Genomic DNA, 72,089 nt, shown 5'->3' on the forward strand with positions numbered 1-72,089 from the left:
TGGCTCGTGGGGTTACAAAAAAATGTTAATGGGCCCCCGGGCTGGTGCTATTAAAAATGAATGTGGGAGGTTTAATAAAGCAAACAATGTGCATTACCTCCTCTCTGTGTGTGTCGACATGTTTCGGTGTAAAAACACCTTCTTCAGGACGGGGTACACAAATCCCCACCTTACTCACCTTTCTCTAACTTTTATCCAGTGCTTAATTTGTGCCGGTGCTTTCCGGTGCTTAGCACCGGCACTTAATTCTTAGGGCCGGGTCTATGTGCAATATCGACTCAGTAAGTTTGCTCTGTCTCCCTGGTGAAGAGCTGATGTTGCGCAATAATTCCAAGCCTCCTGCCTGGGTTCAGCGCGCCTTTGCCGGCTGGCTTTGTGCTTACAATATAAAAATTTGGACGCCCTGCCCTTCCGACCTATCATGAGGCAGGCGTACACCACGTGGACCTTCAAGCCGAAGTGGTGGGCTCAGGCGGGAGACGCTACTCATCATTCAGTGGAAATAACCACAATTACGGAGCTGTAGCCTTGTTGTTTTCGTCACGAGCATTCCGAGCACTCGGTGCTGTTCAATGGAAGAAGTGTCCAATTTCAGGTTCAGAGTGAGAGCAGCATTAAAATCGCACTGCATGCTGTGAGTAAACAGGTCAGTAAGCCCTTGTATATGTCGTTTTATACTTAGCATGGATCAGACTATCTGTAGCACTTTCGCTTACTGTTGCTATTATTTATGAAGCCTCTTGTCTCATGCCTGTAGTTCGTAACCTTTCTTGAAAACTAGAGAGCTGTCCGGTCGCTTTTATTGAAAATGTTCCCAAAAAATGTCTTCGACATTCGTGCAACCTGCGTGTTTGTACAATGATTCTGAGAGCATTTTAAAGGGGTGACATGGTTCTAAGCGATAGTTTATATAGGTTGTAGGGAGTGGAGTAAAATGCATTGTACTCAAGGCAGGCTGGTGCCATATGCACTTATCGGAAACACAGTATTTCTTGTTGGCACGATTCTCTGCAGACCAAAGGTGTGCATTGGCATGTTGTTTTTATTCTAGTCTGAAAACCAAACTTTTCATATTGACTTTATTTTATAGTCACATAGTATAGGATTATGGCATAAAATAACAACAAGCCAGTTAGTTTAAAATATAATTGTGCAGGCAGGCGTTTACTGACAACAAAATCTTTCATGTTGATCTTCAAAAGATTATTTTGCCAGTGAAGAGGAAGATTCAAAAGGTTTATTTTCCATATAATTGCATGCTCCACCAGACATATCAGGAAGATGTAATAAAACGTGTTCCCTCATGATCTAGCACAGTTGATTGCACTGGGCCACTGGAATTATGGAACAATGGGGCCCCAAATTATGGGCAGAGCTGGCTAAATTATGCAGTAATAAAGAGCAAATAAGGCACATTCTGCAGTCCTATTACATTGCTATTTTTGCAGTTTAGCACATAAATATTATCTTGGAAAAGGATTTACCTCTTTAGAACCAGTTTAATACTGGGATAACTGTTGGCAACTGTGAGGTTGACCAGTTCACATTTGTAAATGGTGCTCAGGTCTGCCACCATATGACTTCATGTTTGAGGTTTTTTTTAAAGTAATACTTGAGTTGTCAAAGTTAGAAACACATCTTCGTTGATATGTGGATGATGTAGTATATGGTGGATCATCTGACAGACCTAGTAAAGCCATAATATTGTGGAAACCACTACAGCTGCAGAAACACAGAATTCCAGTGGCCCCATTTACACTGCATGCCACATACGATAAGGGTACTGACCCATCTGAGTGTTATTTGTTTCAATATGCTCCATTGATCAGCCAGCAAAATGCAAATGCTCAGCAGACTGAATAGTCTCCTGTGAAATGGTAGCCAAGATGAAATGTGTAAGTCAGGAATGCCACCAAAGAACAAGAGAGCTGGAAAAAGTTTTCTATCTTCCCATCTCCATGTAGAAAACCTTGGACCTAATTTAGAGTTTTGATGTCCTGTTCACTGAACTCTTGCTTTCCCTACTCTATTTAGAGCCTGAAGGAGCACCATGTTTCTAATGGAAGGGCCTATTCTCGCTCCTAAGTAAGAACTCTTTTGATGGGTAGCTCATCTCCCATTAATCCATCACTCAACCTACGTCAAAATATCTATCCTAATCAGGAAAAAGACCCTGCTGTAGATTTTTCCTGTTCTAGACAACCAGGGCAAGCCTGTCCATTCCGAACGGGAAGCCAAAGAAATTACGCTCTTGCACTGGTAGAAAACTCCCTGCATACCAAGGCCATTTTTTCAGTAATTAACTGGAGCTTCTGCAGTTTGTTTTTGAAAAACAAAACTTTGAGCTGGTGCATTCAGCATGGGGCCTGCTAAGTAAAGCGCTAGTAATTTCTGCCCAGTCACTACAATGATGGCTTCACAGAGATCCCTTACAACCTGTCAGAGAAATCTATAAATATGGTGGGTTGACATCCTCCAGTGCAGCAAAGGACCTACCTCTGTAGACCAGGCGGCCATTCAACAAGCCCTAAACAAGCCCTTAGTCTTTAAATCAGTTGGGAAGAAGTTAAACCACGTTTCTCTTGAGATCAAATGATCTGAATGTAAGTGAGAATGCATATTGCAGTAAACAGAGGGTTAATGGTTATTTAGTGGAAGTTTTAATACAATTTCTGAATTATGAAATATTACCGATGACAGACCCTTGATGGCCTTTTTTTCAGGTTAAAGAAATGTATTTTGGATACACCAGGGGCCATTGAGTTAAACCAATCAATTGCTTGCAACTGTGTCAAACTAAGGTCACTGTCCTACATTTACCTGTTGCAACTGTGTGAGGTAAAATGTTCAAGCCAAGTTTTTAAACTTATTAGTTTTAAGAAATGGAAGTGAATGAGATTGGACTCCTATGGTTTGCAGTCTCCCATTGTGTAATTAAGCTAATCTGAATCAATTGCTCAAGTGTGCCATCTTGCAGTTCGAAAGAAAGCAGCTAAGGTACTTGTACTAAAAGAAACCCAAACAGAAGAAAGAGTACAGTTTTCATTATGGGTACAGAATTAAATTAACTTGAAGCCATATGACTTGTCCCTGATGCTCTCACACTCTACAATGTGCCTGTATGCTGATCAGAAACTAGAGAAGTGGATCTTAACCCTTTGACTTCTGTGGACTTCCACTCAATCAGAGCCTGGGGACTCCCACTGAATCATGATTGGAATCGTACCCCCACATTCGTAAACAATTCGATAATGTGTGGAAAAGTAAATTTTGCCATGTTCTGTGTCCCTACGTGTCATCCATCATATGTTATGTGTGCATGATTAAATATGCATATGTATTCCCCATGTCCGATTCAAGACGCAATTATAGTTGTGTCCACCTCTGGTATGTCATTTCCCAGTTCTCGTGAATACTACGAATATCAGGCCTATGTAAAGCTACGTTGCCACGTTTCTCAGTGTGCACGTTATTCCATTATAAAGTCCCCGTTTCTAGGCCTCAACAGGGCCCGGACATCAGATTCAGCTCCTGTCTCCTGAAGCCTCGCTGAGGAGCGATCCAGCCCCCACCTGTATCCTCGACCTTTCACTTACTTCCTGCCTCGCAGTGCCCGGCCCAGCCTGGCTCAGTCTCTGAGTCTGCCAAGACTATGTTATGATTCCAGCTATCAGTTTAGTCCTCCTTCTCTGCATTCCTAAGCTACTGAACTGCATCCATAGTTTCCGTCATTGTCTAGCCTATTCGGCCCCATGTTAAGAGAAATACTGTATTTAATGGTCATTTAATATTCTTCATCACGCACTACATGTAGAATAAATGCATGCTCTAGCCTTAGAGTCTGTTAGCTTTTCCCCTCATGACTTCTAGTTTATATCAACATGTTCCTTAAACATTAGATACCAGATAGGGTTTAGGTACATGTCGCTCCGACCCTCCAGACTTTAGTCTCTGCTCCTAGCACAGAGTTCATAGCCCCCAGCTTCTCCTAGTAACACGTCATTGCCAGTTTGCGCGCACCATCAGGTTAGAGGTCCCGGCTCCTTAGGTAGCCCCCTCCAATGTTTCCGCCCCATTCATGACATATTCTGTTACATTTGCATCACATGTCTATGTGCACACCCAGTTACACCCTCTTTAGCCCTTATCTTTCGCGGCTGTTTCGCGTCATGCCTCTTGCTCCACCCACTGCTACGCCTATTGCAATGTAATGCTATGTGTTTGCGTTATGTATATATGCTCATGTATTGTTATTAGAAGTCAGCGCGCTCATCCCAGATCCAGCCCCAGCAGCTGCTGGGCCCTGTCACCCTGTCATCCTATTCCTATGCAGGTTGTCCTGTTCCTGTCCTTATGCTGTATTAAACCTGCAAAACTCCTACTACCTCGAATCTTGACTCTTATTTATTGAGCTATCTGTTATGATATATGTCTAGTCAAAAATAGGGTATTATTTATTTATTTACCACATAATGGCGCCCGAACAGGGACTTGCCCTTTCCCCACGCGTCGGTGAAGCCACGCCGACCCCCTGACCCTCTGCAGTCGTGACGGAACTCTTCTGCGCAGTGGCAGATATTTCTGCTCAAGTATCCCTCAGGCCCACGGAGAAGACGGAGGAGGCGGTCCAGCATCCAGACGAGACGGTGGAGGAACGCGGCGAGTCCCGACCAGAGCCCAAGCCAAGAGTCCAAGGTCCGAGGTATCCGGAGGTCCACCCGTAACTGAAGTCCGAAGTTCGTCGTCATCGTCGTAGCAGTGCAGTCCAGTCCGAGGCCTTCCGTTCTTGCTGCCCGGTGAGTACCGTTACTGGGGTGGTATCTAGACAGGGTCAATTTAATTGACTCTGGTCTGTGGGTTGGTGGTACACAGTCCCACAAACGAAGTGTCCACTTCGGTGGATGCGGGTCCTGACGTGTCTCTTTAAGAGACCGGTAAGTTTCGTACTGTTTCAGCAGTGCATCTAGTTTCTGTTCTAGTCAGTTTCTGTTCTCGAGAAAATTTATGTGTTCTGTTCTCAGTATTTCCAGGTAGTATTCTGTTCGAACTGTTATTTTAAATGTTTTTCATGTATTTTAATGTCGTGGTATGAATGGGGTATAAGTATCGTGTTCATTGTGTATTGTATTGTGTCCAGATTACAGTTCAGTCATGCCCATATTTTCCAAGTTACGTCAGTTAAAAACTAGAAAGGGTCTGCTGGAAGCAGCAGTTCCCGTCCCGCCCAGGGACAGTCCAGGTCACTTTATGTATCAGAAACATGGCATAAGCGCCATATTGTATCTAGATTTATGGGTAGAGTATACCAAACAGTTAGAAGAAAAGTATAGATGGCCCGTATCGGGTACATGGGATGCCGAGTGCATCATGCGAGTAGAAGAGGCATTATGGAAAAAGAAAGCCAGACAGTCACAGAAAGATGCCATTGAGTTATGGCGTAAAGAAGCTCATAAAAGAACTGAAAAAGAAATCAGAAAGTCAGAACTAAGTAGAGAATCCCAAGAACGAGCCCAAGAAAGGGAATTAATCGAGATAGGTGAACGAGTTAGAACTGAGCAATCAGACAGACAGAGGAACGCCCTCATTAAGGGTATGTATCCTCTTCTTGCCGAGGGTTTGCCAAAAGCGACCCCGGAGGCATCCAGTAATTTCCCGCCACCGTTAGTTCCGACCAAGCTACGTCACAAACCGACCGCAGCTGATATTTTCATCTCGTCCTATTTGGACGACACAATCCCTGAATATGTAAATCCTGTCCGCGCTCCGCCGGTCCCTGTAAATCAGGCACATCCTACTCCCCCAGACACCGGGGTGCCCTTAACAGCCCCCCCGGGTCAGCCCGCCATACAAGTCCAGCCCACGTTACAATTACCCACCCTGCCAGGACGAAAAGCATCAGTTGATGATTCTAGTTTAGGGGCTGCAGGAGGAGGTCCTCCTCAAACCCCGCCGCCACGCAAGCGTTTATCAGCACTCGAATTACATGCTCAAGCATCACAGCGTACTCCCAAGAGTAATAAGTCTGTTGCAGAAATCAGGCAAGCCCTTGGCGAATGTGCCTATGACCCAGTCCCAGGCGAGAATAATATGGTTTTATATTCAGTACGCGTAAGGAGGGTGACCGAGTATCTAGTCACCCTACCCAATATGAAAGAAGATCTAGACAGAATATATCGTTTCATCCGTACAGGGGATGACCCACAAAGTATTAGTGATGCCATGTCTCAAAGGAAAGCCGAGATTCAGCGCATGATATTAAAGTTCTTAATTAACTGTCTAATAAGAGAACAGGATCATCCGTCTAAAGACCCGGAAGAAATGAAAACTCTAACAAAGTGGAGTGATAATATAGCCGAAGGAAAGCACAATACCATTGGTGCCATGGAAAGTATGTACAAGAAAATCCGTAGAGAGATAATAAAGATACACGAACAGCGTAAAGCAGCACAAGTAAGCGAGAAAGAAAGTACCTCTGATCCTGAAGAAGAAGACGATGAGAATACCGCCAGAATAGCGTATGTAGGAAAACCTAGATTTCCAGATCGCCATTTACGTCTAGAACACAAGCCAATTTCCCATCATTCAGCACCAGAACAAGGTTCCCTAGAACAAGTGTTCCAAGCTACCGATCACATTCTGAAATCACGAATCGGTTACAGTGAGTTAAGTACTATGCATGAACAAGAACTAGCCCGATCAGCAGTCCGATGGATTACTGATTCTACCACTTTTCCAGACGAAATAGTGGCACAAATGTTTCTGAAATTGCCCCCAGCCGAGCAGCGACTGGTGGGTATGTATATGATTCAGCACCTCATTACTCTGTATGAGGGTCAGCACTCTGATCCAGGTCCGTTACACGATATCCTGAACGAGTTACTCCAGTATAGATGGAAAGGTCTAGGTACCGATTTGATTAGTGTCATTCTAGAACAGCGCCACAAATATAGAACGTTTCTGAACCCGCATTTTGTTCATGTCTCACCCCCAGAAAGTAAATCATTCTACATAGACAGACAGAATCCGTTACGAGAAGTGCATCCAGTTAAGACAGAGGACGGTGAAATGCAACGAGTGTTTGTTTACACCCCGATTACAAAGATGGAACTCCTCGAGATGAAGAAATTAATTCCCTGTCATGACAAAGATCCAGCAGGGTTCCATAGAGAATTAAAAGACATGCTCCGTATGGGAGAATACACTTACCCAGATATAATTAAAATGTTAAAGGTCCTGTTGCCCGCAGGGGTGTATGAAAAGCTAAAGGAAAAAGAATGGGAGGTGGGAGAGAAAAAGATCGATTGGGCAGTCCTAGAAGCAGAAGATAAGTCACGTGTACCAGGTACCGGTCTTGGAGATAAATGTAAAGAATTACCAGAATTATTAATTCAAGTTTTACCCAGATTATTGACAACTAGAAAAGAAGACTGGGATGCAATCTCAGCCTGTAAACAGAAACAAGAAGAAGATATTAGTGATTTTTATTCTAGATTTGAAAAATGTTTTAGTATCAACAGTGGCCTCAAGACAAGTAGCGAGTCATACCCTCACCTTTTTGTTACTAAATTAGTCGAGAATTCAAGCCCACAAGTTAAAAATCGAGTTTTGAAAGTCGAAAGCACCTGGCAAGCTAATACTCCGTCCCAGATGCTCCAGATGCTCCAGTATCACCAGAATAGAATCAGAGAAGAACAAGAACACGAAAGAAAACGTATGAAAGACACGAAAATGAAAGTGCTAGTTGCACAATCTGTTCCTCACGACAGTCAGAAGAGGGGTCCGAATCAAGCCAGTCATCCTGCAGCACCCGTTAAAGGGAACTGCAATTATTGTAAACAGCCAGGTCATTTTATAAACGAGTGTGCAGTTCTGAAACACAACATAGCTACTGGTAAGACTAAAGAAAGACCACGTCCGCCTAGACAAGAACAAGTTTCACAGACTCCTCAGCCACAGAATGCACAACAGATAGTTACAGCACCGCAGCCTATCGCTGCAACACAGCATGTTACATCGCAGATGTACCAGTATGCACAGTCTGAGTATCCAGAGTACCAGCAGTATTCATGAAACAGCCTAGAGAGGGAGGTAGGCTTGCCTCTCATCGAGATACCTGTAGATCAAGAAGGTCCCTATGTTCACAGTCAAGTATTAGGGAAAGACAGAAAGTTTTTGATTGATACAGGGGCAAGTAGGACCACAATTAGTCATGCCGAAGTTCCAGGGGCTCCGCTCTCAGGCTCAAGAAATGTTTCCCTTGGATTTTCAGGAAAACCTATCGTAAATGAGATTTCAAAGCCAGTCACTCTAGAAGTAGGTCCATTGTCCCGCACTACTGATCTGTTACTTACTAAGTCATGTCCAGAAAATCTGTTAGGCATTAAGACATTGAAAGAGTTAGGTGCAGTTATATGTTGTTCCCCAGAGGGAATACGATTGTTCCTACGTGACTTCAAGGGTCACTATGTATTACGAGATTTTGATTCAAGATTGTCTAATGTTCCACAGCACTTATGGGCGCAAGGTCCAACTGATGTAGGTTACATGCAAATCACACCCCATCGTGTGACTCTTAAACCAGGTGTAGTGTTACCACGAATCAGGCAGTATAGATTGCCACCTGAGGCTGTAGCAGCCTTATCCAAAATTATAGACGAGCTCATGGCTCAAGGAGTAGTTGTAGAAACTGACTCCAATGTATGTAATTCTCCGATCATTCCAGTCATGAAACGTACTGATCCAAATGCACCCCCAGTATATCGATTAGTGATTGATTTACGAGAACTTAACAAATGTATTATTCCTCAGTACCCAGTTGTCCCAGATATCTCTTCCCTATTGACAGCCATTGATTCCGAAGCCATGTTCTTTACAGTAATCGATCTTAAGAATGCATTTTTCAGTGTTCCTATTCATCCAGACAGCCAGTTCCTTTTCGGATTTTGTTTAAATGGAAGGAGCTATATGTTCACACGCGCTCCTCAAGGTTTCACAGAAAGTCCTGGTATTTACAGTCAAGCACTTAAGAGACAACTAGACAACATTCACATGCCAACTGACACTGCCCTGCTCCAGTATGTCGATGATCTATTGATCACAGCCCGTTCTGAACGTGACTGCGAGCGAGCGTCACTGACGGTTCTGTATTTCCTAGCCGAGATGGGGCACAAGGTGTCCCCTTCGAAGCTTCAATTCTGTGTCCAGCAAGTGGTTTACTTAGGACACTTACTGTCCAAGAGGGGTAGGCAGTTGACACCCGATCGCATCCAGTTGATAGCGAGTCTTCCTCAGCCCAGGACCCAGAAGGAGGTACGTGCCTTTATCGGCCTTACTTCTTATTGTAGACAATGGATTCCTCAGTATGCATTTCTAGCCAAACCACTGATACAGTTAACGACACAGGAGGCAGCCGCATCGACTGTCCTCCCTTGGACATCTGAACATACACTTACTTTCAACGAGTTAAAGAAAGCTTTATGTCAAGCTCCAGTTCTAGCTACACCGAACTACAGTAAGCCTTTTACACTTTTCGTCACTGAACGCGAAGGTACAGCATTATCTGTTCTCACACAAGATCAAGCAGGACAATACAAGCCATGTGCTTATTTTTCGAGCACATTAGATCCAGTCGCCCAGGCTTTGCCTGCGTGCCTTAAGTCAGTTGCAGCCACAGCCCTAGCTATCAGACAAAGTGATTCCATAGTTTTAGGACACTCCTTGACAGTACAAGTTCCACACTCTGTGGAAGTTCTTCTGAACCGAACACAAACTCAGCACTTGACAATTGCACGTTTAACAGGTTATGAATTGACACTGTTCCAGCCACACATAGATATCAGACGCTGCAACGTCCTGAACCCTGCTACACTGTTACCATCAGTTAATTCAAATCCTGACCCACATGACTGTGTGGAAGTAGTTAACATTACGACAAAGCCAAGACAAGATCTGACAGATATTCCGTTACCAGACCCCGACCTGACACTTTATGTGGATGGTTCATGTATGAGAACTAGTACAGGAGAACTAGTCGCCGCGTATGCAGTGACTACTGACACCAAAGTTATTGAGACACACCGTATTGACACTCTGTCCGCTCAAGCAGCAGAGCTAGTTGCTCTGACACAAGCCTGTATACACGCCAAGAACTTGAAAGTTAATGTTTACACAGATTCATGTTACGCATTTGGAGTTGTACACGACTTCGGAGTGCTCTGGCAGGAGAGAGGTTTCATGACTTCTCATGGAACCAAAATTCAGCATGGTTTCCTTATCCAAGCTCTGTTAGATGCCATGCATTTACCGGCATCCATCGCTATTATGAAATGCAAAGCACATACGAAAGTTACTGACATTATTTCCCAAGGTAATGATCTAGCAGATCGCACAGCCAAGCTTACAGCACAGACTCTAGACAGTCCAGTTAACATGACACAAACTCCAGATCTGGCTACATGTATGACAGTTAAGGACCCCACCCAGGATGTCATAGATATCCAGTTACATGCTACTCCCGATGAAATCAAGAAATGGTCTGAACAAGGAGGGGTCCAGACAGATCAAGGATGGGTGACGAAGGGAAGAACCACATGGTTTCTCCCCGACTCTATGGTTCAAGTTATCATTAATACCGCACATAGTCCAGCACATTTAGGAGAAAAAGCAATGTTAGACAGTATCCAGAACATTTGGTTCAACAAGCATTTACGAGCTGCAGCCAAGCAGAAAGTCCGTACCTGTATGATATGTTGTCAGTTTAATCCAGGTAAAAGTGTCCCGGTGGAACAAGGGGGATTCCAGCCTCCTGACCACCCTTTTGAGGTCCTCCAGATGGATTATATTCAGATGGAGCGATGTCGAGGTTTCAAGTATGTTCTTGTAGTTGTATGCGCTTTGTCCAGATGGACAGAAGCATATCCAGTCCCAGATTACACAGCCGCGACCACTGCCAAGCAGTTGGTTCGTGAGTTTTTCCCTCGATATGGACTCCCTAGAGTCGTATATTCTGATAACGGTCAGCCATTCTCCTCAGAGTTAATGAAGCACGTTTCCCTTTTGTTAGGGTACCAGTGGAAGTTTCATTGTGTACGCCATCCTGAAGCAGCCGGTCTCGTTGAGAGACATAATCAAAGCGACTGGCAGATCTGACAGATCTGACAGATATTCCGTTACCAGACCCCGACCTGACACTTTATGTGGATGGTTCATGTATGAGAACTAGTACAGGAGAACTAGTCGCCGCGTATGCAGTGACTACTGACACCGAAGTTATTGAGACACACCGTATTGACACTCTGTCCGCTCAAGCAGCAGAGCTAGTTGCTCTGACACAAGCCTGTATACACGCCAAGAACTTGAAAGTTAATGTTTACACAGATTCACGTTACGCATTTGGAGTTGTACACGACTTCGGAGTGCTCTGGCAGGAGAGAGGTTTCATGACTTCTCATGGAACCAAAATTCAGCATGGTTTCCTTATCCAAGCTCTGTTAGATGCCATACATTTACCGGCATCCATCGCTATTATGAAATGCAAAGCACATACGAAAGTTACTGACATTATTTCCCAAGGTAATGATCTAGCAGATCGCACAGCCAAGCTTACAGCACAGACTCTAGACAGTCCAGTTAACATGACACAAACTCCAGATCTGACTACATGTATGACAGTTAAGGACCCCACCCAGGATGTCATAGATATCCAGTTACATGCTACTCCCGATGAAATCAAGAAATGGTCTGAACAAGGAGGGGTCCAGACAGATCAAGGATGGGTGACGAAGGGAAGAACCACATGGTTTCTCCCCGACTCTATGGTTCAAGTTATCATTAATACCGCACATAGTCCAGCACATTTAGGAGAAAAAGCAATGTTAGACAGTATCCAGAACATTTGGTTCAACAAGCATTTACGAGCTGCAGCCAAGCAGAAAGTCCGTACCTGTATGATATGTTGTCAGTTTAATCCAGGTAAAAGTGTCCCGGTGGAACAAGGGGGATTCCAGCCTCCTGACCACCCTTTTGAGGTCCTCCAGATGGATTATATTCAGATGGAGCGATGTCGAGGTTTCAAGTATGTTCTTGTAGTTGTATGCGCTTTGTCCAGATGGACAGAAGCATATCCAGTCCCAGATTACACAGCCGCGACCACTGCCAAGCAGTTGGTTCGTGAGTTTTTCCCTCGATATGGACTCCCTAGAGTCGTATATTCTGATAACGGTCAGCCATTCTCCTCAGAGTTAATGAAGCACGTTTCCCTTTTGTTAGGGTACCAGTGGAAGTTTCATTGTGTACGCCATCCTGAAGCAGCCGGTCTCGTTGAGAGACATAATCAAACCCTGAAAATCCGCATTGCCAAAGTCTGTCAAGAAAAAGGTGTGGACTGGCTAGTAGCTCTGCCAGTCGCTTTATTTTATATGCGCATGGTCGCACATTCCAGATCAGGTCTGTCCCCGTATGAGGTCGTTTTCGGCCGCCCCCCTAACATGTGGGGTACTCCCAGACCCCGAAGTATTACCGATGTTTCAAGTAATATGCTGACAGATTACCTAGCTTCCTTGATGTCTGCCCTCAACTCATGTCGTTCACAGGTTGCCGCCGCATTTCCAGACAATACCGAGGTGGCCCCGCATGAAATCGTTCCAGGATCCATGGTGATGGTCCGCAACTTTGACAGATCAAGTCCGCTGGAGCCTCGTTGGAAAGAGCCCCGACAGGTCCTCCTCACCACCCGTACAGCCGTGAAATTGGAAGGACGCCGCGGCTGGGTACACCTTTCGCACGTCAAGAAATTCTACGGATTAAAGCCGGTCTCCAAGAACATTTCCCAGGATTTAAAAACTTGTCAAAACATTGTTCCTAAGGACTGTCCCGCAAATGACATTGACACAACCCCTCCCCTGTTAGAGAAAACTCCGCAGCAGGAGTATAAGCAAAAGCTACGGTCTAGTAAAATAAGTCAGCCAGTTTGATTGTCTAAGTCCTCCCCTAGGTGAAACGGTTAGACTGTTTCTGACATGTATAAAATAGACCCCCATAGTGAGAGAGTTAGTCAAAACTCAATCCGATGTATCGTTTTTCTAAGTTTCATATTATTTCTCAGCCTTTTGACTTCCTGCACTAGTTACGCATTTTATCTGTGTTTTCCAGTTCCTCATGTAAATAAGCATTCTAATGTTACAGTAGAGCACACGTTTAGTGATCTGCCTCCTCATGAATATTCATACCGCCTCGCTATGCGTAACAATACTTTTATCCGCATGTTGCATTATTCACACCAGACCAGCAATGCCACTAATTGTTGGGTGTGTGGTCGACTCCCCCCTTTCCAGACGTCAAAGGGAGTTCTGCCACTCTTTCCTTATCCTTTTTCACATAATGGTTCGTGTGGAGCATGGTCCACGTTAACGTCATCCTCAACAGATATGTTTTTTCTTAACAGCACATGTTTCCCAGACAAGCAAGGTCTCCCTCACAGAACAGGTTTAGATCTAGAAAATGAAGTGTATAATTTAGGTAACTATTCTTCGAATTTCATGGTCCTGAATGTTCAGTCTGATACTACTCCAGACTCACCTGCTATTTCAGTGTTACCAGTCAAAGGCGAATTATGTGTTCGTAATTATGGTTCTGTACATGTAGGACATAGTGATTGTACTACTATTGTCAAGTATAGTGACAGTGGGAAATCTATTTTTAAAGCTTCACGTCATTCTTATTTTATTTGTGGTCAAACTGCATATGTTCGTCTGCCCCTCGATTGGGAGGGAACCTGTTACATTGCCTTCCTACTGCCACCTGTTTTCCTAGCCCCACCTGATTATCATAGAAATACACATCTAGTACATACTAGACACAAGAGAAATCTCCCGATTGTCGACTATACTGAAACTGCTGCAGAACAATTCATTGATATTGATAAAGGTGTTTTCCCTTATTTAGGTACAGTTGTAAATAGTAAGCTAATCCGTAGGTTAACAAGAACCCTTGAAGCTGTAGTAGATGAGACTGCCTCCGCTCTAGGTAACTTAACCGAAGAGCAATCTGCTATGAGATTTGTCGTTTTACAGAATCGTCTCGTCCTTGACGTCATACTGGCCGATAGGGGCGGGGCTTGTAGAGTCATCGGATCTAGTTGCTGCATTTTCATTCCAAATAACGCGCCGTCTGTTTATTCAGCTATAACCAGACTTCATAAAATTGCCCATCTGTTACACCAAGATCCAGGCACCTGGACATGGTCCGGTTGGTTCTGGAATATAATTTCCGCATGGGGATGGAAAATATTGTCCTTTCTAGGTATTGCAGTAGCGATCATATTCAGCTGCTGCCTCTGTATACAATGTGGCCCTGCGATTTGCGGCATTTGTGCTACCTCTTGTATTCCTAGTCCCAAGCCCCGTTCTAAATCCCGTTCCAGGATAATTCGAGACGAGCAAATGATACTGTATGAAATGATAGATGGTATCATGAATATTGATGTTTCCTGATGGAAACGTAGTGACAAGGAGGGAATGTGGAAAAGTAAATTTTGCCATGTTCTGTGTCCCTACGTGTCATCCATCATATGTTATGTGTGCATGATTAAATATGCATATGTATTCCCCATGTCCGATTCAAGACGCAATTATAGTTGTGTCCACCTCTGGTATGTCATTTCCCAGTTCTCGTGAAACTACGAATATCAGGCCTATGTAAAGCTACGTTGCCACGTTTCTCAGTGTGCACGTTATTCCATTATAAAGTCCCCGTTTCTAGGCCTCAACAGGGCCCGGACATCAGATTCAGCTCCTGTCTCCTGAAGCCTCGCTGAGGAGCGATCCAGCCCCCACCTGTATCCTCGACCTTTCACTTACTTCCTGCCTCGCAGTGCCCGGCCCAGCCTGGCTCAGTCTCTGAGTCTGCCAAGACTATGTTATGATTCCAGCTATCAGTTTAGTCCTCCTTCTCTGCATTCCTAAGCTACTGAACTGCATCCATAGTTTCCGTCATTGTCTAGCCTATTCGGCCCCATGTTAAGAGAAATACTGTATTTAATGGTCATTTAATATTCTTCATCACGCACTACATGTAGAATAAATGCATGCTCTAGCCTTAGAGTCTGTTAGCTTTTCCCCTCATGACTTCTAGTTTATATCAACATGTTCCTTAAACATTAGATACCAGATAGGGTTTAGGTACATGTCGCTCCGACCCTCCAGACTTTAGTCTCTGCTCCTAGCACAGAGTTCATAGCCCCCAGCTTCTCCTAGTAACACGTCATTGCCAGTTTGCGCGCACCATCAGGTTAGAGGTCCCGGCTCCTTAGGTAGCCCCCTCCAATGTTTCCGCCCCATTCATGACATATTCTGTTACATTTGCATCACATGTCTATGTGCACACCCAGTTACACCCTCTTTAGCCCTTATCTTTCGCGACTGTTTCGCGTCATGCCTCTTGCTCCACCCACTGCTACGCCTATTGCAATGTAATGCTATGTGTTTGCGTTATGTATATATGCTCATGTATTGTTATTAGAAGTCAGCGCGCTCATCCCAGATCCAGCCCCAGCAGCTGCTGGGCCCTGTCACCCTGTCATCCTATTCCTATGCAGGTTGTCCTGTTCCTGTCCTTATGCTGTATTAAACCTGCAAAACTCCTACTACCTCGAATCTTGACTCTTATTTATTGAGCTATCTGTTATGATATATGTCTAGTCAAAAATAGGGTATTATTTATTTATTTACCACAAATGAATCACAAAACAATACACAAAACAGACAAGTCCACATGATAAAATATTTTGTTTAATTCACAAACAAATATAGATATACAATTTTAATGGGAATTTTGCAACTTTCTACATTCAACTGAAGCCACCCTTCATCCATATTATATGCTGTTTGATGTACTTGTACAGACTGCTCCCATGAATGGATATGAGGATACCAATTCATATTTTACCCTCCAATGACAATTTTACATCATTTAGCTTCTTTATTTATGTTGTCTTTACTGATCTGTAACTATTAATAATTTTTCCAAGCAGTTGTGAACTCCTTAAAATTTGATTTCTGGACCCTCAGGGGTCCCTGGATTATAGGTTAAGAACTACTGGATTAGACGGTTGCTCAGCATTGTGTTTCAATAAACCTGGTAGTAGATGGCTATGCTCCATGCCACTACTAACAAGATGAAATTGAGGGATACTTATTGCTCCATTAAGGGACTGCATTGAGAGCAAGGATATCTGGTGTATGCACAAAAGTGCATACTTGCATATCTCAGTGCTGTTAGCAGTTGCACCATATCCTGATCTGACCTTTCTGTCTTGCTTTGTGTTTCTTCATTTGTCCCTGAGGTGCATACGTGAAGACCCAGGTCTTCAGCTTCTTGCGGAACTCAAGAAGTGAGGTGGTGGCTCTGACGTGTTAGACTTGTGGATGTGGAGGGAGCCATTAAAAGGAGTGGGTGGAGTCAATAAAGGAAGTGGGCAGAGCCTGGGAAGTGGGTGTGGCCTCCTAAAGAAATTTGAGCACCTGCACTTAATTTTTTACAAATTAAGCACTGCTTTTATCAGATTTATTAATAAAAGTGAAGAATATAGTGCAGGTAAAACAATGTACCTAACAAAACGCCGCTTAATAGTCAACCTGTTAAAGAGAAGAAGACACATTTTTTTTGTGGTGGTCTACTTTTCAACAACCATAGGTAAGGTGACCAGTGGTTACAGGTGACAGAAATTGCGGTAAAGTATCAGACTATAGGTTTCAATTGTGCCTATAGTGGAAATAATACAATGTGACAAAATTAGACTCACTGACATATAACATAAAACACACTTTTTTGTAGATTTAGCGTATAGCGTTATCCAGAACATAACACCCCTGGTGGTCAAAAGGATATTAAACGAATTGGTTTGTGCCCCTGTAAGAAAAAGAGACACTGCATGTCCCTAAACCTTAATAACATACTGTTTTGTAGGGGTAGAAATGCCTCATGAGCCAACCAGACGTCAAGGTCCCTTATGCTATTTAGCACCTGTTGAAAAAGCAGTTTTCAGAGTCCCATATGTACTTACATATAGCGTAGTGGAGATAGTGCCGCTCTCTGCCATATTTACTCACGATTTCAGCGAGGAAATTCCTCCCGACCGACCCCTCCGTGGCTCCGATGGTTGTGCCAGATAGAGTCTAAGATACGGGTATTTGTACCTTTTCCCGAGGCTCCAATAATTGTTAGATTGAATAATTGGTATTTCCTGCCCGCCCTTGTAAGGGCTTATTGTAGGTTCTGCTCGCGCCTCCGGGCATTGTGTTGCTTTGCCGCGCATGCGCGCAGGCCTCTAGCACCCTGTGGCACTGATCCCGTTGGCGTTCTCAATACACATGCGTGTGATCGTACGCATGCGTACAATTCTAATAAGGCACTGTTTCACTCGTGCTCAATGTCGTTCATAATGCCTCGATTGCGAACATAATATTGCCACACTAGTAACGATTTCAGTCATGCTGGACGGGGGATAGATCTCGGAAACCCTTATTTGATTACTAAACATGATGGGTGCCCATGGGTCCTCTGGCTGGCCCTACAATTAGGTGACGACTTTTTGAAAGCCCAACGCTTGATTAGATGGTTATCCTATTATACAAGAGGTGGTGTCTAGCGGCTAAACCAATAGATTGGGTAGAGTCTACCTAAACTTGGTTATGGTGAAAAAAATCTTTTTACTTCGCAGAGTTTGTGCAGACATACAGTTTAGTTATTTATGACATCGAAGTAGACTCAGGTAATTTATCAAAACGTGGGGGGTGTTCAGAAAGACAAACCCTATGCTAATTGTCCCCAGGGAATGTTATCGTTCAGGCCTTGGGTACTGGACCCCAAGCGGAAAACCCACCTGTGCTCTTTTTCAAAGAGTCCTTGTCCTGACGGCAGCTGTTCTATTACTATCCACTTTATGTCGTTGACACAGTGTTCATTTTCCAAGAAGTGGGTTGCCATCTTCGTTGTGGTTTTCTTGCAACGTATGTTGCTCTTGTGCTCACCAATTCGCACCTTCACTGGTCTTGTGGTCATGCCTATGTATTCCCATTTACAAGGGCAGGTAATCATGTAGATAATATTTCTGCTATTACAATTAGTCAGTTGGCTTTTGCAAGAATCTGTGGGGGGTGGGGTCTAGTGGGGCGCCTGATCAGATCTCCCTCATGAGTGATTGTGCCTTCTCCTTATCCAGAGCAGGAAAATGGTTAATACAGGCGTTACACCCACCAACTGATCTCTTTCATGGCTTGGAGAGTTGTTCAGCTTCGCATGAAGGGAACTATTAATGTCTATGACCTTTTTGTGAAAGTAGGTAGCTAGTGCTTTGAGGCCTATTCAGGGGGGGTGTTTTGTCTAATCGTGGTTAAAGATTTTACCACTCTCAAGAGCTCTTTGGAAGAGTTCTAAGCCTGTGTGATCTTTTCCTCGATGAACCCTGCCTGAACCTCTTTAATTTTGGTATGATAGGTTCTGATCGCAAATTTATACTTAGCCTTGAGTTAGGGGTCATAGGTCTTTCTCCATTCCATTTCCAGTTTTTTGCAACCTTTAAGAATCACCAATGTACCAATTATGGCCAAATTCGGGTGATCCTCACCTGCGGGGTTTGCATGAGTTTTAAAGGCGGTGAGGACTGTATGGCACTACCTTTTAATGCAGTAACCACTGAAAAGATTGCCTATTGTGACATCACCTAAAAACGTTGCTATATTCCTAAAAATGTATGTACTTTCTTCTTTAACAGATGGCTGTACTGGGTGTCGTCTAATGTGCGCTTCTATGAGCTGTTTCCAAACAAGGTTCCAGAACCTTCATCGCTCCCTAAGATCATGGAGGGCTCATTGATTATGAAAAACCACCAATACAGGCAACTGGCTAAACAGTAGTTATTGCTCACTTAGAAGGCTGGTGGCCCTGTTCCCAATGTCTAGCCTAAAGATTTATGAATAACTGTTGCCTATGGAAACAATGTCGGGGAAAACTAAACTTATCTTATTGAAGCCCATACAACCTATGGGAAGGAAGAAATTACACTGGAAACTCTGATAAGTGAACTTACTATGAATACATCCACCCTGGACACGATCAAAGACAGTGCAGTGGACACTGCAAGATATGTGTAATCCTTCAAATCAGGTAATACAATGTTTCAGTCTAAACTGGATGCCTCCAACAGGTATTTAACAATGATGAATTATCAACTAGACCAAATGATTTCAGGCCCATATTGGGGTGAGTAGCTAAGCAAAGTGTGGAAACAATTTGGAACATTTGATGATAGAAGCCGCTAGAACAACGTTCGTCTTGTGGTAACTCCTGAAGTGCTGTGACACTCAAATATGGATCACTGACACATTATCAAACACAACAATATTATACAGAAATATCTTCTCATATATATCGATTTAAAAAATATTGTTTCCCTATACTTAAATTGGCAAGTACAAACATTTTTAAATAAAATATAATTTTACACTTACATAGTTAAAAAAAATGCAGAAATATAGTTTTTTAGGATATATATATATGTATATATATATTTCAAAATTGTAAGTCTTAAATATGTTAATATACATCATTACTATAATGTAAATTAAATACATCTACATAATATTTAATGCTATATATACTTATATAAACACACACATATATAAGTGTGTGTATGTTTATATATTACTAGCAGCCCATCCCGACGTTGTCCGGGGCTGAGATAGAATGTGTGCAAAGGGTTGTAATAGTGAAGCAAAATTTATTGTAAGATCTCACGGTATACCACATTTTTAGTTTCAGTTGAATCGGGACGGAGAATAAATTGTTTTGTTTTTTGACATTGCCAGACCTAGAGAGTGAGACATATAACTGTCTGCGTAGTAAGTTGCTTATAGAATCCCTAAGAGCGTTGTGTCCGACGTTGTGTGGCTGTTGTAAATGTGTGTACGCTGAGACTGGAGTGCGTCACAGCGTGCTTGCAAGGCCTGCACATGTGTGAACAATTATTTTGTGAAAGCTTTGTAATGTTCGCCGGTACTTTGATTGGCCCTAATCCCCGCTTGAGGGCGGTAGCAATTTGGGCAGTGATAAATGCGAAGGCTGCCTGTTGTCAATCTGTGTAGGCTGAGACTGCAGTGCGTGACAGCATGCTTGCGAGGCCTGCGCATACAATAAGTGAATATTGTGCTCCCCGCTGTTAGTGTGAGTGTCTTGAGCCCCCACCTGAGCACCGGAGCAGTATGCAAAGCTTTGTGATCCCTGCTGTTAGGCTGAGTGGCTTGAGCCCCCGCGTGAGCACTGTAGCAATGCCGCGGCCCGTGAAGCCTTGCCCATTGGTGTTTGGCCACGTCCCTCTTACAACGTCCACGGGGCGCGCCCCGTGAATGCGGCGCCCATTCAGGTTTTGCCACGCCCCTCTGACAACGGCCAGGCCCACAACGGAGTAATGTGAACGTTTTTGTTTACAATGCCGTTTTCGCTTTTACCAGTAATGACGGGAAAAGGCGCGCCCGCGCCCCGTGAATGCCGCGCCTATTGGTGTTTGCTGTTTGTCCATGCCCCTCTCACAACGCCCACGCCCACAAGGGAGTCCTATGAAAGTTTGTTTGCCGCGCCCATCGCTGACAGGACAACGCCCACGCCCACATGGGACTACTTTACCCCTAAGGTTCTTTTCCCTTTGTAATGTATATGGTGGCCACTTGTATAGCCTATATCCATCTACTGCAACTGTCCTTTCCAATGCTGTATTGGGTGTTGTGATTGGTCATTTGCTTCATTTCTTAATACCAAGCCTCAGGACAGGCTTTCAGGTCCTCCCAGTGACACGGGAGGTGGTAGGTTTTTGATACATCGATCCTCCAGCGAGACGTGTTCAATTCAAGTGGCTGAACCCTGAATAAAAGGCGCACATCTATAATACAACTGCAAGGGGCTCCATAAACCCCTCAGAACGCAACAGCACGACATGAGATAGCCCAGCCTGGCATTATAAAAGCATAGTATGTCGGAGCATGACCTAACACTACAACATGAAACATAGAGCACGGTATTATAGCACAGCATAGTGTAAATGTACAGGAATGTATTAGCATAGCAGAGTTTAATAACATGTCATAAAAGGATAACTGGACACAGTATAACACAGTAGATAGAGCCCAAACACACATGGAGCACATTACAGAAAAACAGCAGAGTATCAATCCAAGAGCACCCTTCGGGAGGCACATGGATAAATGAAATGATAAAGAAGCAAAATAAAAAAGGTACAACCTAGCGGGAGGCACACGGACAGCGGAGGGGGGCGGGCAGGCACACGGACAGCGGGAGGGGGGCGGGCAGGCACACGGACAGTGGGAGGGGGGCAGGAACGGGAAGACGAACAGCGGGAGGGGGGTGCGGGAACACACGGAAAGCACTCACCTGGACCTGGACCTGGACTTCCTCCGGCGGCAGTCGGCCGCGGAATGACGAAAATAAACCTCGAGGAACACAAAAATAAACCCCGCCTACCGCCGCACTGACGTGACAAAAGGGGCCGGATGAGTAAAAGTCTCAGAAACGCCCACGAGTCGCCTCGCAGGATGACGGACGCCTCTGTTTGCCAATGGTTAGCGTCCATTTATGGAGCTAGCCAATGGGAAACAGAGGCAGGACGAACATCCATACTGTAACTCAAAAGATTTCGCCCTGGGCGGAGCACTGCGTGCTCTCGCCAGGTCGAAACCTAAAAAGTGTATTATACAGAAAAGTGAAATCAAGGGTATAATTGAACCTACTTCATAGTATTTTTCGTAGTCTTTCGCCCAATAGTCGTTGCTGTTAAAAAGACTTAATAATAGAACTTAATAAGCCTCATGAGCCTCCATGCGTTTTAGGGGTTGAATCGGGCCACTATGCAACGATTGCTGTTTGTTGGGTCAGTCTCCCTCCCCTCGAAGCGGCTCTTTTTTACAATCTATTTATCAATCTATTTCTGTCCAGCAGCAGTGGCCGGGCAGCACCCAGGACCTACTTTTCTATTTGGACTCTACTCCAGACAGGATTTCATTCATTTACTTGGGATCCATCCATCCTTGGGTCCTGCATAATGCAGTGTTTTTCAAAGGCTCTCTCTTGTGCAGGGATTTCTACAGAGGGGGTAGAAAATCCCAGAAAGTGTTTGTTAAAAAAATGGGTCATTAGTTGTGTGATTTTCGCTCTAAGTGGGATGGGTATGCCCAAGCATGGGTCCCTTGCTCGCTGTGACACTGGATTCAAGCTAGCTTAGCTGATAAGGGGTGTTACCCTGAATCTGGTCCCAAGATGCTTGTTCCAGTCAAGGGAGGACCTGGCTTGGCAGATCGGGCTGAACTATTCCCAGGAGGAACAGGGTCAAAACTGATTTGCATATGGCTGGGTCCACACTGGGGTGGTCTAGTGAGCAAAAGAACAATTGATTTAACCCAGATCTCTTAACTGGGGATGAATGTTTGATTCATTCATCATTCCGTCCAACAATTCTTGCTACAGCACTTGTCGTCCAAAGAGGGATGGGTATGCCCAGATGTGGGTCCCTTGCTCGCTGTGTTACTGGATTCAAGCTAGCTTGGCTGATGAGGAGTGTTACCCCAAAACCAGTTCCAGGATGCTTTGTTCCAGTCCAGGGAGGACTTGGCTTGGCAGTTCCAATGAGGAACAGGGTCAAGACTTATTTGCATTTGGCGTGGGCCACACTGGGGTTGCGTACTGAGCAATAGAATGATGGATTTAACCCTGATGTCTTGACAAGGTAAAGGTTTGATTCATTCAGCATTCTGTCGATCAATTGCTGCCACAGCCATCCTTGCAGTCAAGGTTATCGGGTGGCCAAACACGCGGCGGAGAGTGGCAGCGCTCCCCCGCCTCCTTCACTTTTTGGGGCCCAGGGAAGGGGTAATAGGCCCGTATGTGCTCTTGTGAGGGAATCACAATGACACTCCCTGACCTTGCTTTCTTCACAAGACCGGGGATGAGATCCTGAGACCATTCCCTCATTTGTTAGGGGTGTGCGACAATGCTCCCCCACTAGGTCCTCTTCCCAAGGCCCAGGGATGGTGTCCAGGGCACCTTCGCTCTCTTGTGATGGGGGAATAAGTGCGACAATGCCCCCCAGCAGTCTCGGCATTCGGGTAGGTGCGACAACGCTTCCCCACTTCAATTGGTGGTAGGGGGCCAATATCTCAGGCCATGTGGGCCGTTATGCTTTCATTTGGTCTTGTTTGCCTCTGGTGGTGATCCCTAGCCAACTGAAGCACCTTCCTTAGGCCTCCTTATCATAAAAGGTGATGAACTTTGCAGGGGCTGATTGTACTGGGTCTCTGCGCCAGTCTTTCACTCTAATTTTCCTCTGGGCTTCTCTCCTTCCTTGCTTAGATGCCCAGTCTTTCCGCCAACTGGTTCTCAGGAGGCATAAGCGGACCTGTTTCCCTGGTTCCAGGGCGTGCTCCACTGGTCCCGGCGTCAATCAGAGTCGGAATCCTTAATTCAAATGGCAGTCAGGGGGTTCCTCCTTCCAATAGTCCATGGCGGCTGCCTCCAATTCCAGTGTCCAGCAGAAGGGCACACTCAACAGAGCTCTCTCCCTGTGTAGGACCATTTCATGAGGCCTGGAGGTACATCAAGTTGTAGAATATTAACAATCTCATTATGATTCTTTTGGCTCTAAGAAGACACAAATACATTGCTTTTGGTGTGCTGAAATTTGCATTTGTGCATCTGTTAGTAGAATAAATATTTTGTGTGTCTAATATCCTGCCATCATTCTTCCTACTACTTGGGAAACTTTAGTTGCCATATTTCAATTTAAAATAAGGCTTCCATGGGTGATTGCCACTCTCCTTGGAATCCCCAAAGACATGAATTGGTATTGGACTTTCACCTCCACGTGCACCTTCTAAACCAATATGGATTTTTCTCCCACAAATGCAAAGCCCAATGAGGTGATTCAGCAAGCTGCAGTATTCTCTTTTATCCAGCAGCAGGCTGATTTTCTTGGCTTTGTGGTAAAAATGCTCCAAGCTGCTTCTTTTTTTTCAGAAGGTGTCCTCGGTCCTCATTTGATCTACCTGTTCCACTCTTCCAAGGGTCATGTGGGATACATAGCATGCACAGCTGAGTCCACTCATGCAACACTGCACTGGCAGAAACACTTGCGGAGGAGCCAGTATGCTTTCTCTACTTCTCATGTCCACCAATTGCAGTGCAGGTGGAAGGGAGGTTGCAGGCTCAATCTTTCTTCATGGCACGGGGTACAGATAGTGATGGATGCTGACACTGCACAAAGTGTTTTCTCCCTGCGCCCTGGCACTCACCAATGGTCAAGAGTTGGAGAAGCAGAGGTGCTAGCAAGCTTGTTAATTAAAGCAGTTAGTTAAATGGCTCATGTTAAATTTGGGGGTCTCTAGTTGGCACAGGTAGGTACTTGTGACAAATAGGGACCCTTGCCTCTGGTCAGGGTAAGGAGGTACACTCCTAAAATAACCCCTGCTCACCCCCTTGGTAGCTTCGCACAAGCAGACAGGCTTATCTCAGAGGCAGTGTGTAAAGCATTTGTGAACACATACAGAAATCAAGTGACAACAATACAGATAGACACCACACAAGTTGATTATTAAAAATAGGTATTCTTTATATAGACTTAATACAAGACCACAAACGACAAAAATCCACAATACTATACTTTAAAATGGTAGGCTTAGCTTACTTCTCTTTAGTTCTTAAAATGCGACACTTTGAGTCAATGTACCTTAAGATGCGACATGCAGGGCAACAAAAGTGTTGCAAGATGGAAATCCGGCATAGATCCGGTGCAAAAAAACAAAGACATCAAGTTCTTCCTGATGCGGCACGCTTCTCTGATGTTGCAAGAAGTCTCGGCTCGAAACGTCATCTGCAACGGTGACGCCCTTGTTCAGTGATGCGACAAGAGCAGCTTTGACGGCGACACTCTTCTCCGACGATGTGAGACACTTCCGCTCGATGCGACAACTGCAGCGGCGACACCCTTGTTCAGTGATGCGACGACAACATCTCCAACGGCGGCACACTTCTCCGTGGATACGAGGTGCTTTTCTTCATGCGGTGCAGTGCAACAGCTACAGCGGTGACATTCTCGATGCGACGGCAGCAGCTGCGACAGCGACATGTTTCTTCCTCGTTGCGAGACACTTCTCTTGATGCAGTGCAATACAACAGCTACAGGGGCGGCGCACGATGCGACGGTAGTGGCTGCAATGGCGATCCGCGTCTTCTGGGTTGCGTGACGTTTCTTGAGATGCGGTGCAATGTATCAGCTACAGCGGCGACATCCACGATGCGACAGCAGTGGCTGCGCTGGCGACACGCTTCTCCCTCTTGAGTCACGCTTCCAGCTCCTTGCAACACGCAGTCCCTCAGAAGGCCTAAAACAGCAGCAGGCACTTCCAAAGAACTCTTGGGGAGCTGAGGGTTGAAATCTGTTGTCCCTGAGACTTAAGCAGGAAGCAAGCTCTTTTCTCAAGCCCTTGGAGGTCCTTCACAAGTTGAATAAAGTGCACACAAAGTCCTTTCTCCTTTCTTTGGCAGTCAGGCAACCACTGCAGACCAATGCCCCAAGCAGCACTTCAGCTTAGGATAGTCTCTCCTCAGTTTCTTCATGTTCCTCTCCTAAGCAAAGGTTTCTTCTTGTAGCCCAAAAGTGATCTAAATTCTTGGGTTCAGGGTCCCATTACTTTTGACCCAAAATCCTTTGTCCTCTGAGGGAAGAGGGGCCTTTGCCTAGTCAAAACCAGTCCTGTAGCACTCTGTTTACATGACTTCTTCTTTCCTTTCACAGTGCAGGGCAGAAACATCAGACGCCCCACAGGAGGTGGAACCAGCATTGTGGTGGAAAGGCACAGCCCTGGAGCACTCTGTTGACATGACTCCTTCTCTCCTTTCACAGTGCAGGGCAGAGACATCAGATGCACCACAAGAGGTGGAGTCAGCATTGTGGAGGGAAGGCCCAGCCCTATTCAGGTCCCTCCCATCTAGATGCAGATCTCTGTATTCACCACTGGGCTGACTCACCCTGTCTCCTGGAATCCCCCAGCCCTGTCACTCAAACTCCAGACAAGGAATACACAACCTAGCAGAGGCAGGCTTAGATAGTTAGACAAGAAAATACCTACTTTCCAAAAGTGGTATTTTCAAACACAGAATGTTAAAATCAACTTCACTAAAAGATGTATTTTATCATTCTGAGTTCAGGCATACTAAACCTGAACTTCTACCTAGTTCCCTGAGTCAGTTAGGATTATAACATGTAATAATCTAACGCCCATTCTGGCCTATGGGGAATAGGTAGCCTTGCATTAATTAAAAACGAAAATGGCTGTAATTTTCTATTAGGACATGCCACACACATTAGGGCTTGTCCTACCTTATACTTACAATGCACATGGCCCTTGGACCTACCACAGGGGGGTCTGACATGAAGAAAAGGGAAGGTTTAGGGACTGGCAAGTGGGTGCACGTGCCCAGTACACATGGCAGTACCAGACTGCACACAGACTCTGCAATGGCAGACCTGAGACACACTTTTACAGACTGATTCTGTGAGTGGCACAACCAGTGCTGCAAGCCCATTAGCAGCATTTAGATTTACAAGCCCTGGGCAAACTCAGTGCACTGTACTAGGGTCTGACAAGTAAACCAAATCGGCCAATAATGGAGTCACTAATCCATACATCTATTTACAATAGGGACAGCATATGCACTTTAGCACCTATCAGCTGTGGCAAACTGCCCAGAGTCATAAAACCAACAACAAAAAGTCAGACAAAGTACAGGAGGAAGGCAAAAAGTTCAGGGAAGACCCTGCAAAAAGGGCCAAGTCCAACCTCGCAGCAATGCTCAAATAGTTTTTGTTAGCCATAGAGGCAGTGGGGCTCCCAGGGGGCAAATCATTGAAGAACACTGAGACTGACTCCTGGGGGCAAAAACTGATTCATGTGGTGCAGCTGCCTGATTTGCAAGCATGTTGGAAACGGGTGGTCAGTGGACAGTTCCCCCATGACATGAATCTGCACATGCTGGTTTCTGTGACTCCATTGACTGATTTGGAAAAAAACTGGCTTCAATTGTTCTTGATGGCATGCTCTTGTCACCAGGAGTGTTTATTTGGGGCCTTTTGGCCACTAAAAGTATGTGGTTCTCAGGAGGTTGATTTACAACTGCTCTTCCTCCAATAAGGAAGAGCTTAGAACCTATCCATCTTGCTGTTAGTTCATAAATGCCTGATGGTAAGAGACCCCTTCTGCAGTTGTAGCACCCTGCTGTCTCTTTCCAGAGTCAGTGGATCTGCAAACCCTAGGAACTGCTCCTCTACCTGTGCTCCTGCTTCTTTACCTTGGCCTGGTGTCTTCCTCAGTAGCACCCTTGTGTCCTTCAACGTGGGTTACCATCCCAGCCTACATCCCACAGTCACCCTGGCGTCCTCAACATTTCCAGGGTACCTCAATGCTCAGCAGGAGTTGCTAAGCCCCTTTCGGGGTCATCATAACACAGAACCAGTTCACAGAAGTACAACAGAAACTATCTCCCCCAGCATCACCAGCACATTCATCCTTTACTGTCCCCATGGTGGTGTGTGGAAGGCAGTATCACTGTCCTCCGAGGTATAGATTCATGGAGTCCAAGTCGGTGAAACACCAAAGTGTCCCACGACTCCAGACAGGGTATCATTCACAAGGGCTCCATCTGTCTTCAGTCGTGCAGATTCCAGTGCTTCTCAAAGTCTTTACCTTATGCAATGGTATTTTACAAAGACATGCAATGTTCCTGAAGATGGTTTCCTCTGCCCAGTTCAAAAATGACATTTATTTACTCCACCAATATCCCATCCTTCTGAATAGCACCTTGGAACTTTTCATAATAGTGATGTCTAGTAGTTAGTGGTCACTGATTCTAGAGCCTTTAATGTTGTTCCTAACTTGCGCAGACACAGAAACCTGACCTAATCCATCCAAGGCTCCAAAGAATACTCCATTCTGTCAATGGTACCAGAACTCTATCTGCCGTCCTTTGCTTCTCTGTCTTCCTCACTTTATTTGTCTGGAATGCCCAGGTTTGTCAGGGAGTATAAATGTAATTAAGGTCTGCAGTTGTTTCCCCCACTGTCTTCTTCTCCCTGGAACAGGCTTAATACCCTCCACATATGGCTATTGTGTGGGTAAGACTATGGTTCTGCTGCTATTCAATAGACTATTGGCCAATCAGGATAGGTCGCAGCTCAAATGTAAGGGCTCCCGTCTAGAAATATGTTAAAACTCAAAGTACATAAAGGAGTTTGAATATGGCCAAAATAATATTTATTTGCACCAAGAAACTTTGTTTAGCTTTAGCACGGAGCATTACAGTCTCATCCAGGTCACTCCAATGGAAAGTTATTACTTAGATGCAGCTTTTGCCTACAGGGTAAAATCCAGTGAAACTCTATAGCCTTTCAGTGAAACCCTACAGACTCAACATCTAGTCATAAAGAAATGAGAACATTTAATTTTGATTGCTTAATTGAATTGCAAGGTCCGTACAGGCCATACACAATTTACTAACTGTTCCTTCTTTGACAGGCTACCTGTGCACAGATTCCAGGAAGAGTTTGGCACCTTATTTGCTTACTCGCTCATTCAACACGTCTGCAAATCAAAGATTCCAAAAATTGAGTGATCCAAAAGCAAAAAAGCCTATCGGGGCTAAATGGGTCAGAACTCCATTCTTCACATACCCCTACTGTATATCATAACTATTTTGCAAGCCACTGAGAACGTTCTTGGCAATGTAGAGATATGAGATCGATGACTGAGCTCTTTTAACAAGTTAGTGAACATCAGAACACAGATGTAATTTATAAGCATACTCAACTTTCCCACTTATTATATATAGTATTATAGATGAGTTGTGGATAAGGACATGGTTTTTTTTCATCAAGGGTTTTCGAAGAACATGAGACTAGACAACAAGAATGTCACTTAAATCATCTATGATACCATTTACAATCAAGAGGTGGGAAATTCCATGTTATTGAGAACTGTCCATTTACAAGTTAGTGTGTGTACCCTGCAAAATTCCGTTCCCCAGCTCCATTCTAAAGTGCAAGGTCATCGTGTAATCTGTACACAACATGGCCTTACCTCTGTCAGTCCCATTCCCCTGTGCAGTACTTCTGATTTTCTCCAAATCAACCTCGGTTAATTATACCCCCGATTAAATGCATATAAAAAAATGGTTTTCGGCCACCCTTCACGCCACATTCATAAACGCCTCGCATTACATTTTCAAATCTCAGAAATATACTTGTCACCCTACCACACTGTGGGGCATATATACAAGCCCCTATAGCCACCACAAAATCACTTTTACCGAAGTTATGGTGGTGATAGGGACTTAGCCTTATTTACAAGGCAGCATTAAGCCACTTAACGTGGCTTAATGCTGCCTTGTAAATAAGGCCCCCTTTCACGCTATGGTTAGCGTGAAAGGGGTGGGCAGTGGGTGGTGCAGTGGGCGTTCCACCGCAACACCCAATGATTTTCACGCTGGCCCCTATGTACAAGGGTGGGGTACACAGAAGGCAGCACCAAAATTAAAACCAGGGAAAACCTGGTCTTAAGTAGGCAAAACGAGGAGAAATGCTTTATTTCTTCTTCTTTTTGCTTTTTCCATGTGTGCAGCAAAATGCCATGGATTGTTTATGTGCAGGAAGGTAACCCTTCCTGCACATAAACAATTGTTTAAAAAAATGACAATTTTTAAATTTCATGTGTGCTGCACGAACCAGTACATATGACAGAGACAAAATGGCATTTTATGATTGTTTATGTGTAGGAAGGAGCACTTTCCTACACATAAAAAATCATTTCCTGCATGCAGACACCCTTGTACTATGGTGCAAGAGTGCCTACGTTGGCGGTAAATTGCTAAACTTAGCACCCTTGCAGTGGGAAACGTAAGGCTTCACTACATTTGTATAAATATGGTGCAGCCTTGCTTTTAAGAAGTGGCAGAGAGAGGCGTTAAGCCAGGAAAGCTAACGCCTCTCTCTGCCACTTCCTTGAACATATTCCCCTGTGTTTCTATGCTCAGAACTACTCTCCCCCAATTAAGGAAGCTCCTTTTGCCCTGTAACCTTTTCCGACCACGTTATGCAAAATCCTACCCTTTGCATACCTGAAGTTGTTAAATACGATTCTGGCCAGACTGTTTGGTGACAGGGACCTGAATAAGATTTTGTTGGACACGTTATATCCCGTCTGCCAAAATATAAATCCCATAGAATATAATGGGATTTATATTTCGGCAGGGGGGTGGGGGTTACACATGGGGGGTACTGTCCAACATCATAATCGGCCCCTAAATCAGGCCCATAGCTTGCAGCAGGAATACCTCATGGGTTCAACTACTTCTCTGAAGTCTTTGGCGAACCAGAGAGGTAGAAGACATGTGCCAGAACACTTGCTTATTGCTGGAGGTTTTTAGTACTCTGTCAGAGCACAGAGTAACTGTGTCCCATCCTGTGAACACATAGGAGAAAAAGGCCAAATGCTGAGTTCCATACGTTCACAGAACTCTGATGTTAATTGCCATCCTTCTGTTTATCTACAGGTTAGGTTATTTTATTCCATACAGTACATGGTCACTAACAGCAAACATATTCTGCAAACAACTTAAATCCGTATTCTCTTACTCTTCCACTTGAAAGAGAAATATCGTTGCAGATATATAGCATAAACCTGTGGTGTGCTTAAACATGTATTATCAATGTAATATGTCACATTCACAAACATCTGGTTGTGGTATAGAACGTGTCGTAACATGTAAAGAGATGTCTACTTCTTTAAATGTTGTTCATGCAATTAATGCAGTGCCATTCTGTTAAAGACTGTTGTTTTCAGGGAAATATATTTCATAGGAACTGTAAGGCAAGCTCTTTCTTTCAGCATTCACAGCAATTTTAATTCAGCCTTTCACACTGTCTTCTGGCTCTTGCCTCTCCATACATGAACTATAAAAACATACTAGTACAGAGTAGCTATGCAATTTTCTTCTTCCAGGTGATTATTGGTGGCAAAATATGACCATAATAAGACAATTTGAAACAGTTTCTTAAATATGTTGCACATTTTAAATACCTTCAACACGGAAATTCATTATCAGGCACCTTCGCCTGTAAAAGAAACGTTCATGTATTCATACTTGTATTTGATCCTGTGGTAATTTTGAATTTATTTGATTTTGTAATTTCAATGGTCTCTTACTTTCGTCATTTCACTGAACTCGCTGTTTTTTTTGTTTGTATGTTTTTAGGATGGGAACAAACAGTTGACTTATTTCGTGCTAATTTATAACTTAGGCCTTTGCTGCTTTAATTTAAAGTTCAGCAAAAAATCGCCTTTATCTTAAAGAATTTGACATTGGTTCAAAGGCATATCTAAAACAAATGATGTTGTACACCGTGCCGTAGGTATGTATGGTTGGATCTTGTTCGTCTGCTGTTCAATTCTTCGGAGAGTAAATTGTCTACCTAGGCTGAAGCATTTTAAACACATTTATATTGCGTTGGTGTGATAGGATTTGGTTTTCATATGCCTCGCAATAAGGCATAATTCCTTTTTGGCTTTTTTCTCTGGGGCTTATAAAAATACTTTATTCACTTAGCTACAGATGTATTAGATTCCAGGTGTATATATTGAAATCATTCTAAACACTGCTCTTTTTATATGCCTCGGTAAGGTAATTTAGGAAGAAGCCAAAGATAAGAAAATATGTCAGGGAGCCTTCATCTGCTGAATCATTTCTAAATGTGACGTTGTAACGTTTCTCATTGCTGTAAAACTCCTCAGTTGTGAAGGTAGCGTTGTTTATAGAATGGCCAGCGGTCTGTGCAACATTGACATATTTCCTTTTGATGCATGCCAATGCAGGGCCTGCTTTAGTGCAGTGCCACTGGTGCAGCCGCACTGAGCACTGACCTGGAGGGAGCTCTGTGTTGAGCAATAATTTAGGATTGAAAGGCTCCTGCTGCTGATTTCCATGTACGTCCTGCTTTCCGGCAGTAATGCAAATGTCAAGATAACTCTTGTGATTAATATTCCTGTTAGAGAGAAAGAAATGGGGTTTTGTCTAGTGGCAGTTTTTGACTCGCCATAAAGGACCACATAGGATTAATATGCCTGCTTCAAAGAACAGATATTTAGGGCCTCATTTATGAGGTTGTGCATCACTTTTACGCCGCCGGTGAGTCACTTTTTGTGACGCACCAGTGGCGTAAAAATGTGCCTTGTTGCACCATATTTACAAAGTGACGCATCTAGGTAGATACATCACTTTGCAAACCCCTGCGCCACAGTATACCTGCGCCTGGTATAATGTATGCAAGGGGGCGTATTATTGACGCAAGAAAGGGTCATGGAAGTGAAGCAGTGAAATCTATGAGATTTCACTGCGCCAGTTCTAGGACTCAAATGCGTCAAATTCTTACGCTTGCCTCACAGCAGGCGTAAGACTGACGCAGGCCCTTTCACATGGGGCTTGCCCCATGTGAAAGGACACATTACTGGAGTTGTGTCACTTTTGTGACACACTCCAGCAATGCGTCGCTTTTGCGCCTACAGATACGTCAGAAATACGGACGTATCTGTAACTCCTTGCGACATGATGCGTCATACTGAAAATATGATGCATCATTGGTGTCGCAAGGAGGGCGCAATGAAAAGTGGCGCATCGCTGTTTTCACGCAACAATGCGTCACTTTTCATAAATGAGGCCCTTATTGTTTTGCGGAAAGCTGAGTGAATTAGCAAAACCAGCCTTTACCAGCACTTTAAAACAAATTAAATGTATGTGAGAAAGGGGCTATAGAGAGATGGGGCACTTTTGCCAGGTGGTAGTGAAGGAATCAGAGGTGGAGGGTATTTGGGGAGTGGGGGGCACAAAAAAAAACATGTTGCACCAGGTGCCTCCAGTGCTGAAGCCGGCCCTTTGCCAATGCGCACTTCATAAAGTCACCATCTAAATAAATAATGTGATGAAATGCTAATGTATTTGTGAGCTCTCTTGTTTTCTATGACCGTGAAAGAATTGCTAATAATGTCCTAGGGCCCCGGCTTAGTGCACTCCTAGACAATATAGATATTACACAAGTTATGCAGGTGTGCTCTTGTAAGTGGCCATGGGGTTCCCATGGACACCCAAGAGATCCCCCCCTGCAGATGGCTGCATTCGCTCACTGCATTCACCTGCAGGTGAATTTCTGTTTACTTTTAAATTACAGGCTGGGAAACTGCACAAGTCAAATGCAGGCTGGCTGCTTGAAACAGCCCCTCAGGTCTGTAACTAATGTGGTGGCACCAGGGCAGACACACGTTTGCAGCCATGCTGGTGACAGCACATTTACTGTAGTAAAGGACACTATCTTAGTCTGCTCCCAGGTCACCTATTAAAATGAACACTACGCTGGAAAAATGGACAGTGACCCCTACATATTATGGGGTGCCAGTTTTTTATTTTCATTCTGGGGCCACTAATCCTGATTTTAGAAGTCTGTGCACAATACTACAAGTTCTAGAATGCAAAGAAAAACCTTCAATCGATCAGCAGCTGCAAGGGCTTGGAAAGCTTGGGAGAGTCAAAATGATTTGGTGGCATAAAAGGCGAAAAACAAGAGAAAAGATGGCATAGGATAAAAGGCAAACCTTGCAAACTCCCCACAGTACCCACTGAAGTATGCGATCACCCACTCACCTTCACAAATCCTGATATAATGGGACCTATTCACAGAGAAATTTTGGAATAATGACGAAAATTACATATTTATATGTACTTGTGTCCCCCACGCGCTACCCTCTCACCATCTGCCATGTTGAAAAAAAAAAACCTGCATTACTTTACATTCAGAGGCCTTATTTCTCTGTCACCAGGCCTCTCCATGCCAGACCCTGAAAAGGCACACGTTGCATTTCTCTGCAGCACATTAGATATTTTTGCTGAGCGTCTCGGAGAAGAGGCCCAGCCCGGGGTGTCTTAACAGTGTTAAACAAGGGTCGACTTGATAAAGATGCATTCCAGCCCCGAGCAGGAGGCGAGCAGAAGCCGATCTGCAGAGATAAGGCCCAGTTTTGTATTCCGGCCCAAGCAGGAGGCGAGCAGAAGCCCATCTGCAGGGATAAGGCCCAGTGTTCCTGTCGGCTCTCAGAGATAAGGGACCCATGTCAAGGGAAACCTCCAAGACCGTTACACAATGGGTGGACAGGAAGGGCCAAATCAACTTGCTCGTGTGAAGCAGCAACACTTCTACAGATGAGAGCAATCTGCATCCTGCCCCGAGCTAGAGATAAGACCAGACATACTAGTCACTCTGACACCCAGGGCCCTCCCTAACCAACAGAAAGGAAACAGCCCTCGTGGAAAAGTCTGATAAAGTTACGCAAACAGGCAGTGCGAGTTTTAGCTGACCATGCAACCCCCTCTATGCACCCACCCACCTATGACTCATTACAGTGAACGCCTACATGCTCATATCTTTTTTTCCTTCTGCTTGGAGGGCTCCTCCCTATGTATGCAAAGAATGTATAAATATTGTACTCTGTGAATAAAGTTCAGACCACTCCTGTGCCCGCTTGGTGCTGGAGCTCTCCCTTAACTCGAGTTAATGCAATAAAGCCCATTGACTCTAACACCACGGACTCTGCTCCTCATTTATACTTGACCCCTTTGGTATCTATAGAAATTATGATAGTGTAAATAATTTATTTACCACATTTATGGCGCCCGAACAGGGACGCATCCCCTTCCTCACGCGCCGGTGGTGTAGGTCCGGCCCCTGCCCCCTTCTACAGCCTCGATGGACTTCAAGTGTACATGCCAGCGGGACTTCCCGCCAACTCCCTCAGGCCCACGGAGGAGGCGGACTGCAACCAGACATCCACACGAGGCGGTGAGGAAGATTGCGGAGCGTCCTGACCCAGAGCCTAACCTGTGAGAGCGCCGAGTCCGAGGTCTTTGGAGATCCGCCATTCCAGCGCAAGCGTCAAGTGTCCGGTGACCAGGTCTTCAAGTTCTGCTTCCCGGTGAATACTATTGAGAATGCATAAAGACGGGTTCATTTAATGAACACGGTAAAGACGTGTCTCTTTCACGAGACCGGTATGGTTGTACTGTATTTCAGTACATAAGGATACGCTGTATATATTTTGAGTTTTGAAATTGTTTTAGTTAGGTTCCAGCATGCCGTTATTTTTAAAATTGCGTAAAATAGGCACTAAAAAGGGAATATTAGAAGAGGCAGTTAATGTCCCGCCAAGAGATACCCCCGGCCATTTTATGTACAACAAACATGGCTTAAGTGCCGTTCTCTATTTAGATCTCTGGGTAGATTACACAAAGGATCTAGAGGCAATGCATAGATGGCCTGCTACGGGCACATGGGATTCGGAATGTATTATGAGAGTAGAGGAGAAATTATGCAAAAGGAAATCGAGGCCCTCACAAATAGAGGCCATTGAGTTATGGCGCAAAGAGGCTAATAGGAGGGCCCAGAAAGAACATAATAAAGCCGAGAAAGCTAAGCGAATGTCAGAGTAGGCAAAAGAAAAAGAGTTACTAGATGAGGGTGAACAGGTCAGAGCGGAACAACTGGATAGGGAAAGGAACGCTGTTGTTACTGGTATTTACCCAGTACTCTCAGAGGAGATCGCGGAGGAAGTTCCCCAAAATGTATCGCTTAGAATTAAACAAACAGCACCAGAGGCATTCCTTTCCGCCTACCTGGTAGAGCCCCCCCCAGCTTATATAGATGCACCATTTCCCCCGCCCCCACTGAAGGCCCAGGACCAACAACAGGCTTCAAGGGGTGCGGAGGGGGGGAAGGATGAGGAAGAGAAGGACGATATCGAACTCCCTAGATGTATTTACGACCTACACCAAGGTATCGGCCGAATGCTCGTCATATCAAAAAGAGTGAGGCAAGCTGTCGCAGAATTGGACGGACTGCCTGATATGAAAAGCCATTTAGATGCCATATACGAGTTTATCAGAACAGGACATAACCATGAATGTATAGCCAAAGCTATGGACAATAGAAAGGTAAAGGCTAAGAACAACATTCTCCGTTTCCTTATCAACTGCCTGATCCGAGAACTCGATGAGGGTGAGGGAGATGTGGAAGTTGACTTGATAGAGTGGAGTGACAGCATAGATGCCGGTAAACATGATAAGGCCACACAGACAGAAAGTATGATGAACAAAATAAAAAAGAAAATTCTAGCAATACATAAAGCCAAGAATAGGGACGAGGATAACTTATCAGAGGAAGGGCACGATAACGGTAAGGTGGACCAACAGATTATTCAGGGCATGGCACGGCACTGCAGTGGCACGAGGTACCCCCGAGTCCCGAAAAAGAGGTTGGTTAAGGAACAGGGCCCCTCCCCAGAGGACCTGTTCCAAACTACAGAGAAGGCCTTAGACCATTGGATAGACGACGAGCTACCCCTCTCGCCACATGAAAGGGAGCTGGCCTGAGCCTCACACCATTAGAACAACATTTGACCGGTATCTACATGATCCAACATTTGATCACGTTGTATGAGAGCCAATATCGCCACCCTGGTAAATTATATAAAATCCTGGAAGATGTAATACTAGATAGATGGATGAAACAGGGCCCGGAACTGATTAACATCATTTTGGACCTGCGTCACCAGTATGTACAGTTCCTGTCTGCCTCAATGACACCCGACCCTCGCCCCAGAGGACAGTACCCTCTGCGAGAGGTCCACCTCATAAGAAAAACAGATGGCACTGTCCAGCGGATATATGTCTATACCCCTCTCACCAAGCTAGAAATACTGGAAATGAAGAGGTTGTTACCTTCCCATGATAAAGACCCGGGGGGGTTTCACAGAGAGATAAAAGATATACTCCGTATAGGAGACTATACTTACCCTGATATCCTAAGGTTACTAAAGGTCCTGTTACCGGTAGGCATTTACGAGAAACTTAAAGAGAAAGACTGGGAAGTGGGGGATAAAAGGTTGATATGGGCGGAGTTGCAAACGGAAGATGCAGGAAGGGCCCCGGCAGAAGGCCTTGGTGACAAAGCTAAGGAGCTCCCCGAACTCCTTATACAAATTTTACCAAGACTATTGACGACTAAAAAGGAAGATTGGGATGCAATTTCAGCATGTAAACAGAAACCAGAGGAAGACACGAGCGATTACTACACCAGGTTGGAGAAATGTTTCGCTGTCAACAGTGGTTTAAAAGACAGTTGTGAGGCCTATTCCCACCTTTTTGTGACAAAACTGGTAGATAACGCCCTTCCTCAAATTTGGAATAGAGTGCTGAAGGTTGAGAGTACTTGGCAAGCAAATAGCCCGTCACAAATGTTACAGATGTTGCAATACCACCAAAATAGAATAGGGGAAGAGCAAGATCAAGAAAGGAAGAGCATGAAAGATACAAAAATGAAGGTGTTAGTTGCCCAAACAGTACCGGCAAACACGAACAAGAATGGTACTGCACCAAATTATGTACTGCAATTATTGTAAACAACAGGGTCACTTTGTAAGGGAGTGCCCCGTCCTAAAGCACAATATAGCTACAGGTAAAACAAAAGAAAGGCCCTATACACCCAGACAGAGTAACACTCAACAGCCACAAGCCCCCGCGCCGCAGCCCGCTGCCGCTGTACAACAAATGTATCAGTACACCCAGTCAGACTACCCAGAATACCCACCTTTTTCATGAAACAGCCTCGAGAGGGAAGATGGCTTGCCCCTTATCCCAGTCCCTGTGGACCAAGAGGGTCCGTATGTACATGCTAACCTACTGGGACAAGATAGAAAGTTTCTGATTGACACAGGGGCGAGCAGGACTACCATCAGTCATGACGAGGTTCCAGGGGCACCTCTCTCGGGATCACAGAATATATCCCTGGGATTTTCTGGAAAGCCGATTATTAACAAGGTATCAGAACCAGTCTCCATTGGGGTGGGTCCACTGACACGCACCACAGACCTACTACTGACTAAAACGTGTCCAGAAAATTTACTAGGTCTAAAGACCCTAAAATAACTGGGAGAAGTTATCTGTTGCTCACCAGAAGGAGTAAGACTGTTTTTGCGTGATTTCAAAGGGCATTTCACGGTTAGAGATTTTGATCCCAGACTTCAGAATGTCCCACAGTATCTATGGGCACAAGGTTCGACTGACATAGGTTACATGGATATAACACCACACGAGGTCACTCTTAAAGAAGGAGTAGTCCTACCCCGAATACGACAGTACAGGATCCCACCTGAGGCTGAAACAGACTTATTAAAAATTATTCAAGACCTCATTGAACAAGGGGTGGTGGTGGAGACGGACTCGAATGTGTGTAACTCACCCGTCCTTCCTGTTCTTAAACGCACAGACCCTCAATCACCCCCAGTTTACAGACTAGTAGTTGACCTTCGAGAGCTGAACAAATGCGTGGTCCCACAATACCCAGTGGTACCAGACATTTCCTCACTATTGACTGCTATTGATTCTGAAGCGACATTATTTACGGTCATTGACCTGAAGAATGCATTCTTCAGCATTCCTATACATCCTGACAGTCAATATCTTTTCGGATTCAGTTTAAAAGGACGCAGCTTCAAATTTACAAGAGCTCCCCAAGGCTTTACAGAAAGCCCAAGTGTTTACAGTCAGGCATTGAAGAGACAACTTGACAGTATTAGTATGCCTACCAACACAGCATTAATACAGTACGTGGATGACATTCTCATCACAGCAAGATCAGTAACTGACTGCGAAAAGGCTTCCCTCACGGTCCTTCACTTTCTCGCGGACAAGGGGCACAAGGTGTCCCCTTCGAAGTTACAGTTCTGTGAACAGCAAGTGGCTTACTTAGGGCACTTGCTGTCCAAGGAGGGTAGGCAGCTGACAAAAGAACAAATTAAATTGATTTCCAACATTTCACAACCCAAAACACAGAAATAAGTACGTGCATTCATTGGCCTTACTTCCTATTGCAGACAATGGATTCCCCAGTATGCCCACATAGTCAAGCCACTCATACAATTGACTACATTTGAGGCGGCCACCTCTAACGTTCTCCCTTGGACATCAGCGCACACCCTAGCATTTGAGGAACTAAAACGGGCATTATGTCAAGCGCCAGTTTTAGCCACTCCTGATTACAAGAAACACTTCACCCTGTTCGTGACAGAGCGGGATGGAACAGCACTATCTGTTCTCACACAAGACCAAGCAGGGAAACACAAGCCATGTGCTTATTTTTCTAGTACACTGGACCCGGTAGCACAGGCTCTGCCAGCATGCTTGAAATCCGTTGCGGCCACAGCCTTGGCCATAAGACAAAGTGACTCGATAGTGCTAGGACACTCTCTAACAGTACAAGTACCACACGCAGTGGAAATTCTCCTGAATAGAACGCAGACGCAACACCTGACCGTAGCAAGATTAACAGGATACGAGCTAACACTATTTCAGCCCCACATAGAGATTAGAAGATGCAACATACTTAATCCTGCCACTCTTTTGCCCTCAAACACAGATGACACCACACCCCATGATTGTGTGGAAGTAATAAATATAGTGACGAAACCAAGACAAGACTTGACAGATGTTGCACTCCCAGACCCGGACATAATGTTTTATGTCGATGGATCATGCATGAGAACAGGAGCATGAGAATTAGTGGCAGCATATGCCGTGACTACTGATTGTGAGATCATAGAAACACAAAGAATAGACACCCTATCAGCGTAAGCGGCAGAGCTCATTGCTTTGACACAAGCCTGTAAACAAGCAAAACAGTTGAGGGTTAACATCTACACAGATTTACAGTATGCGTTTGGTGTAGTTCACGATTTCGGAGTACTGTGGAGGGAAAGAGGCTTCTTGACCTCACATGGTGCCAAGATACAGCATGGCCCTCTCATACAGTCCCTGTTAGAAGCAATACATCTACCAGCAGCCATAGCTATCCTGAAATGTAAAGCACACACCAAGGCCACTGATGCCATTTCTCAAGGTAATGATCTGGCAGACCGAACTGCTAAACAGACGGCTCAGACTCCAATTGACATTATACACTCACAGGCATCATTACCGACTACTACCATGACAGTCAGGGATCCCTCAAAGGATGTACATGACATACAGACCCATGCAACAACAGACGAAATAAGGAAATGGACGGAACAAGGAGGGGTCCAGACTGACCAGGGTTGGATGACCAAAAGCCAAACCACATGGTTTATCCCTGATTCTATGGTACAGGTGATAATAGATACAGCACACAGTCCAGCTCATTTGGGAGAGAAGGGAATGTTGGACAGCCTGCAGAATATCTGGTTTAACAAAAACTTACGAGCAGCAGCAAAACAGAAAGTAAAAACATGCATGATATGTTGTCAGTTCAATCCCGGAAAGGGCACCCCGGTGGATCAAGGTGGATTTCATCCCCCTGATCACCCTTTCGAGGTTCTCCAGATGGATTATATCCAAATGGACAGATGTAGAGGTTACTAGTACGTCCTGGTAGTGGTGTGTGCCCTAACCAGATGGACAGAAGCTTACCCCATCCCAGATTATACTGCAGTAACAACTGCCAGACAGTTGGTGAGAGAATTCTTTCCAAGATACGGGTCGCCACGTGTCATTTACTCAGACAATGGCCAGCCCTTCTCCTCTGAAATCATGAAACAGGTGTCCCTTCTGCTGGGATATACCTGGAAGTTCCACTGTGTGAGGCATCCCCAAGCAGCAGGTTTGGTAGAAAGACATAACCAGACACTAAAACGAAACTAGCAAAGATCTGTGCAGAAAAAGGTATGGATTGGGTGGTGGCCTTACCGGTTGCCCTCTTCTACATGCGTATGGTGCCACATTCCAGAACCGGCCTATCGCCATATGAGGTGGTCTTTGGTAGACCACCAAACATGTGGGGTACGCCGATGCCTAAAAAGATAACTGATGTTGACAGTATTATGCTTACAGATTATCTGGCTTCCTTGATGTCTGCACTACTCTCTTGTCGTTCACAGGTTGCCGCTGCTTTCCCTGATAACACCCAGGTCAAGGACCATGCCATAGCCCCAGGGGACTGGGTGCTAGTGAGGAACTTTGACAGGACAAGCCCTGTGGAACCCCGGTGGAAGGAGCCGAAGTTGGTCTTGCTCACCACGAGGACAGCCGTCAAAGTCGAAGGAAGAAAAGGTTGGCTTCACGCTAGCCACTGCAAGAAATACTTTGGAGATACTGGAACTTTCGCTAATAATAAAGACATTACAGATTGCGAGCCCCCTTTGTTTGAAATTACTCCTCAACAGGAGTACACTTCTAAACTGAGATCTAGGAAGTCAGCCGACGTTTGATCAATTAAGTCCAAACATGCGGTCAAACATGATGTCTGACTTGAATAAACTAGGGAACAGTAAAGAAAAAAGGACTAAAATGAGAGAGAAGTACTGCAAGTTATTACACAGCAGATGTATAGTGTCTCTGATTATTGTAGTTTTTATGAGCATTGTGGTAATAAGTATTGGCTGGTTCTTACATGTTCTCTATCCACCTGCTGTCTCACACAACGCCACTATAGTACACTCACATGTTGAGCTCCCAGTACACTTAGAGAACAGAAGAAATGAATTTAAGAACAATACTTTCATCACCATTTTACAACAACATCAACTGGCCATAAACACATCCAACTGCTGGGTGTGCGGTCTTCTGCCCCATACAGTTGCCAAAGGCATGCCTTTCATCACTCTCCCTTTTTCTTATGAAGGCTCTTGTACCGGTTGGTGGGAAACAAACAAAGCTTCCTATATGGCCAATACGGATACAAAAGAGCAGTCTCAGCTCCGAGATCACCTATACATTTTCTGATGGCCAGGTGAAAAGAACAGGGCATATGGCACCCCGCTAGAGCAGGAAGCCTATGCTGACCGCGGTAACAGATCTAATGAGTTATATTATCAGTATATGGACAGGAGAAAAAGATCCGTTTCACCTGTTTTTGTGGCATCAACGAAAGCCCCTTTTTGTGTCTAAAGTAAAGGAAAGATACATATGGGTGATAGCATCTGCAATCACACAGTCAATTTGAATGGAACAAACAATACACGGCTTGTAGCCGACCAGGGCACCTACTTCATATGTGGGGATAAAGGTTAAACATGGCTCCCACAGGGCTGGTCCGGCACTTGTTACATTGCTTTTCTCCTTCCTCCCACCTACACTGCCCCTGCGGACTATCATCAAATTGAGCCTCTGACTGTCTATAACAGGCTGCGAAGGGGGGTCATAGATACAGAAGATACAGCAGGGCAGGAGGCGGGAGACTTCTTTGCCGGAGTCATTCCATTTTGGGGTCCAATAGTAAACAGCAGGAACATCCGCCACCTCACACGAGTGGTGCAAAATACAATAGATGCAACGGCAGGTGCCCTCTCTAATCTCACAGCCGAGGTGGCCGCGGACAGACTCATGACCCTACAAAATCGCATTGTTTTAGGCATCGTTCTGGCGGATCGCAGTGGTGTATGCCGATTGATCTCCACAAGTTGTTGTGTGTTTATTCCAGATAACGCACCCACGGTATATCAAGCCATTGCCAAGCTACACAAGATATCAAATCAGCTGGAAATGGACGTAGGAGAGTGGTCCTTAAGCAGCTGGTTTTGGGGATTAATATCCACATGGGGATGGAAACTGTTGATTGTAGCAGGATCCATACTGTTTATCGCCTTCGGCTGTTGCCTTTGTATTCAATGCGGCCCGGCCATCTGCGGTCTGTGCGCCACTGCCTGCATTCCCCGTCCACATGTACAGAGCAGAAAAAATGAAAAGATCATGTTGCAAGAACACATTAACGGCCTGATGAAAATAGAGGTGTATTAGAGGGGTGCGCTTGGGGACAAGGAGGGAATGACGAAAATTACATATTTATATGTACTTGTGTCCCCCACGCGCTACCCTCTCACCATCTGCCATGTTGAATAAAAAAAACCCTGCATTACTTTACATTCAGAGGCCTTATTTCTCTGTCACCAGGCCTCTCCATGCCAGACCCTGAAAAGGCACACGTTGCATTTCTCTGCAGCACATTAGGGGCCCGATGTAGGTAAAACGCATTTACCGATTTTAAAATACCGATTCGTACCGAATCGGTATTTCCAAATCGGAAAATGATATGTAGAAAAAAAAAATCGGAAAATTACCGATTCGGTAGCAATCGGTATCGTGAGTCGATACGTATCGATTCGGCAAGTACCGATTCGGTATAGACCGATTCGGCCACTACCGAACCGGTAAATACCGAATCTGTAATAACAATACACCCCATGGGCCAAAAGGCCAATAGGAACGCATTATAAATACCGAATCGGTATTTACCGATTCGGTAGTAGCCGATTCGGTATAATCCGAATCGGTATTTATCGAATCGGTAAATGCCGATTCGTCGAGCAAGGAAACTGAAACTAAAGACATCAGCCAATGAGGTGGAAGCACCCTCCCCCACCCTAGCAGGGTGTGGCTACCCAGGCAGGTGCAACTCATCAGAACTTTCTGGAGAGGCAGCCTGAGCTGAGCATCCACAGTGAGCAGCAGTGGTAGCAGTATCCAGATCCCTGTGAAACATGGCAAGCAGCTCTGAGAGGCAGAAGGCAGAGCGCAAGCGGAAGACAAAATTCAGCACCATGGAGCTGCAAGTGTTGGTGGAGGAGGTGGTGAGGGTACACAGGCAGCTGTATGGAAGGCTGTCCCTCACTGTTCCAGAGAGCACTAAGAGAAAGCTGTGGATTGAAATTGGGGAAAGAGTAAACACTGTTGGTGTCACCCACAGGAGCCAGGAGGACCTCAAAAAGAGGTTCTACGACATCCGCAGCCTCACAAAGAGGAAACTGGCCGAGCTGCACAAGCAGGCTGGACTAACTGGTGGAGGCAAGAACCGGGCGCCACCCCTCACTGACCTGGAGGAACTTGTGGCGACTACCATTGAGAGCGAGAGTGTCGTGGGAATTGGGGACCTGGATAGCTCATCCAGAGCTACAGCTACAGGTAAGAAGCATGCGCAACTTGACACACCCTACCAGACACCTCCCCTTTAGACCCAATGCACAGCCAAACCCCAGCCCAGTACTGCTAGCAACAGACATGAGCAATGCATCATGCTAAATGAGGTCAGCAAAAGTACCCAAAAATGCCACTGCAGAAGCATAATAAGAAGAACTGTAATACTGCATCAAAGTATTTGTAATGAAATGTGCAATGCTTTAATAGTAGTGACTGTAATACATTAGCACTCAGTTCACAAATGCTTCTTTATACCTTGGGCACCATCAGGCGGGGGAGCAGCAGCTACTCAAGCACCAGCTCCAGCACCATCAGCCAGTGCGGTGGCAGGGCCAAGCACCAGTGTACATACACAGGAGGAGGACAACAGCAGTGCCCTGGGCAATGAGGAAGACACTGGACATTCCCTCACATTTCCACACTCCCCCCGACTGTCTCTGTCTCAGTTGCCCCCATTGCAGTTCTCCCCGGAGCACTCACCACCACAGAGCCACCCTGCACCTGCCACATCTTCTGCCAGGAGGATAATTGTTGCTCCATTAAACCTCATGGAGGGAGCAGCGGGTCAGGCTCCAGCACAAAACCCTGTAACACCTGTGGCACCCCAGCAGACACAGCAGGGCAGCAGCAATCCCCGGAGGCCACGTGCATCCAGCAGTGCACTTCCAGCACAGGAGGGCAGCGTGTTCCTAGGGCTGGAGGGCAGTATGGTCAGTATCCAGAGGATGCAGGCAAAATCAATCTTGGCCTGCCATCGCCAGTTGCGGCTGCACAACCTGCAGATGGGGGAGATGGCACAGGGATTCAAAACATTTGTTGATAGCAACAAGGACATTGCAACAGGTCTTGGGCGAATGACCACTGCCATCACCCAGCTCTGCAATAAAATGGATGAACACGAGCACTGTCGCCGCAGGGATGCCCGCGTGCAGAATAGGTCTATCAACCGCCTTGCTGCTGCAACCGCCCAGCTATGCCAACATGGGTCAAACATGGAGGGCAGCCTCACCCAGAACATGGCAGAGGTGACTAGGGGCATGGCCCGCATTACCAATGCCATGGAGACACTACTTATATCGAACACAGTTGTTAATCCCGCCCTGGGCCTGGGAGAGGCTGGGGACAGCAGCAGCCGCAGCAGCCCGGCCAGCGCAGTGTCTGAGCCGCGCCGGAGCAGCAGGCGCTCAGCTGAGGCTGCTGGTCATACAGAAGGGGGTGAGCCACATCCTAGTGGGGCTGCTAAGCGCAGCAAGAAATAAGACTGCCAGGGCGGGTGAGGCAACCCGGACAATTGACATTTAACCACATCTTGTTTACCTTTTCTTTTGTTGCACATCAGTGCAGTAAAGTTGTTGCAACATTATTAAATTTCTTTTTTGGAAACAAACATTGACCTGTCTGTGCATCTGTACTCACTCAGAAATAGTTGTCTGTTATCTCCTCACGCCTGTATCTGCCGTCACTTGGTGCAGACACTCCAGCAGGTTGTGGTAGTGGCACAGCATTGTCATCGTCAGGGTCCTCGTAGTCGGACAACTCAACCACAGTGCCTTTCCTGACTGCAAGGTTGTGCAACATTGCACAGACAGCAATTATCTTGCAGCAGGTGATGGGGGTATATTGCCTTGCACCTCCGCTCTTGTGCAGGCATCTGAACCTGCTCATCCAGATGCCAAAGGTCCTTTCCACTACATTCCTTGTGCTTTTGTGGGCACGGTTATACCTCCTTTGGCTGGGTGTTGAGGGGTTCAGGTAGGGGGTGAGAATGAACGAGCGGAGGGCATATGCACTGTCGCCTAGAAGGAAAAGGGGTAACATTACTCACATGCATACATGTACTTCACACTGCTATTTAGGTTATGGGGGTCTGACACTGTGTCTTACCTAGGAGGTATCCTTCACCGAATTCCCCTGCCATCAGCCGTGCATAAATTCAGCTACTCTGGAAGATATAGGAGTCGTGGGTACTCCCCGGAAACTTCGCAACCAGGTCAGTGATGACACACTTGGCATTGCAAATCACCTGCACATTTATGGTGTGCCGTGACTTCCGATTGCGGTATACGTATTCCGTGTCAGCAGGGGGGCAAATTGGAATGTGTGTGCCGTCTATGCAGCCAATGATGTGGGGGAATCTTGCCATCTAATAGAAGTCTGCTTTAGTCTGTACCAGTTCTGCATGGATTGCAGGGAAGGAAATGTACTGGTCCATCCCATGGATCATGGCGTCAAGGAACTTGTGGAAGAACCTTGACAGGCTGCTCTGGGTCACCCCTCCTGCCACAGCAACTACACTTTGATAGCTGCCAGACGCCAGCAGGTGTAGGCAGCATAGCACCTGCACATGCACAGGGATTGCGTGTGCCCTTGGGGTGGGGTGCTGCAACAGGGGTTGGAGGTCCCTAATGAGGTCTAAGATGGTCTCAGAGTCCAGCCTGTACCTCTGTAGGATCTCTGCATCTGTGAGCATGCTCAAGGTGATCCTCTCTCTGTACACCTGCTCCTGTCTCTGCCATTCCCTCTCTCCTTCCTGCTGTAGCCGTAGCCGTCTTGCTATGACATAGAAAGCTGCCATGTTGCAAGAAGAACTGCATTTTGGGTCCATTTTTATAGGTTGCACCTGGTTACCACCTGATTCCAATCCATGGTAATTACCGAATCTGAAATACCGAATTTGAAGCAAATTCGGTATTTCAGTGCTTACCTACATCTCAATCTTCAGTTTTCCACAACGATTCGGATTATCACCGAATCGGTAATTATACCGAATCGGTAATTATACCGATTCGGTAATTATACCGAATCGCTGCCTGTACGGAATCGGTATTTTTACCGATTCGGTACGTTAACGAATCTGTAAAATCACCGATTCTGTATTTTTTCCGATTCGGTACCGAATCGGAGATTTTTCAGATTCCTTATTTTTTCCGATTCGGAATTCTACCGAATCGGTAACTTTACCGATTCGGTAATATCACCGATTTTGTCGGATTTCGGGCTCCTACATCCCGATGGCTCAATTCCGATCAGTAACGGCCGAAAATACCGATTTTCGTCCGCTACCGTCCGACCTACATCTAGGTCTAGATATTTTTGCTGAGCCGTCTCGGAGAAGAGGCCCAGCCCGGGGTGTCTTAACAGTGTTAAACAAGGGTCGACTTGATAAAGCTGCATTCCGGCCCCAAGCAGGAGGCGAGCAGAAGCCCATCTGCAGAGATAAGGCCCAGTTTTGCATTCCGGCCCGAGCAGGAGGCGAGCAGAAGCCCATCTGCAGAGATAAGGCCCAGTTTTCCTGTCGGCTCTCAGAGATAAGTGGGGCCCATGTCAAGGGAAACCTCCAAGACCGTTACACAATGGGTGGACAGGAAGGGCCAAACCAACTTGCTGGTATGAAGCAGCAACACTTCTACAGATGAGAGCAATCTGCATCCTGCCCCGAGCTAGAGATAAGACCAGACATACTAGTCACTCTGACACCCAGGGCCCTCCCTAACCAACAGAAAGGAAACAGCCCTCGTGGAAAAGTCTGATAAAGTTACGCAAACAGGCAGTGCGAGTTTTAGCTGACCATGCAACCCCCTCTATGCACCCACCCACCTATGACTCATTACAGTGGACGCCTACATGCTCATATCTTTTTTTCCTTCTGCTTGGAGGGCTCCTCCCTATGTATGCAAAGAATGTATAAATATTGTACTCTGTGAATAAAGTTCAGACCACTCCTGTGCCCGCTTGGTGCTGGAGCTCTCCCTTAACTCGAGTTAATGCAATAAAGCCCATTGACTCTAACACCACAGACTCTGCTCCTCATTTATACTTGACCCCTTTGGTATCTATAGAAATTATGATAGTGTAAATAATTTATTTACCACAATATGCAACACAGTACTTTTCTACCTACTCTTACTGCTCTTTGTGAAACGGTCTCAAACCATGTAAAATGGGAATATTCAGGAAATATTCCTATATATTGGTCGCAGGAGGGCGTCTCTGTAAATCTACTAATATGTAGTTGGACATTTCACGGTAGATTTACAAAGGTATATATTTATAAGTGAATTAAGTAATGTTCACGTAGTAGTACCTCATACTCACAATGCCCCATAATGAGTCAGCTTGTACATTACAATGACTGTACATTTTTAAAGAATTACAGATCATTTAAAGCCAAAAAAACGGCTACACCGTATACTATGTTTTCAGCAAATCTTTTCTGTTCTTCAAAGTTGTTCCTGTTGATGTCGATTCCGGTAAACTCGACAAACAACCTTGTTCTTTTGACTTCTTTTTACATAGTATGGAAGAGTCTTTTGTCTTTCAGTATCGCTGGTATACACACTCTTTCGTTTCTTTCTGAAGTCATTCATTTTGTTTTTGATTCAGTACGATTGCATTTTGAGCTGAAAATCATCTATGGAGGCCACCTTGTACCATCAGGATAAGCGTAATGAAAACACCCGTATAGATCACCGCAAGACGCTGTTCATCCAGTCTCACAGTCTTCAAAAATGTGATGCTTTCAATAAAAGAGTAGCTTTCTGACATAAAGCAGAGACGGTGATTGACACATATAAGAAATGTGTAATTGACCTATCACACCTGTTTTTGAGTCTGTTTACACAATTTCTATCTACATAACTTTAAGGGAGGGTTTTGTACTGGGATGAAAGCAAACGATTTGTCACCATTTTACGAATGGGTTTCTCCATCTGACAGTTCATGGTAAACTAAGTGAACAGTAATTGTGTGGGTGAAAGATGTTAGAAGAGACAAAACATTAAGCAAAGGATTCAGGCACATTCACGTATGACTTTCTCGTCATGTATGCTACAGGTAGGAGGCGTTTTGTCTCTGCGATAATGTGGTATGATTTAACTCATTGGTTTATCGTGTTCATTAACAGAATTCACTGGGGAGGAAGGCAACAGTGTGACGGCATATGCAAAACATTTGGATTTATAGGCAGCGGGGTCCGCCTGCAGGTAACAAAGGTTGACATTGGGAAAAAGTACTGTCCTAGGCTGATTGTGAAGGAGAAGGGAACATAATAAGCTGCATTGTAAATGTTCACATGCTCTGCATTGAAGAAATACAAGGGCATATTAGTTTGTGCACATAGAGAAGGTCTGTGCCAGCTCCTCTTGCCAGGCAAGCAGGTTTTCCGACTCTGCCAACTGAGCGTTCACCTTCCCTCCCTCTGCTCGCCGTCTCTTGTCTGCGTGTCACCTCTACTCTGCTCCGTTCCCTGGTGCCTGTGCTCAGTCAGCCTCATTTTGATAGCCTGCCAGCATTTCTTGTGCCCTTTGCCTGTTTGCATCTGTGTAACTGTGCCACTGTAACTGCTTATTTTTGTTGGTATCCCTTGTCCCTCCCATGCTGTTTCCCACTTCCTGCCATTTCCTCTGCCCACTCCCGCCTTCTAACTCCCGCCACCCAGCTCCCCATTACCCTTTCAAGCCCTACTTAATGGAGGCTGCAGCACATTCAATGCACTGTCACCAACGATGACCCGATGCCCTTCATGGAACAACTCAACTTCGGTGTACAGACCAATGCTAAGACCAATATAGGAGGCACCCTCGCCTACAGGACCCCAGGACCCAGACCAGCCCTCTGAAACACCATCTCCAACCTCATCTCCCACTAGCCATCAACTCCCACCACTGCATCCTACTCATTGCACTTCATTTTCACGTTGACAATCCCAACAACGCCAACACCATCACCCTCCTGGAGAACCTAGACAACATTGGACTCAACCAATGGATCACCAAATCCACTCACAAAGCTGGAAACACACTCAACGCCATCTTTACCTCCAGCAACACCTACACTGAACTCACCTGGACCAAGCACGTCATTACCCACTTCACCATCTCTGTCCCCTAGCACACCATTGCCAAACAACACCTCCCCCACCACAAACGGGCAAGGTAACTGAGACCCAATGAACACAGGCCCTCATGAGCTCACAACCCGGGACGTCAGCAGACCTGGATCAGGCTGTCCAGAACTTTTAAGCCAAAGGCAGCAACAAAGTTGTCCTGTGGAAACCAGCAAAAGCCAACAAATCCTCACAACAAGCCACTTGGTTCACCACAGAGCTCAGAACCACCAAGAGCAGCTACTACCAACTTGAAAAGCTGTGGCACATCACTAAGAACTCCTCCTATAAATCCATCCACAAAGCAGCCCTCAGCAACTACCACCTGTGCTTCAAGGAAGTCAAGAGAGCAGTCACCACACCTGCATCGACAGGATGTATGTTGTTACAACGCATGCTTTTACCACGCATGCTGTAACAACGCAAGTTTTAAAACGCATTCCATTACAACGCATTACACTGGGGGGTGCTGGATAGTGAATAGTTTAATTTACTATTCCAACACCAGTCCCCGTGGACACTAGGGAAGGTGTTGGACAGTAAATTAAAACTATTCCCTATCCTAGAACGCCCCCCAGTGTAATGCGTTGTAATGGTTTTCGTTTTAAAGTCTGCATTGTAATAGCACTGCGTGCTAAAAGTTGCGTCATAAAGGTTGTTCCCTGCATCGACATCATGACCAACCACACAAAGGGCTCTTCAAAATAGTCAAGGAATTCTCCAACCCAACATCCACAGAGAACACCATCCACCCCTCACAAGAACTCTGCAACACTCTTTCAAACTACTTCCACAGCAAATTTGTCATCATGTACAACAGCTTTGAACCCCAACCCACCTCTTTTAGCCTCGACAACCTCAACCTCTCAGCGAACACCAGCTGAAAAGTCAACACCTGGTCTCTGCTCACCACTCAGACCACCACAGCCATTATGTCTGTCCACTCTGGGGTGCCCACCAACCCCTGCCCCGCCATCTTTTCAACCTTGGGACCAAACCAATCAGCATGGACCTCCCCAGCCTTCTCAACACCTTCAACTCCACATCAGCCTTCCCATAAATATGGAAATATGTCAGACTGATGGAGCAAGGACTCGTAGAAAAGAGACTTGCTCGGAAGCAATCCTCTCATTTAACTCCCTAACATGTTATTAATTAAGCATTGTGTAAAACGAATGTGCAACACATAAAAACTAGGGTTAGAGAAGCTTGCATAAGTGTTTACTAAAGCGAATAACTAGAACAAATTTCTAAAAAAGCTTTAAACGGGAAATCTTTATTGCGCATGCGTCAACTACATCTATGCAGTATGACGAGCTGTCGCTTGGAGGGAAATTCTTGCGCATAAGCAGAAGGTACTAATATGGAGTCTTGAAGACTCGCGTGCTTTGCATATGCTTGCTTGAAACTAAATGGAGATGGGTGGTATACAGTGAAACCATTTATTCTTGAAAGAAACATCTGCCTTTCTGACTTCATCACTAGTGCACATTTGGGCCTCTTGTGTATGTCTGGAGTGAGCTGGGCCATGTGACATTTGCGCATGGGCACTGAAAGTTAACCCGGAAAAATGACGTGTGGGTCGAGAAAAGTACAAGGTCACAGTCTGCCTGAAGCTTGACAACTGGCAGTGAAAAACCTTAATGAATAGGACCACATGTTCAAGTTAATCATTTATTGCAGATGTAATGTGAATGCGAGTGGGAAAATAAAATATGAAAAAAAATTAAGGAGATCGGTTTGTTAACAAAGGGCTAACTGAAAAGAGTGATATGTAAGCATGGTGTGATGATCTTACCCCCTTGCCTGACCAATCATACTTAGTATTTTTACGATTTTGAAACAAATATTGAGTGGTACATGAGGAACGAAAAGGTATAATTGAGGTAGTTTTTAGTTACTTAGTAAGACATCAATGCGGAATGCTGCAGAGCTTGGGATGCTGTTGGTGTAGCAGATGATGCTGGGAGAGTTGCTGTAAGATGCTGATGAAGAATCAAATGCAGAGACTGATATCCTAAAATATGAGGATTAGAAAGAAGATCGCAGAAGAATCTCGAGGAGGAAGAGAGTGTCAGAGAGGGGTGCGACGCTGTTGTCGGTATTCTAGAGAAGAAGAAAGGTAAAGTGCCTTCAAGGGAGTTTGTTTAAAAAATAGTTGATAATTTAAAATAATTTACAAGGATAAATTAATACTCCTTAATAACAATCAATTAAATAAAGTAATTATTTGATTCAATGTAGAGCCTCAATTAGGTCAAAACATATAAACAACATATAAACAACAGACACAAGGTGTATAAAAAATTGAATTTTATGAAAGAGTCGTTTGAGAAAGTAATTTCATATACAGATAAGTGAAAATTCAAAGATATTAGGGCCTGTAGGTACACAGAAAAATAAATTAATAAGTGTCACAACAGAACCTAAAAACACCTGTCCTAAATCAGAACGAGTAAAACAAGACAGGGATAAGATGAAAGTCGACGTTTCGGTCTCCTAAATATAAATTTCAGAAACCATCTTCAGGACAGATGTCAATTGTGATCTGTATAGAGAAAATTGTAATCTGAAACAAAAATATTTACAGTTACACATCTTTACTATATACAAACGTTCAATACACCTTTGTGACAACATAAAAACAAAAACTTATTTACCACACAAAGACATAATACATACAAAAGAAAACCACAATGCGTATATCATATTTACAGCTATTTACAGGTATTCTAGAGAAGTCATCCATCCTGTACTGAATTCTGTCCTGAAGTCTTTGTCTCCTGAACTATCTCGGGGGACCCTTACCAGCCCTTTGGCCAGGGGGTTGATCTTCACACCTTCCTAGGTAATTATAATTTAGTGAATTTGCAGATGTTCTTTTCTCTCTGTCCTCTCCTTTCTGAGCATAAGTCATTGCAAGTTTGAAGGAGGTGTTGATGATTTGATTAATTGAATCTACTCTCATATGAGTGACGGTGACTGTATTATACTTTGAAGTGGTTCACATGAAATTAATTTGGATAAATACTTGAAACTTACCCTAGTCTGTGGTTATTTACTTCAATGTATAAAAGTTAGAATTAAGTTAATTTTCACCATCAACTAGTTCAACTAATGGTCCATCGACCTGGGGAAAGAACTTTTTGATCAGTGAAAGGTGGTTAAGAGTAAGAAATAATCAATCTTGAAGTGTGGAAAATCATAAACTTTTACTCCAGCAGTTTACTCAATTGTGTGTGTTTATGGGCCCAGGTAAGTGTACGTATTGGAGGATCTGTTGTTGGTACAATACTGGATAAGTTTTCTAGCAGCAGAGCTATGGTTATTATTGACTAGTTTGGTTATAAATATTGATTTTTGATTATTGATTTATGTTTAACAAAAACAGTTAGCGTCCTGTTTTACGTTGTCTGGAAAAGTCCAGGGGAATGAATAGCGAGTGGTGACAAAAGCCACACTGCAGAGAGGTTACTCGTCTGTTGGAATAGCACTGAGAAGCACCGCAGGGCTGGCAGTGTTAAATTAGGGACTATTTCATACAAAAGTCGAGTGTGAGTGATAGCGGAAGGTTCACTGGTGAAACTTTGGTCTTATATCACCTAGTAAGGGTAACACTGAAGTAGTAACAGGTTCTCTATAGTTTTATTGAAGGGTAAACATAGGTTTTTACTCACAGTAAGAGAAGGAGCAATTCTGAGACTCTAGAATAAATCGAAGATCTATCCTTTGTTTAAGTGGAACAGGCAGAGTAGCAAATGTTTTATGTTGTTACTAACAGATCTTATTTTAAGAAAAAGTAAAGAAATACGTTTTTGTGTTACCTTGTGAAGGGAGGGTCAGTCGCTGCAGTTGTACTGACGTCAGGGGGAGCGGCCCTGCGATTGGTTGAAACAGCGGGCGTGAGACAGAAGCAGATTGTAAAGGAGGGGTCAGTAGTAAGGAGTAAAGCTGATGTCACAAAAAGGCAGCGCTGGCATTGGTCAGACCACGAGCGTGAGCCTGAGTCTGGTTGGTGGTTAGATAGAAGCTGTACTAGTATTGGATGAATAAACAGTGAGGGTCAGAGCTTTAATTGGGAATTAGATAGAAGCTTTGTTAGCAGTGGTCAAGAAGAAAGATGTATGTTAGATTCTGATTTGACTATGGGTGTGAGTCGGGACACTTCAAGAGTTTGCGAAGTATTCTTTTAAATATTGTGCATCCAGAATGTATGGAGGAAAGAGAGATATGTCATTAATAAAGAAAATTAAGAATTTCTCTAAGAAAGATAAACCTGTGTTGACTAGAGAGGGAATTCCTATTCCGTTGCCGAAGAAGCCTGCATCCTTTACGGTAATGGAAAGAGGATATAATACTTGTGTGTGGTTGGTGAATTGGAATAAATATACGAAAAGTTATTGAGTTTTAGCTTTCCCAGAAAATGGTACGTTTAGTGGAAGAATTCTTCAGAATTTCAGAATGAAAATGAATGATTTGGAACCAAGACCTAGGTTAGCTCAGTATGAGGCTTTAGAAGAGTGGGATTCTGAATCATGTGAATGAGAGAGATACAGGAGTGGAAGATATATGGGACCTTTTCCTCAATATTTACGTGAGTCACATGAAGGTCAGATGAAGCAATGGAGGAGAGCTATGGTATAGGAAACTCTATACCCAGTGTTAATGGCTGAGGAACAGTCAGGGAGCAAGTGTAAGGAGAAAATAAAACACATGAATGTGACAGAATATGGTGAATCAGATGATGAATTGTTGGAGGACATTTTAACTAAACACCCTCCACTGTATCAGGAATGACCCAGTAGAGTCACCCCAAGTGAACCAGTAATGGGAACACACCTAATACCTCAAATCTTGCATGATGTTTCAGTTAATAGGGTGCTTCAAGACAAAGAAAGAGAAGCGTTAAATAGAAATAATGAAGAATTAATACAGAATATGAGTCAATTGATTATAAACCCTGATGCATTGACAGTACCAGTGACTATAGGTTCTGTTATCCCACAATATCGAGATAAAGTGAATTGCCCAAAATCTCAAACTGTAACAATAACTTTGAATAATCCCAGAAAAGAGATAGTAATATCTGATGATCAAGTTAGTGAGTGTGATTCAGTCCTTTCCTTAAAGGATCTTCCAATAAGGGAACCTTCAACCGAAACTCCGAAAAGAGTTACTCCTGAAAATTCGAAAGAGAAAAGGTCTGTGGCACCTTTAAGAACAAGAAGCTCAACTGCTGTCACTCTAGTAGATTTAGAAAGATGGGGACAAGTAACAGAAAAACAAAGCACACCCCCAAAGATTTTAGATATTTACAAATTGAAAGTAGAATTGGAAGAGATGATATCTGGAAATGTGGGAATAAAAGATTGAACCATTACAATGAAGAAATATTGTTCCTTGTCTGTAGGAGTATAACTAGAAATGCAACATTGTTTCATGAGAAATTGACAGAGCTTGCTTCAGAGATGGGAATAGAGATAGAGGGATCAAAATTATTACAGAAACCATATTGAGTGGAGTTTACTGATAAGGATTTGGAGAATATGAATGTGTCTGGTAAGAAATTACAGGTGAAGGAGTTATTGAATATTCTGCAAAAATTTGGCGACATTGACAAATGGAAATCTAGGTAGACAAGAAAGAAGGAGGAGGATTCTTGTTAAAAGAATCAGAAAAAGCAGAATGCTGGTGGTGGATATGTTCATGTTCCATGGAGCAGACAGGATATTTTGTCATTTACAAATGATTTCCCTAGATTAAGAGAGAAACCAGTTGAGTGGTACAAACAAGGCGAAAGATATGTGAAAGTTTCGAAGGTTTTGTTAAAGGATTTGGATGGTTTGTTTGACATAGTGGTACCTACTGATTTGTGGACAGAATGTAAGATTACTATTGATTGGCCAAGTGAGGAGTATCCTGGGGACTCGAAAACAGGAGCAACCTCAGATGAGGGGATGAAGAAATATCATCAAGTGATTACTCTTCTGAAAGGGAAAATCTCTCCCAAAGAAACAGATTGGGTAAAGATAGATAGAACAACTCAAGAGCCAAATGAGTCTGTACATGCATATTATGAGCAACTGCTACAGGTGTTAAGCAGTATAGTGGATCGGAGAACGTTAGAGATAGGTAGATGGGGCATTTCCTTTATATGTTTGTGTATGGTATGAAACCAGAGAATAGTCAGATGATTCAGTGGCACATGTTTTGCTGGCAGGGTAAGCCGATAGATGATATTTTGAAATACTCAAAATATTGTGGAGATGATATTGAGGCAAGGCATAGCAAGCCAAAGGAGAAGATGATGTGGGCACAAGCAAAATAGGCGGAACAGCAGGAAATTAAGTTGAATGGTTAAACTGATAGACAGATGAAAGAGCAGACTCAGAATGATCATGCGGCAAGTGGTGGTAAATCAAGAGTACGAATGAACAGAGAGGATGCAAAGAAGAAGTTTCCTTGTCATGCAGGTGGAAAGATTGGACATTGGATGAACAAGTGGAAGAGTGTACAGAATAATAATGGGCCAAATCAGAACTTAATCCACAGATGCAGAATGAAGTGCTTATGAATCAGCTGCAGCAGGTAGTTAATCCACAGTGTCAGGTGCCACAAGCTCCTATGCAAAATTGTGTGAACCAGCCAAAATGCAGTGTGGACGCTGGATTTTAAGGAGGAAGTGCTAAAACATTCTGTCGTTTCACATTATAGTTTACAAAATAATAATGATAAAATTAGTTACACTTGCAATGACGATGCCTGAGGGGAAGGAAGAGGAGTGAGTACTTGGTACATCCTTGCCAGTAGATCAGTCAGGTCTATTTATTGATGGGCAAGTTGAAGGTAATGATATCACCTTTCTATTGGATACCGGTGCTACCAGTTCTTCTGTGAGAACATCAGATATCTCAAACCTACCCCTCTCAGGAGATTCCATCCATATTGTAGGTGTTTAAGATCTACAGATTAGAACCCCAATTACAGAACCAATGGAAGTGCACAGTGGAAATTTGAAAGACATGCATAGATTTGTAGTTTGTGATTCTAGTCCAGTAAATCTATTAGGAAGAGATCTGTTGTGCAAAATGAATTGCACAATCTACTGCACACCGGATGGTGTTGCATTCCAACCCCCCATTGAAGATATGAATGTATGAATATTGAATTTATAGAGCGCTAAACTTAGCCCAAAAGCGTTAAGGCTCAATTACGGACCTAATAGGCAGACAAGATGGCATGCTTATACTGAAATCTGTGAAAAAAGCTAGGTCTTCAAGGCATTGCGGAAGAGAGAGTGTGACAACTGACCAGAAAGTTCTTCTGGGAAGGAGTCCCAGAACTTGGCAGCAGCAGTCAAGAAGGCTCTACCTTCACATTTTTATCAGATTCTTATCTGCAGACCGAAGCTGTCTAGTTGGAACATAGAGATGGAATGTTGCCCTAATACCTACAGGGCCTGCGCCATAGAAGGCATTATGTGTTAGGCAGAATGTTTTGAAGAGGACCCTATGGTCCTGAGGAAGCCAGTGTAATGTCCTAAGAGAGGCTGAGACTGAATGAAATTTCGGAAGACTCATCACCAGCCTGGCCGCAGCATTCTGCACCAGCTGCAGACGTTGCACCAGACCTTTATTAATGCCCAAATACAGGGCATACAATAATCCAATCTGGACATTACCAAGGCAATCACCGCATGTATGCATGAGTCAAATGAAAGAAAATGTGAGATCTTTATGAGAATCCTGGTAATCCCAAAACAAGTGTAAACTGTGCTACTGACCTGCCTGCTCAAGGAAAGTGAATTATCCACTATGTTCCCTACGTTTTTCCCATGGGATACAGGGCAGGGACAGGCACGAAGCGTGTCCGGCCACCAATTGCTGGACCAAATGTCCAATTTGCTGCAGAAGATTAAGACCTCAGTCTTTTTCCCATTCAATTTCATGAAGTTAGCCTTCATCCAGGAGGAGACTGCCTACATACAATTCTTGAAGTTATGGGCAGAGTCTTTGATATTATGAGTAATGGACACCATTATTTGGGTGTCGTCCGCATAGGACAACACCTCCAACCCAAAGGATCTCACCACCTTAGCAAGCGTGGCAACATAAATATTAAAAAGTGTTTGGATCAGGGATGAGCCCTGAGGAACACCACATGACATGGAATTACAGGCCGAGTAGAATTGGCCAAATTTCACAGTCTGTGTCCGGTCACTAAGAAATGATGCAAGAAGCCCCAGAGCCCAACCCCCTGATCCATATCTCCCTGAGATGCTCAACCAGCATCAGAGGAGATAGGGTATCAAAAGCTGTTGTGAGGTCAAGTAGAACTAACAGCATGGTATGCCCTGCATCCACTTGAGTAAGGATGTTGTTAAATACGGCAGTTAAAGCAGTATGATGGCTTCTAAAGCCATGTTGTGAGCCATCAAGTATTTGGTCATCTTTTAAGTAGGCACTAAGGTGGGAATTTAGATAGGTTTCCAAGATCTTAGCTGGGACAGGAAGCAATGAGATCAGGCGATAGTTTTTCAATTCTGAAGGGTGGAAAGAAGGCTTATTTAAAAAGTGGCTTCGCCACTGCAGTCTTTCACAAGGTTGTGTACTGTCCCTCTGAGATAGCTAAATTCAAAGCAGCTGTAAGGTGTGGATAAATGACTTCTCGACCAACTTTTAGCACCTTGAGGGGGCAGGAATCCAATGGGGAACCACATTTAGCTCCTTGTAGAAGCTGATCAGTAACGTCAGGCGCTAAGCAAGGAAAAGTGGCCTCAGGGAGAATGCTCAATAAAAGCATCTTCGTTAAGAAGGGAGGTAGATTGGACCGACGACCCCGCTCTGGAGGCTTCAAGCAAGGAGTAAATGTCTGTGATCTTGGTATGAAAGAAGTTGGAAATTTTATCACAGAGCTCCTGAGACAACTATGAAGGATCTGTAACTGAGGGGGAGGTAAGGGAGTTAATGACTTTAAAAAGATCCCTAGAGAATTTTTATCAACTCCTTGATTTTTTAATAATATAAACCCTTCTCTTCCATAATAGCCACTTTATATTCCTTCAGACACTGTTTGTGCAATTCCCTACTTAACAAATCTAGGTCTATGCACCACAGCCTCTCCTGTCTGCGGCACACCTGTCTCATCTCTCTGAGTCTGTCAGAAAACCAGGGGGCAGAGGGTTTTCTTCATGCTGAATAGTGTTTACTCACTGGCGCCAGGGTATCCATTGCTACTGACAGTTGTTGAGATAATTCAGCTGCTGCTAGATTAGCATCCTGGTGCCCGGAGGACTGAAAGTTATTGAAGAGGCTAGTGAGTGCCTCCTTACTAATGAGACTGAGGTTTCTCCTTTTCTCCCAATTTCTGTTTTCAGAAAAACCACTCTGTGATGTCAAAATACGTAAGTCAAAAGGGATGGCAAAGTGATCAGACCATGCAAGGGGAATAGGTAATCCTACCAGGATTCGAGGGTCATTGGAAAAAATACCATCTAGGATATGCCCCGCCACATGGGTGGGACTCCTAACCAACTGTGTGAAGCAACAGCCGCTCAAGGTTTCCAAAGGAGTTTGAGTATCCTAACAAAGGGGCCGATTAGGATGGCGGACGGACTTGCGTCCATCCGCCATCCCAGAGGTGGAGGGACCGTCCGCATGGACTGCGGAGGTCCCTCCGTGCAAATCAGGATGTGACCGCCACCCTGGCGGTCACATCCTGGATATTTAACATTGCGGCGGGTGCTGCTTCAAGCAGCACCCGCCGCAATGTTAAAACTGCATGTGTAGCATTTACATGCACAAAGCGGCAGGCACCTCACGGTGCCTGCCGCTTTGTGCATGTAAATACTGGGGGGTACCATAGGTACCCCCCATGTGCACCCCCCACCCGCCTACACCCTGGGGGCCCGCAGCAGGCCCCCAAAAGCAAAAGTACACATGCTTTTTCACGGCGGAAAAACCGCCGCGGAAAAGCATGTTTACTAATGCTTCCTAATTTGGCTGGCGGTGTCTGATAGACACTGCCAGCCAAATGAGAGCTTTTCCGCCGCGGTTGTAATCCGACTGCGGCGGAAAAGCTGCGGACAGAAACCAAGACCCACCAGCCATCGTAATGCGGCGGTGGGTCTTTGGTGACTCCGCAGAGGATTTTCCGCCTCCTCCAGGCCGGAGGTGGCTTCCGCCGGCCCGGAGGAGGCGGAAAATCCTCCATCATAATCGGCCCCAAAGTGTGTTATCTAAATGGAACTTAGAATCACCCAGGAGAGTAATATTGGATCTTTCTAGGTAGGGTTCCAGAAGACTGTTAAAATTATGGCTGAAAGCAGTTGCCGGTAACATAGGTCACCAGAAAAGCTTACTGTGGGATGCAAATTAATTGAAAAGTAGAGAGCTTGGTAAAGGTCAAAGGGGGGGGGTCAAGGGCTGTGTACGACAGACCAAAGTCTCTCCTTGGAGAATGCCCAACATCCCTCCCCGCCAGCCTACCCTATCCAGCCTAACAAGGCTGTAACCAGACGGGATTGCATCCACAAGATCGGGACCTGAAGAGTCCGTGGCCCATGTCTTAGTGATGGAGACCCAATCTGGCTTTCCTAAAGAGACAGAGTCTCCGAAGGCCACTTTGTTCTTAATCATGGATCTTGCATTAATGAGAAAGCTCTGTATTCTGTGCTCTTTAGAAAGAGGCATAATTAACTCATTGCCACTGGGGGTATTCCCAATATAAGTCCGCTTAACATTGACACTGCATAAAGTGCATACATAACACCATTTTTTAACTAGGAATTCAGGGTCCATAGTATGAAGGCATGGAGCTCTTACCGACCGAAGGTCTAGGAGTTACTTTCTAGTATATCTATCTTTCTAGTATATCTAGTCTGGTGGGAGAGAGGCAGCATCTCTGGCTCATGGCGCAATCTAGGTGCAGACGGCCTTGCCTGTGGTGCGCCTTGGGGTCACTTGCGGAGAGTCCGCTGCGCAGCCATGCAGATTAAATAGCCACCGGTGATGGAGCGAAGACCCCTGACTCCGCCCCAACCAGCCGAAAATGACGTAAGAGTAGCCGCCGGCACCCTAAACAACAAACGGGAAAACCTGTGGTGGAACAAGGTGCTGGCGAGAGCAGTGAAACACAGTGCAAGCAGCAGTAGGTAAGATGTGTCAGTACAATTAATAAAGTTCCAACAGGATTAAAAACAGGAGTCAAGGGTTTTAAAAGGCTAAAAAGCAAAGTTGCCACAGGTTCAACATGTGCTTGTAGCCTGGGCGCGTCCGCGCCTTGACGAGCAAGCCATGCAGATTAAATAGCCACCGGTGATGGAGCGAAGACCCCATGACTCAGCCCCCAACCAGCAGGAAATCACGTGAGATTAGCCAACTGCATCGTCCACAACAAACGGGAAAACCCACAGTGGAACGGGGTGCTGGCGAGAGCAGCAAAACACAGTGCAAGCAGCAGCAGGTAAGATGTGTCAGTACAATTAATAAAGCTCCAACAGGATTAAAAACACAGTGCAAGCAGTGTATATAAAATCATGCTAGCTAAACAAGGCCCTGAAGTAGATGAAATGTATTCTTTGATGACAGTAAATGATGTACCAGAAGAACTGAAAACGACAATGAACCCAGAAATATGGGATTTCACAGGAAAAGAAATTGGACTAATGTTAAATGTAGACCCAGTGAAGGCGACAGTAAGAGAAGGTGCAGTTTATCCCAACACCCGACAAAATGAGTCCAGAGGGGAAAGCAGGAGTTGCTTCAGAAATTGACCGAATGATTAGACAAGGCATTTAAAACGAAATAATGAGAAGTCCTTGTAAATCCCCTATAATAGGACTTGAAAAGCCTAGCAGAAAATGCATGATAGTGCATGATCTGAGAAAGATCAATACAATTGTAGTGCCTTGTTGTCCCGTAGAGTCAAATCCAGAAGTGATTCTTTATCAGATACCCTGGAATGCAGGCTGGTTTACAGTAATTGATTTATGCCAAGCCTTTTTCTCTATTCCTACGCACCCAGACTGCCTGTAACTATTTGCATTTAAATTCGAAGACCGTATCTTGGCATGGTGCCGAGTTCCTCAAGGGTATACTGAGAGTCCCTCGATTTTTATTCAAATTCTGAAAAAGGGTCCGGAGAAATTAGTCATGCCCAGAAATTCAGTCCTGGTACAATGACCTACTAGTGGCATCCAAATCGCGCGAAAATTGTGTTACTGATTCAATTGTGTCGCTGAAACATTTGTCTGATGGAGGACACAAAGTGTCACCAGAAAAGTTGCAAGTTCGTCGACAAGAATTTAGATATTTAGGCCACAAGATTGAAAGAGAAGTGAGAAGAGTGACCCCAGAGAGAATTAAGATAATCAAACAAATGCAGTTACCACAGACGCAAAGGGAGATAAGAATGTTTCTCAGAGTGGTTGAGTATTGTCGACAGTGGATTGTTGTGTTTTCCCTGCTGACAAAGCCATTGATTCAGATGCCACGAAAAAGAGCGAAGGAACCAATTGTCTGGAACGATGAATGTGTGGAAGCATTTGTAAAATTGCGAAATTGTCTGTGTGAGGCCCAAGCTTTAGGCACGCCCGACTATACAAAAGAGTTTGCAGTGTTCTGTTGTTCGAGAGAGAGTTGTGTACTTTCAGTATTGACTCAGAGGCATGGACTAAGTCGACGTCCAGTGGAATATTTTTCTGCTACTTTGGACCCTGTGGCTTGAGCTTTATCTGGCTGCTTAAAAGCAGTAGCTGCTACTTGTATGAGTCTGGAGCAGAGTGAATCATTTGTGATGGGACAACCCGTCAAAGTTTATGTCCCACATTCAGTTGAGATCATTTTAACAAGAACTCTAACACAGCACCTTAACCCTAGATGGATGACTAAGTATGAAAGAGTGATTCTTAGAGCAGAAAATGTTACAGTGATTATGTGTACAATGGTAAATCATGCCACACTATTACCAGATCCATGTTGTGAAGAAGTGAAAGATGTAGTAGATCATGATTGCTTGGATGTGACTGAGATGTGTACTAAGCCCCATCCTGATATAAACGAGGAGCCCCTGAAAGAGTCAGATCATGAACTATTTGTAGATGGCTTGCCTGAGAATGGAGGGAAGAGGACTCAGTACAACGTACGCTGTATGCAAGGTATCTGGGGCTCGTGAAGCATCCTGTTTACCTGGAGTCAAGTCTTTATAAGTAACTGAATTGGTGGCCTTAACAAAGGCATGCAAAATTGTGAAAAATTGGAAAGTGACCATATTTATGGACAGTCAATATAGTTTTGGGGTTATGCATGACTTCGGCCAGTTATGGATGCAGAGGGGAATTCTGACTTCTTCAGGATCCCCTATCAGAAATGGTAAAAATGTGAAAGAATTGTTGGAAGCAATACAATTGCCAAAGGAAATAGCAGTGGTCAAGTGTGCTGGTCACCAGTCAGGGAATGTCTATGTGGCGGCAGGTAACAGATACGCTGACCAGATTGCTCAATGGCGGTAAACAGAAAATGTGAAACAAGTGAAATCAGCTGCCAACTCATTTTTTTCTCAACTTTAGAAACATGGGATGAGGTAAGACAGTTGCAGGATGAAATTGAGGTAAGCGACAAGGAAAACTGGATAAAATCAGGTTGTGAAAGAACAGAGGGTGATGTATGGGTGTACACTGATGGCAGGCCAGTCATGCCAGATTGCTTACTCTCTCAAATGGCAAGAATGCATCGTGGAGACACACATGATCATACTATTCAGACAGAATTGGTACAATCCAAAGTTTAGGGTATTTGCAGAGAGCCTTTGCCAAAGATGCTAATTTGTCAGCAGCAAAATCCAGGCAGGAAAACAGTGGTCAGTTGGAGAAAAATTGGAAAAGTAGAAGGACCATTCATAAGACTACAGCTTGATTTCATAGAGTTGCCTCGAAGCAACGGAATTAAGTATGTCCTTGTTATAGTGTGCCTGTTTTCACGATGGGTAGAAGCATACCCCGCGAGAAGAATTGACAGCCTACAGTTGCTAAACTACTGTTGAGGGAGTTGATACCTCGTTTTGGTTTTCCAGTAACTTTGGAATCAGAAAGAGGACCTCATTTTAATATTGAAATAATTTGTCTAATCTGAAAGCATTAAAAATTGATCAAAAACTGCACTGTGCATACCGCCCAGAGGCTTCCAGGGTGGATGAGCAATTAAATGGAACAATCAAATCAAGGTTAAGTAAAGTGTGTGCATTCACATCACTGAAATGGCCAGATGCATTGCCTCTTGTTTTGACGGAACTCCGAAGTATTCCTGCCAGAGAAACAGGATTGAGTCTCCACAAAATACTCATGGAAAGGGCAATGAGACAAGCATTTATTCCTGGTCACAAATTGATGAATATAACTCATGATCTGGTGTTGGATTATTGCAAAGAATTGGCTGACATAGTGCGTTCTGTTTCTCACCAGGTTGGAGAAGACGCAGTTGCAGGCAGCCAGCACAAGTGCATGATTTAAATCCTGGAGACAGGGTGGTAGTGAAGAAACACGCCAGAAAATCGTGCTTATCACCCAGGTGGAATGAACCATGTCAAGTCATAATAGTTACTAGTACAGCAGTGAAGTGTGCAGGTTTGCCCAATTGGATTCATGCCAGTCTTACCAAAAAGGTTCCAGGCCCCATTGAAAAAGAACAACAACTGAACAAACCAGTTGAAATAGCTAAAGGTTGTGAAGTCAGAGAATCTAGACTGATAGATTCTGAAGCAATAGACAAGGAACAACCGAGCACAAGGCAGGAGGGCTGGATACCAGTGATTGATATACCTGAAGTTGTTATTCAAACAAGAAGAAGAACAAGATTAGAGAGACAGGAAAGTAGGGAGGACCAGATAGGTAAGAAAGAACACGCTCAGGAAGAAGTGAGCAAGGTTACTCTAGACTCTGAGCAGGAACAAACAGGGAAAGAAGAACACACTCAGACAAACAGACATTCCAAAGGCCCTGAGCAAGGGCAGACAGGAATAGAAGAACATGTTCAGCCAGCAGAAGAGTCAATTTTACTAAGACCTTAAAAGGATCAGTTAGGAGAAGAAGGACAGTTCAGGCAGAAGAAGATCAATTTGAAATAAGACCTGGACAGGACCAGAAAGAGGAAGAAGAACAAGGTCAGATGAACAAAACAACAAATCTAAGACCTGAACAGGAACAGGTAGAGGGTGACTCTGAAGAAGAAGAAGAACGGATTGTGTCTAAACATAACGAAAATAAAAGCGCTCCAGAGAAAGACGAAGAGGGTGAAAGTGCAGTACAAGTTAAAAGGGTCAGAAAAGGTGACAACAGGCCAGGTGGAGTCAAAAGATTAAGATACTATCTGAGAAACACAAATGAAAGACCTGAGCAAGTAAATGAGGTTGCTAGTCAAACTCAGTCTAAGCAGTTGATTGTGAAAACCACTCGAAGAAGTCCAGAATTTTGAACAATAAATTCAAGGTTCCTGAGTGGACCTATGTAATATTGGAAAAATTAGAAAATTTGGATTTGGGGGGGCGTGGCTTGGACGCCGGGAAGAATGGCGGCGTGACTCTTCGCTCCTCCACAGCGATAGTGATATGATGAAGCTGGGAGCTGCAGAGACGAGGCATTTCCTGACCTGAGAGACGATTCAGGCATTGGAAGGTCTCCTCCATCCACGGTGAAAGTTTGAGCCAGCTCCGGTCACAGAAAGGGTGAATAACCCTCATCCCTTTCTCCCGCGTGTGGGTGCGGTGTAGTGACGGACTCAAGCGGCGATCCGGACACCGCGGCTGCCTGAAGCGGTGGACCCCTGCATGCCTCAAACGTCACCAGCGATCACCGGAGATGACAAACGTGTATGAAAGGGAGCCCAGTAAGTGTACTAATGAACAAAATTGAAGCGAAAATGACCTTAAATGTGATTAACTAGTGAGAAGAAATGTCTTTCAAAATGGCGGCATCACGTCAGTAACGGAGAGTTGTTCTACATATCCTCATTTTTCCACATTGCCGGCGAAATGCTATAACAAGAGAGATCACCAAAACGGGCAACTGGTGTGTTGCATGACAATTTTCAATAATGTATATTCTCCGATCGAGCTCGTGAGAGCTAACAGTATTACCACCGCAACACAAGCCTCTGATTTAAAATCAAAGCGTTTCTATCAGCATACACCGGCATTGAGTAAAAGTCTTGGGGTCACACACTGACTTTTCCGACTGCTTTACCATCTGCTACGAAAATTCACATGCAGAAAACCGCACCGCTATATGTTGAATTTCAAAACCCACCAGAGCCTCATAACGAACACGGTGCACACAAAATGGCGGGCGCCAGCACACTTTCGGACCCAAACATGCTTAGAATGGCAATCTAACTGCAACCTAACTGCATTTCAATACACAAATGGGCAATAAAGGTGTATTGTGGTATGAAACAACATGTTTTAATGTAGTAATAAAACTGAAAATGGCGGGATGTCCAATGTAGACTGATCTACTGCAGGAAGTGAGTGCAGTAAGTCATCAAATAACCCGAAACCGCATGATAACACGCCCGATCACTCTTAAGCGTACCTGGACAGGATCTGATCTGAAAATGCTCTAAATAATGCCACTGTTGCTCCGTTGTGTGTTCAGACGTAGATGCAGCACATACAAAGTGGAGGGCATCAGACATAGAATCAGTACCCCATGTATAATCGCATAGTGTGAGGAATGCCCGACGCGATGATGAGGTATGTTGCTCAATGGAAATGAGTGTTTATATGACAAACGGAGAAGTATTGTGATGCAAGTTGTGACTTTGGTGCCAAGTTGGGACTTTGGTGCCAAAAGTGGAACATTAATTCAATAGAGTGCTGCGACAGCTTGATTGTTAGGCTGCAGTGGGACTAATCAAGCAGAACAAGCCAGGCAAGTGGGCAAGCATACTGTGGTACTACTACTGAGTGCTCCTGCAGCTGACCACGTCTGAGGTGAGATTAACTTGGTGCCCTAAGCAAAAAGGAAGACCATGGGTGACAAAGAAAATAATAAAGGCCTTAAACGCCCTAAGGCTGAGCCATCAAACCCGATATCACCGTTCAAAGGCAAGAAGGACTTTAGTGAAGCCATGGATACCATCTTGAGTAGGCTAGAGGAAGTACGAGATTTGGCTAGGTCTACAAAAGAAGAGGTAGTAGCTGTCAGGCAAGATATTAAAGATATTAACTCCAGAATCACCGATGCTGAAACGAGGATCAGTAGGCTTGAAGACTCAGATGTTAAGACCTGTGGAGCTCTCAAACACCTCACTATAGCCTCGGACCACGTCTCGAGGAGGCTCTCGGAGTTAGAAGACAGAAATCGGAGGGGGAACCTGAGAATCTTTGGCATTCCAGAAAATTCAGAAGAATCCCATGGTTCTTGTATTGCCTTCTTAGAATCATGGTTCGCACAAGCGACCAACCTTACTTTCACCCAGCCACTGGAATTTGACAGGGCGCGTAGAGTCCCAGGCAGGATTACAAAAAGTCAAAAAGGCCCGAGAGCCATCATCTGCAAACCACTGAGGTTCCAACATGTGGAGCAGATCCTTGCATTTGTGCGCAAAAGTAACCACGTTCTGTGGAAAGGAAACAAGATCTACATTTAACAAGACTACAGTAAAGAGACGGTGGACATAAGGAAAGCATTCCTTGCACTACGACCACAACTACGATCATTGGGTCACCAGTATGGATTTGTCGGTCCGGCCAAATTCCCAGTGACCATACAAGGAGTATCCCACATATTTTCAGATCCACTTAAGCTCAAACGCCTGCTGCATAACTTAGAAGAAGCATGTATGGATGTCTCAGCAACATAAGCGGCGGGAGCATCTGGCACTGGCTAGAAGTGGTCAGAAGAAGATACTCGTATTTTTCTTTCTCAGGTTGCTGTGTGTTGCTCTATTGTTTTTGCACTAATGTTTGCTCTGATATTTGGAATGCCTTACAAACTCACTGTGTAATCCACACACTGTAAAATGATCTAGGTTTCTGAAGTTGTCTTAAGATGGTACGGTAAGTTACCTCACAATAATGCAGCAAAGCAGAGGCAGCAGAGTCGGTTGTAATAAGTAGTGTAAATCTACAGACATTGGTACAGTAAGATAATGATTTCTCTCTAGCACGTAACAGCAGAATAGGTTATCCTATAATATTACTGCTACTCTGAAATGTGCTGATACCTTGGGGAGTCATGCTAGTGTTACCTTACTTACATATTGCAGGCTGCAGTTATGTTTTCTCAGGTACTCCGGAGTACTCCAGATTACAGAAATCTTGACAGATATTACAAGTCATTGCACTATATGTCCTAACTATGGTTGTAGTAGGCTGTTAGAGTCATATAGGAATCCTTTTGAAGTTTTTTCTCACATAGGGCCCGATGTAGGTCGGTCGGTAACGGCCGAAAATCGGTATTTTCGGCCGTTACCGATCGGAATCCGACAAAATCGGAGAAATTACCGAATCGGAAAGTCATCGAGTCGGTAGAATTCCGAATCGGAAAAAATAAGGATTCAGAAAAATCTCAGAATCGGTAGAATACCGATTCGGAGATTTTACAGAATCCTTATTTTTTCCGAATCGGTATTCGACCGAATCGGAGATTTTACAGAATCCTTATTTTTTCCGATTCGGTATTCGACCGAATCGGAGATTTTACAGAATCGTGAACGTACCGAATCGGTATAATTACCGATTCGGTGATAATCCGATTCGTTGTGAAAAGCTGAAGATTGAGATGTAGGTAAGCACTGAAATACCGAATTTGCTTCAAATTCGGTATTTCAGATTCGGTAATTACCATGGATTGGAATCAGGTGGTAACCAGGTGCAACCTATAAAAAAGGACCCAAAATGCAGTTCTACTTGCAACATGGCAGCTTTCTATGTCATAGCAAGACGGCTACGGCTACAGCAGGAAGGAGAGAGGGAATGGCAGAGAGAGGAGCAGGTGTACAGAGAGAGGATCACCCTGTCCATGCTCACTGATGCAGAGATCCTACAGAGGTACAGGCTGGATTCAGAGACCATCAGAGACCTCATTAGGGACCTCCAACCCCTGTTGCAGCACCCCACCCCAAGGGCACACGCAATCCCTGTGCATGTGCAGGTGCTATGCTGCCTACACCTGCTGGCGTCTGGCAGCTATCAAAGTGTAGTTGCTGTGGCAGGAGGGGTGACCCAGAGCAGCCTGTCAAAGTTCTTCCACAAGTTCCTTGACGCCATGATCCAGAGAATGGACCAGTACATTTCCTTCCCTGCAACCCATGCAGAACTGGTACAGACTAAAGCTGACTTCTACCAGATGGCAGGATTCCCCCACATCATTGGCTGCATAGACGGCACACACATTCCGATTTGCCCCCCTGCTGACACGGAATACGTATACCGCATTCGGAAGTCACGGCACACCATAAATGTCCAGGTGATTTGCAATGCCAAGGGTGTCATCACTGACCTGGTGGCGAAGTTTCCGGGGAGTAGCCACGACTCCTATATCTTCCAGAATAGCGGAATTTATGCACGGCTGATGGCAGGGGAATTTGGTGAAGGATACCTCCTAGGTAAGACACAGTGTCAGACCCCCATAACGTAAATAGCAGTGTGAAGTACATGTATGCATGTGAGTAATGTCACCCCTTTTCCTTCTAGGCGACAGTGCATATGCCCTCCGCTCGTTCATTCTCACCCCCTACCTGAACCCCTCAACACCCAGCCAAAGGAGGTATAACCGTGCCCACAAAAGCACGAGGAATGTAGTGGAAAGGACCTTTGGCATCTGGAAGAGCAGGTTCAGATGCCTGCACAAGAGCGGAGGTGCAAGGCAATATACCCCCATCACCTGCTGCAAGATAATTGCTGTCTGTGCAATGTTGCACAACCTTGCAGTCAGGAAAGGCACTGAGGTTGAGTTGTCCGACTACGAGGACCCTGACGATGACAATGCTGTGCCACTACCACTACCTGCTGGAGTGTCTGCACCAAGTGACGGCAGATACAGGCGTGAGGAGATAACAGCCAACTATTTCTGAGTGAGTACAGATGCACAGACAGGTCAATGTATGTTTTCAAAAAAGAAATTTAATAATGTTGCAACAACGTTACTGCACTGATGTGCAACAAAACAAAAGGTAAACAAGATGTGGTCAAATGTCAATTGTCAGGGTTGCCTCACCCGCCCTGGCAGTCTTATTTCTTGCTGCGCTTAGCAGCCCCACTAGGATGTGGCTCACCCCCTTCTGTATGACCAGCAGCCACAGCTGAGCGCCTGCTGCTCCGGCGCGGCTCAGACACTGCGCTGGCCGGGCTGCTGCGGCTGCTGCTGTCCCCAGCCTCGCCCAGGCCCAGGGCGGGATTAACAACTGTGTTCGATATCAGTAGTGTCTCCATTGCGGTGGTAATGCGGGCCATGCCCCTAGTCACCTCTGCCATGTTCTGGGTGAGGCTGGCCTCCATGTTTGCCCCACGTTGGCATAGCTGGGCGGTTGCAGTAGCAAGGCGGTTGATAGACCTATTCTGCATGCGGGCATCCCTGCGGCGACAGTGCTCGTGTTCATCCATTTTATTGCAGAGCTGGGTGATGGCAGTGGTCATTCGCCCTATACCTGTTGCAATGTCCTTGTTGCTATCAACAAATGTTTTGAATCCCTGTGCCATCTCCCCCATCTGCAGGTTGTGCAGCCGCAACTGGCGATGGCAGGCCAAGATTGATTTTGCCTGCATTCTCTGGATTCTGACCATACTGCCCTCCAGACCTCGGAACACACTGCCCTCCTGTGCTGGATGTGCACTGCTGGATGCACGTGGCCTCCGGGGATTGCTGCTGCCCTGCTGTGTGTGCTGGGGTGACACAGGTGTTACAGGGTTTTGTGCTGGAGCCTGACCCGCTGCTCCCTCCATGAGGTTTAATGGAGCAACAATTCTCCTCCTGGCAGGAGATGTGGCCGGTGCAGGGTGGCTCTGTGGTGGTGTGTTCTCCGGGGAGAACTGCAATGGGGGCGTCTGAGACAGAGACAGTCGGGGGGAGTGTGGAAATGTGAGGGAATGTCCATTCTGTTCCTCATTGCCCAGGGCACTGCTGTTGTCCTCCTCCTGTATATGTACACTGGTGCTTGGCACTGCCACCGCACTGGTTGATGGTGCTGAAGCTGGTGCTTGAGTAGCTGCTGCTCCCCCGCCTGATGGTGCCCCTAGGTATAAAGAGGCATTTGTCAACTGAGTGCTAATGTATTACATTCACTACTATTAAAGCATTGCACATCTCATTACAAATACTTTGATGCAGTATTACAGTTCTTTTTATTACGCTTCTGCAGTGGCATTTTTGGGTACTTTTGCTGACTGCATTTAGCATGATGCATTGATCATGTCTGTTGCTAGCAGTACTGGGCTGGGGTTTGGCTGTGCATTGGATCTAAAGGGGAGGTGTCTGGTATGGTGTGTCAAGTTGCGCATACTTCTTACCTGTAGCTGTAGCTCGGGATTAGCTATCCAGGTCCCCAATTCCCACAACACTCGCGCTCTCAATGGTAGTCGCTACAAGTTCCTCCAGCTCAGTGAGGGGTGGCGCCCGGTTCTTGTCTCCACCAGTTAGTCCAGCCTGCTTGTGCAGCTCGGCAAGTTTCCTTTTAGTGACGCCGCGGATGTCGTAGAACCTCTTTTTGAGGTCATCCAGGCTCCTGTGGGTGACACCGACAGCGTTTACTCTTTCCCCAATTTCAATCCACAGCTTCCTCTAAGTGCTCTCTGGAACAGTTAGGGACAGCCTTCCATACAGCTGCCTGTGTGCCCTCATCACCTCCTCCACCAACACTTGCAGCTCCATGGTGCTGAATTTGCTCTTCCGCTTGCGCTCTGCCTTCTGCCTCTCAGAGCTGCTTGCCATGTTTTACAGGGATCTGGATACTGCTGCTCACTGTGGCTGCTCAGCTCAGGCTGCCTCTCCAGAAAGTTCTGATGAGTTGCACCTGCCTGGCTTGCCACACCCTGTGGGGGAGGGTGCTTCCACCTCATTGGCTGATGT

The sequence above is a fragment of the Lissotriton helveticus genome, chromosome 8 (assembly GCF_964261635.1).
Source record: "Lissotriton helveticus chromosome 8, aLisHel1.1, whole genome shotgun sequence".
Classification (NCBI taxonomy): Eukaryota; Metazoa; Chordata; class Amphibia; order Caudata; family Salamandridae; genus Lissotriton; species Lissotriton helveticus.